The 72089-nt window shown below is 42.1% G+C and overlaps 1 protein-coding gene across 1 annotated transcript; it reads right to left on the bottom strand.

Moving 5' to 3' along the window:
• Positions 1–23312: 23312 nt before the first annotated feature.
• Positions 23313–49100, bottom strand: LOC143933854 (zona pellucida-like domain-containing protein 1). Its single transcript, XM_077456940.1, has 11 exons — positions 48999–49100; positions 47184–47280; positions 44794–45020; positions 42343–42530; positions 38171–38243; positions 37292–37389; positions 30636–30722; positions 26825–26984; positions 26656–26746; positions 24652–24687; positions 23313–23567 (listed from the first exon to the last, which is right to left on the bottom strand). Exons 2-11 carry the CDS (start codon positions 47269–47271, stop codon positions 23464–23466), a joined length of 1152 nt encoding a protein of 383 aa, XP_077313066.1. The 5' UTR covers positions 47272–47280; positions 48999–49100; the 3' UTR covers positions 23313–23463.
• Positions 49101–72089: the final 22989 nt, after the last annotated feature.

The following is a 72089-nucleotide window of genomic DNA, read 5'->3' as shown; positions in this document are numbered from 1 at the left end:
TGCAATGTAAGTTATTCCTGCTTCTCCTCCCTATCTGCTGGTCCATATCTCCCTCTGAACTCCCCTCCTCTTCCTCTCTTGTGGGCACCCACGTGACATCACTAGACACGTCATCATCAACGTCACCTTCCCCACCGCTATAAGTAGAGATCTCAGAGTAGGCAGCAACACCGGGGACCAACCTCCTCCTTGGGCTGACCTGGGTACTGCTGTCAGACTGCTGAGTAGCGGTTGTTGCTACCTCCTCTTCCTGATCCAATGCCAAGAGTGGCTGCGCATCAGAAATGTCCTCTTGATATGGATCGGAAAATAATTCCTGTGACTCAAGCGGAAGGTATGTGGTGGTGGTGGTGGTGGTGGTGTTGTTGGTGGTAGTGTCTTTGGGGGTGCACATAGCAGAGAGTGAAGAAGAGGGTGCAGATCGAGAGGATGAGGAGGGTGCAGAAGAGTAAGGCTGAGCGAGCCACTCAACCAAGTCTGGTGCGTCCTTTAAAGTAATTGAACGCACCTTCTGCAACTTCCCACTTTGGCTCAAGCCTGTTGCTCCTGCCCTACCACTACCACCCCTGCGGAAGGGCCTGCCTCTTCCTCTGCCTGTCATTTTTTAAATGACCCTGTGACAAAACTCTCAGTCCCTATACCGATTAAGGACTGCTGCAGTATAGGGCAGCAGTCAGTCAGCAGTAGTGCACCTCAACCCTATGTATTGTGGACCTATACCAGTCCTTATAGAATGGCAGACTGTACCTCACTCAACCCTATGTACTGTAGTACCATATACCTTACCAGTCCTTATAAGGACCTTTGTGGAACAAGTAGGTTGTGTGTGAGTGATTAGCAGACTGTACATCAGTCAATATACCGATGAAGGACTGCTGCAGTATAGGGCAGCGGTCAGTCAGCAGTAGTGCACCTCAACCCTATGTATTGTGGACCTATACCAGTCCTTATAGAATGGCAGACTGTACCTCACTCAACCCTATGTACTGTAGTACCCTATACCTTACCAGTCCTTATAAGGACCTTTGTGGAACAAGTAGGTTGTGAATGATTAGCAGACTGTACGTCAGTCCCTATACTGATAAAGGACTGCTGCAGTATAGGGCAGTGGTCAGCAGTAGTGCACCTCAACCCTATGTATTGTGGACCTATACCAGTCCTTATAGAATAGCAGACTGTACCTCACTCAACCCTATGTACTGTAGCACGCTACACCAAGGTTACCAGTCCTTATAAGGACCTTTGTGGAACAAGTAGGCTGTGTGTGACTGATTAGCAGACTGTACGTCAGTCCCTATACTGATGAAGGACTGCTGCAGTATAGGGCAGCGGTCAGCAGTAGTGCACCTCAACCCTATGTATTGTGGACCTATACCAGTCCTTATAGAATAGCAGACTGTACCTCACTCAACCCTATGTACTGTAGCACGCTACACCAAGGTTACCAGTCCTTATAAGGACCTTTGTGGAACAAGTAGGTTGTGTGTGACTGATTAGCAGACTGTACGTCAGTCCCTATACTGATGAAGGACTGCTGCAGTATAGGGCAGCGGTCAGCAGTAGTGCACCTCATCCCTATGTATTGTGGACCTATACCAGTCCTTATAGAATAGCAGACTGTACCTCACTCAACCCTATGTACTGTAGCACCCTAGACAGACCAAGTTACCAGTCCTTATAAGGACCTTTGTGGAACAAGTAGGTTGTGTGTGACTGATTAGCAGACTGTACGTCAGTCCCTATACTGATGAAGGACTGCTGCAGTATAGGGCAGCGGTCAGCAGTAGTGCACCTCATCCCTATGTATTGTGGACCTATACCAGTCCTTATAGAATAGCAGACTGTACCTCACTCAACCCTATGTACTATAGCACCCTACACCAGGTTATTACCAGTCCTTATAAGGACCTTTGTGGAACAAGTAGGTTGTGAATGATTAGCAGACTGTACGTCAGTCCCTATACTGATAAAGGACTGCTGCAGTATAGGGCAGCGGTCAGCAGTAGTGCACCTCAACCCTATGTATTGTGGACCTATACCAGTCCTTATAGAATAGCAGACTGTACCTCACTCAACCCTATGTACTGTAGTACCCTATACCTTACCAGTCCTTATAAGGACCTTTGTGGAACAAGTAGGTTGTGAATGATTAGCAGACTGCAGCAGAAGGGCAGCAGTCAAGTATAATATTCTTTCTATATTTGGAAGAAAGAATATTATACGTGTACAAACCTATTACCATACCACTGATACCAGTCCTGAAAAGAACCTTTGTGGACCTAATATAGTAACAGCTACTGATTAAACTGACCCTCACTGCCTCACACACTGCTTCCTGCCTGTCCCTATATAAACTGACAAAACAGAGGCTGCTGGAACAATAACTGGTTACTGGAATAGCACTTTTGTGGGCCTGATAGTAACAGCTAATGATTAAACTGACTCTCCCTGCAGCACACACCTGTCACTTTCTCTAAACTGACAAAAGACACTCAGGCTGCTGCAACAATCAGTAGCACAGCAAACCTATATACACCTAACACCTATACCAGTCCTGAAAAGAACATTTGTGTACCAAATAGCTAGCGATTTGGGTCACTGCAATCTCTCCCTGATCCACACAGCAACCTCTCCCTATAGTGACAGAAGAAAGAATGTAAAATGGCCGCCGGATCGGGTGTATTTATAAGTTAGGGGGAATGTCCAAGTGTCCATGTGCTGTAATGTCTCAATTGGCTGTCCTGTACCCCATGATGGATGTGTCATCATAGGTCAAAGTTCTTTTTCACAGAAAACCCGGAAGTCCGCCGGGCGAACGGCGGCAATGGTCCACCGATCGGGCGAATCGCGAACAGCCGAAATTCGCTGTGAAACGACCGCCGGGCGAACCGTTCGGCCATCACTACCTGTGATCTTGTTCCTGTGACCTTGTTCCTGATACCCATTCCTTTGGATGCTCCTTGTTACGATCTCCTGGACTACCACTGACCTCGGCTTGGGCTTACGACTTTGGCTTGCTTCCTGATTTTGTACCTCATTGCTAGCACCTTACCAGACCCTTGCTCGTCCTTGACTACGCACTTGCCTCTCGTTCCTGTACCGCATTGCCTGCCAGTTGCCGACCTTGCTTGTTCCAGACGCGCAGTGTTTCCTGTATACCTGCTGAGCCTCCGCTGTCTACCTCCGTGATCAACCTACACCTCTTCCTCCGTGAGGACCCAGTGTCTCCAGGTCTTCAACTTCCACCTGCAGGCACCTGCACCCTTTCGCTGTCTTCACGCTCCCTGTTACCACCTCCAGGGGTGTGGAGACCGGAACCGTGCAAGAGGCCACCCTCAACAGTTGGACTCCGCTGTAAGGTACTTGACAGTACGATCCAGACAGAAAAATGGAATCCGACAGGGGGGCCTCACCTTTGGAAGCCTTGTGCCAACAGATCTCCGCCCTTACCCAGGCAGTTCAGGGCCTACAAGATGGTTATCACCAACTTGAGCAGAGAGTGGAGTCATTAACGCCAAGCACCGCTGCTCCCCAAGGGGCCACAGCATCCCGGTCCACCAGTCCGGCAACTTCAGCATCTGTACCTGCAGTAGTGGTGCCACCCCCGAGCCTCGAGTTCCCACTCCAGAGAGGTTTTCCGGAGACCGCAGCAAATTCCGTGCCTTCCGAAATGCATGCCAATTATATTTTATGCTACAGCCTCGTACCTTCTCCTTGGAGAGCACAAAGGTGGGATTCATCGCCTCCTTGCTTCAGGGGGAACCTCAAACTTGGGCCCACCGCCTATTAGAACAGGCCAGCCCTCTGCTTGATACTATGGACTCTTTCTTGAACGAGATGGCCAAATTATATGATGACCCTCAGCGTGCCACAACTGCTGAGGCCAGTCTCCATGCTCTGCAGCAGGTTCGCAGACCCGTGGAAGATTACGTAACGGACTTCAGGTGGTGGAGTTCTGATACTGAATGGAACGACGCCGCCCTACGTTACCAGTTCCGCATTGGACTTTCCGAGCCACTAAAAGATGAGTTGGCCCGTATCGGAGTTCCCAGTTCTTTGGAGGACCTAATAAAAGTATCAATTCAAATCGATCGCCGTCTCAGAGAACGGAGATCTGAGAGAATTGGCCAGATCCGTCCCACATGGGTGTTACCTAAGGTCCCGAATCATCCTCCCATTCCCACACCAGCTACCACTTCTGAAGCTCCAGAGCCAATGCAAATAGGATTGCTTCGTTCACCGTTATCTCCGGAAGAAAAGCAACGCCGACGTCAGAACAATCTCTGTCTCTATTGTTGGGAAGCTGGTCATTATGCAAATACATGTCCCAATAAGATCCGTAAGTTCAAAAACTCATCTCTTGAACCTAATACATTACCTTTGACAAAATAAATTCATATTGCTGTTCCCCTTTCCTTACAGCTTCCAGAAGGAACACTCCAGGTTCAAGCTACAGTTGATTCTGGCGCCTGTAGCTGCTTCATCGATCATGCTCTCGTTCTGCAACACAATATTCCATTGATACCCAAGCAACGTCAACTCTCCATACGGTTAGCGGATGGATCAAACATCAGATCGGGCCCCATTACCCATGAAACTCAACCACTATCCGCCAACATTCTATCCGATCCTCAAGAATTACTCCGCCTGGATGTCATTTCTTCACCACTCTTCCCAATCATTTTGCCCTGGTTACAAGCCCATAATCCCCAAATAAACTGGGTGACTGGTGAGGTGGTTTTTCAGACCACTTACTGCCTCCAGAATTGCTTCAAGATCTCCCACCATCTGCTCCCAGTCATTGCCTGTTCAGGCCCTACATCTGAGGCCCAGATACTGGTCCCAACCACATATCATAGTTTCCTAGACGTTTTTGACAAACGAAAGGCGGATACTCTCCCTCCTCATCGGGTCTACGATTGCCCAATCAAATTATTGCCAGGAGCTGAAATTCCTTTCGGGAGGATATTTCCCTTATCGGAACCTGAACTTCTGGTCCTCAAAGAATATATAGATGAGAATCTCAAGAAAGGGTTTATCTGACATTCCTCTTCTCCAGCTTGTGCTGGAATATTCTTAGTTGAAAAGAAGGATCATTCGCTCCGCCCGTGTGTCGATTACAGGGATTTGAATAAGGTGACGATTAAAAATCGCTATCCCCTTCCATTGATCCTGGAATTATTCCAGAGACTTCGATCAGCGAAAATATTTACAAAGCTGGATTTACGAGGGGCCTATAACTTGATCAGAATCCGTGAAGGGACGAATGGAAAACGGCTTTTCGGACACGCTTTGGCCACTTTGAGTACCTGGTCATGCCATTCGGACTCTGCAACGCACCAGCTACTTTTCAGCATTTTGTTAATGATATTTTCAGGGACTTTTTGGATTTGTTCGAAATTGTTTATTTGGGTGACATCTTGGTATTTTCAAACTCTCTAGAAACCCATCGTGACCATGTAAAACAGGTTCTTCTCAGACTAAGGCAAAACGGGCTCTATGCTAAAGCCGAGAAGTGTGAGTTCGAACGTCAGACCATTCACTTCCTCGGCCTGGTGATATCAACTGATGGAGTAGAAATGGATCTTCAGAAGGTTTCAGCCATTCTGTCCTGGCCACCTCCAACTGACAAGAAAGGGGTGCAACGCTTCCTTGGATTCTCCAATTTCTATAGGAAATTTATCAGAAACTTTTCCAGTGTTATAGCGCTTATCACACAACTTACCAGCAAACAAAACCAGTTTCAATGGACTGTTGCAGCTCAAGCTGCATTCAATAAACTGAAAGGACTATTCACATCTGCCCCAATACTTAAACCTCCTGACCCTGCTCTACCTTACACTCTGGAAGTGGATGCTTCAGAGAATGCTGTAGGCGCCATTCTGTCCCAACACCAAGGGCCTAAGTCATTAATGCACCCTGTAGCTTTCTTTTCCAAAAAACTAGGTGCATCGGAAAGGAACTATGATGTGGGAGATTCTGGCAATCAAATCGGCCTTGGAAGAATGGCGGTATCTCCTGGAGGGGGCAACACATCCAATATTGATCTACACAGATCATAAAAATCTGGAATACCTCAGAACGGCCAAACGTCTCAGGCCTCGGAAAGCGAGATGGGCTCTTTTCTTCTCCCGCTTTAGTTTCCATATAACCTACAGACCAGGATCCAAGAACAGTAAACCTGATGCATTATCCCATATGTTCACAGAAACTGAAGCCTCATCCCCTCCGGACACTATTCTGCAAGCTGGAAACGTTTTACTAACACAAACTAGTTTTCTGTCACAGGTTCGTCAGTCGTCCCGAGGAGCATCAGTCTCTCCAGATACTAACCTCCAAGAGAAAGATGGTCTCCTCTGGCAAGGAAATAAACTATTCATCCCTCAAAATCTCCGCACTTCTGTTCTACAGGCTTGTCATGACTATCCCCTGGCAGGTCACTTTGGGGGTCACAAGACTATGAATTTAGTTCAAAGACACTTCTGGTTGCAAAATCTTGCAAAGGACTGTAGGAACTATGTCAGCTCTTGTCCAACCTTCCTCCGGAATAAAAGCAGCAAAAATAAAGCCTGGGGATTGTTGAGACCATTACCCATCCCTGAAAGACCATGGGATAAAATCACAATGGACTTTATTGTTGAGCTCCCTCCATCTGAAGGATTCTCCTCTATCTTTGTGGTGGTGGATCGTTTTTCCAAAATGGCACACTTCATTCCCATGAAGGGAACTCCATCTGCAACTGAGACAGCCAGAATATTCATTAAAGAAAGTGTTAGGCTCCATGGAATTCCCAGTGATATTGTCTCGTCAAAATTCTGGAAGTCGTTGTGTGAAGCTCTGGGTATCAAACAAAATTGTTCTTCAGCCTATCATCCCCAAACAAACGGGCAGACCGAACTTACTAATCAGATGTTGGAGCAGTACTTACGTTGATTCACTTCCTTTTCCCAGGAGGATTGGGCTTCATTATTACCCTTGGCAGAATTTGCATTCAATAATTCTGCCACAAACCAGTCACCATTCTATTCTAATTATGGTTTTCATCCTTCTTTTCTGCCAACATCTATACTGGATTCTCCTGTACCAGCCGTCCAGGATAGGCTAAATTTCTTTGTTACCAACAATCAGGTACTTAAAGAAACCATTTCCAAAGCACAGGAAGACAATAAAAGATTTTTCGACAAGAAAAGAAGGGGGGAGTTGGACTTAAAGGTCGGTGATCGTGCATGGCTTTCAACCGCAAACCTGAAAGTGGCATGTCCCTCTAAAAAATTGGGACCCAGATATTTGGGACCTTTTCCAATCAAAAAGAAAATGAATTCAGCGGCCTATGAACTCGAACTTCCCAGTTCATTCAAAATCCATCCTGTATTCCATACTTCTCTACTTAAGCCTGATGTACCCAATTCCTTTCCAGATCGGGAGTTAGGCCCTCCAGAAGCTGTATTGATAGATGGGGAGGAGGAGTTCGAGATCAAAGCCATTTTGGATTACAGGAAACGTCAAGGACAAAACCAATACTTGATCAAATGGAAAGGCTTTGGTCCTGAAGAGAATTCCTGGGAACCCGAAGCGAATCTTCATGCCCAGAGGCTCATACGGGCTTTTCATCGCTCTCTAAGTTTGGTTCAAAGGGGCACCCGGAGGCTGCCCTTAAGGGGGGGGCACTGTCAGGGAACTCACCGTGTGAATGCCCGTCCCTGTATAGCAGCGGCTCATCTTCATTCTAGGCGCCATGCGCGGTGTCCCCGTCAGATGCGTACGAGTTCCGGAACGAACGGATGCATGCTAATCCGAACACGTGGACGCACACCAATCCGAACAAACTGAACGTATGTACGTACTCACGCACGGACGGCCACTTCCACCAATCTCCCTATATAAACGGGATCCTGGCCTGATACCAGTGCTGGATCGTCTTCAGCTACTCCTGAGCTACTCCTTGTTACGATCTCCTGGACTACCACTGACCTCGGCTTGGACTTACAACTTTGGCTTGCTTCCTGATTTTGTACCTCATTGCTAGCACGTTACCAGACCCTTGCTCGTCCTTGACTACGCACCTGCCTCTCGTTCCTGTACCGCATTGCCTGCCAGTTGCTGACCTTGCTTTTTCCAGACGCGCAGTGTTTCCTGTATACCTGCTGAGCCTCCGCTGTCTACCTCCGTGATCAACCTACACCTCTTCCTCCGTGAGGACCCAGCGTCTCCAGGTCTTCAACTTCCACCTGCAGGCACCTGCTCCCTTTCGCTGTCTTCACGCTCCCTGTTACCACCTCCAGGGGTGTGGAGACCGGAACCATGCAAGAGGCCACCCTCAACAGTCGGACTCCGCTGTAAGGTACTTGACACTGACACACCACTTGGGTAGACGAGTGGGTAGACGAATTTAAATATCTGGGAGTAATTGTCAGAGAGTCCCTGCAAGCATACATAGATGACAATCTCTCTCCCCTTCTGACCCAGTTTGGCAGGAAATGCCAACTCTGGAAAACACTGCCTCTGTCCCCAGTGGATAGGGTAAACTTGTTAAAAATGGTGTATCTCCCCGAGTTTGTGTACGTTTTCAGGAACACCCCGTACCCTATCCCTAAATCCTTTTTTCAAAAACTGGAGACAATTATCTCCAGGGAAAACCCAGAGACTGGCAAAGCGGACTCTCCAACTCCCCCTATCACAAGGAGGATTGGCGATGCCCCACTTCTAGCTCTACTACTGGGTGGCGGTCCTGGTGGTGGTTTGACCAGCCCAAGCAGAACCCGGCAGCGACCCTTGAGGTAGCCATTCTGGGCTCCTATGCAGCCCTGAGTAATTTACCCTATAGAGGACCTAGAGTCCACACCCAGACGACGACTCTGATGCATACAACCATACAGGTATGGCAGAGAGCAAGGGCTATCTACAAAACAGATTCCGTAATTTCACCCCACACGGGGCAACCCCATGTTATCACACCTCTATAAGCTTCCAGATCCCCAGTTATGGGCATGTAGAGGGATAATCACAATTAAACATATATACACTGATTGATCCCTTTCCTACTTCGAGACACTAAGGGCTAAATATGCTATCCCGCCTCTATGATGTTTAGATCTTATCAACTCAGGCATGCGACACAGGCCCAGTTTCCTGATTCCCTGACCCTCCAGACTCTGTGGAACAACTGCTCATCTCTAAAATCATGGACAAACCCCTGTCCTCCCACTATTTTTACCTCTCCATCGTGCATATGACGTCCTTGACTAAAGTTTATACTAAGTGGAAGAATGACATCCCGGACTTGACTGATGAAAGTTGGGAGGATACGGTAACTGACTATACTACTAAGATGATCTCAGCAAAAGATTGCTTCATCCAACTCAAATTCCTACACCAGCATATTGCACCCTTGTGAGACTAGCCAGCATATACCCCAGAACGAGTACCCTCTGCTGGAGATGTGATTCATCCCCTGGCACATTCTTTCACATGGTATGGTCGTGCCCTCTACTGCATACCTGTTGGGAGACTTGATGTCTTGGGGTCATTTGGGGATTGGTCTCTCAGCTTAGATCCAGCCATGGCATTGCTGGGCAGTATGGAAAATGTTGAAGCCTCTAGGCATGAAAAAATGTTTTTGTTCTATGCTCTATACTATGCTAGGTGAGAGATTCTCCTCAAGGGGAAGCAGCCCACCCCTTCCACGCACCACATGTGGATGGCCACAATTATCTCAGTCCTACCACTGTACAAGCTAACATATGAGAGTAGAAACTACCCTAAATAATTTGATATGGTCTGGTCCCAATGGATTCATGCAAATGGTCAGGAGCCCTAGGGCTCATAGGGAAACCCTAATGCCGTGTACACACGATCAGACTATCTGCTTCAAAGTCCGGAGGTTTTTCTGCCGGACTAAGTCCATCGGATAGTCTGATCGTCTGCACGCGGCATAAGTGACACTATTGTGTCCAATACTGTCTCTTGTTGGAGCTGGAAATGTTGATTTTACAAAGTGCTTCTTATCTCCCCACCCCCCTATTTTCTCCTCCCTATCCCCCTTTCTGTTCTGAATCCAGAAATATCACAAGGACTAAGACTGCTATACTGTTTAATCTGAATGAGACTGTTATACACTTGGAAAAATAATTACTAGCTGTATTTGAACTGTTACTTCTGACCTTTGTGACCTTCTGTACACATCTTATGGCCATGTGCTGTGTCATTGTCAACTTTAATACTTTTTAATTAAAAACCTTTTTACTGTTAAAAAATAAAATAGTGGTCTGTTGAGACCAGATGGTATCCAATATTTTCCTGGATATTTTCAACATTGGCCTTCAGCATGGTTTGGAACAGGCGCTGACTGTGGTGGGGCGCACATCAGTTAAATACTGACGTGTGGGTGGCGGTTTTTTACATTGTCAGCATTTAAAGTTGCTGTAATGGTCTATGCCCTTGATTGGAAATTGGACTTATGCTACGGACAGGCCCTCTTTGGAATTCGACTAGTTAATGTTAAAGTGTGCTCAGAGTACAACTGTGACTGGCACTGGTTTAAAGTGTTTACATGTTCTGTGCTGTAAATGAAATAAAGCTCTAACCTTGCCCTCTTCCAACTCCAACACCAAATGGTTGTAAGTATGGTCTCTTATATGGGGGGGGGGGGGGCAAGGGGTTGTTCATTATGTTAATAGTCGTTTTTTGTTTAGGCCTATGTGTCTCAGCAGTCATGAAGGCCTCTTGATCCCCTTTAGGGAAAGAGAGCCTCGACTGATGAGAACATGAGGACATGGCCAGGAGCTGGGAGTAAACAGTATGCAAGTGGTCAAAGAGGATTGGATGGGGTTATGGGGTTGGGCCAGAGCTCAGTAAAAGTACTGCCCTCAGAGAAATCTGGCCCTTTTGAAGAACAAGTGGATGGAAGAGTTTCTCACCCTCCTGCCCCCGTTTGGATGGTCTGCCACAGCTTTAGCAGTGTTTTTTTTACCTTGCCAGCATTTAAAGTTGCTGTAATGGGCTATATCCTTGATTGAAAATTGGAACTAGGCTGCCCGCTTAGCACTTATGGTAAGGACAGGCCCCCTTTGGAATTTGAATAGTTAATGTTAAAGTGTGCTCACAGTACAACTGTGACTGGCACCGGTTTAAAGTGTTTACACGTTCTGTCTAGAGGAAAAGCAAACTGACTGGAGTTCTCAGATTGCAAAAAAAAAAAAAAAAAACAGTTTGTGCTCATTTTAGTAAATCAAATGAAAATGGTGATTTTATGATACTGTGGAGAAGAATTTGCTAATGCATGACCAAAAAGACACCAAGGATTCTTATCTATAATAACACTAGTGCACATAATAATACATTTGTGAAGACTGGTTGATGACAAGCTATTCTGACCAAATGCCACAGTTCAATGTACATTGAGCTGGCTCTGGGTTTTCCCTTCCTATACGAGTTGCTTGGGTTCCTGTCAATCCACCCTGAACCTAGGTATTATTAAGCTTTTGCACCAATGTGTTAGTGTTCGAGCAACATGTCTTCACGTGGAAATTTGGCATAATTGGATAATTGGCAAAAGCCTGTGTAGATCTTGTTTATCTGTAAGCTTTATGCTTAAGGATTGGAACTGTAAGCCCTTGTACACACGGTCGGAGATTCCGACGGAATGTGTCCTATCGGACCGTTTTGTCGGATATTCCGACTGTGTGTGGTCTCCATTGGACTGTTTCCGTCGGAATATCCGACGAACCAACTTTTCCAACTTGCCGGTAAAATTTTCCGACAAAATGCTCCGATCGGACATACTCCGATAATGTGTAGCCTACTCCGACGGACAAAGTGCCACGCATGCTCAGATCAAATTCCTAGGCCAAAGCTATTAGCTACTAGCCTGAACGTAGCCCCGTCGTAACGAAATAACGTCATCACGTTAAGTAAGATCGGATTTTCTGACAACTTTGTCCGACTGTGTGTATGCAACATCACTTGCGGACCTCTTCCGGAATTAATCCGTAGGAATTACTCCGATGGATTTGGTTGCCGGAATCTCCAACCACGTGTACGGGGGCTTAGATATATATGAATAGTTATAGTAAGAAAAGCCTCATTATATGCAAACTATCTACATGGTTAATAGGTGGTATTAACTAGGTAGTCTCACCTCGTAGTAAACAATTGTGTATATATGCTGTATCAGGTTAAGAGGAGGTTGTATCATTAATGAACCACCAACAGTCCATAACTTGATGTAAATTTGTTGAAAAGGCAAAATACCTTGTCAAAATAGGTGTATAAGTGATAAGCCTTATATGCACAGCCCAATCAGGTGTGCGGCGGGGCTTTTGCATTACCTGACTTGGCTGGCGAAGGGTGCACGCGTAACACCGCCACTGTCACGAATGCGCAGTCTGCATAACAGCTACGATAGACGCAGCTGTGCGGGAGGAGCAGTGGTTACACCAAATATTGATTTGATTTGAAATTTTCTTTAGTGCATTTACTTACTACTCCATTTTGTTAATTGATAAAAATGTAATATTAACACTTCTATTGCTGAAAGCATTCTTAGTTTACAGCGTTTTTGCACACCTGCCTTAAACGTTTGGTAGAATAGTCAGTCAATCCATTTATGTTCAGTCGGCTTCCTAATTATAGCTGTTGCTAGAACCAGGCACCAGGAGAATGTGTTTCCAGTCCTAAAAGACCTAGTGACTTGCTTTCTCACATGCAAGCAGTGCTAGGCAGAGACATATCCTGCTTAACCCTATATAGTCTGCAAAGACCAGATAGTTGAAAGGAAGCAGCATGGGACTGCTGCAGTATTTTAAAATAAGTAAACCCTGCCCCCGGCAGCCACCAATGCAGGGCAGAGGCCACTGTCTGGCAATGGAGGCACAGACCCCTAACCATAATATTTGAGGGCCACACACACCATTGGTTAGCAACACTTAAGGGGTCATACAAACCACAGACCACCAGCATTTAAAGGAACACTGGAAACATTTAAGGTGGCACCTGATAGATCTTCTTAAAGCCATTCCCACTGGTAGGCGTAGTGTGACTATATCTATCGGTCACTATTACACAGAGGATGATAAACCCCCAATGAGATAGTATATGGGGCGTGAAAGGTTCATTTAATGGAGACATCAAGAGTATATTAGACCTCTATGGCATTCTTTGCACTTAGCCCAGAATGAAGAGGAGGTTCAGACAGCTTCTCCATGTGCATCAGTGATTATATCTCTTATACTCTTTGGTACAGATATTTATATCACAATTTTGTGTTTTTCACAATAGTCATAAAATGTATTTTTAAATATGATTAGAACTTGGTTGTTATCTGGTGTTATCTTAGTGGAGTTGTTATGGAAAGAAACTAAGGTCCTATGATGCATAGATATACACTAGAAAATCCAAAAGCTGCTGCTGAGTCCTGCATACCTCCCAACTTTTTGAGATGGGGATGAGGGACACCTATCAGTAAAAGTATGCAGGCATAAGACACACCCCTTGCCATGCCCCCTTAAAGGAGAATTGTACAAAAAAACAAGATTGGTTAAACCCACAAGTGCTTTTTTTACCACTATTATACCTTTATATTGGCTTTTGGAATTTACAAATGCAGCAATTTAGAAATCAGGTGAAAGGATTAGCTCTGGAAAACACTTTTTGAATGATAAAAAGTGCATTTTATATACATCTAAATAGATCAGACCAAAATGAGGGACAAATGGGGAAGAATGAGGGACAGAGGGACATTGCTCGAAATCAGAGACAGTCCCTCAAAATCAACAGTTGGGAGTTATGGTCTTGTAGTGATGTTGGGGTCGGTGAACAGCTGATAACAGTGAGAACAGAATAAAAGATGATTTCTTTTCAATGGAGTGGCATTCAGTGCTGTGGTTAGCAAGATACTTATCTCTACTTTTGCAGGGGCAGTTTTTGGGGCAATCTCAATGACTGGGGCTCTTCAAGACAGTTAATATATAGTACATGTTTTATATCTATATGTGGTTCAACAGTTTATTTGGCTCAGATGGTCAGGAAAGGATAATTTCTAATGTCTAAACTCATTAATACCAGTGGTTTACCTATAGCAAAAGGGACCCACAGTGCTGTCTGGGGGTGAGACCCCATTAGGAAATCTGTTGAGGCAAACAAACTTAGACAATTTGTAGGATGTGAAGATAACACAGATCCAGTTACTGTATCCTGTAAAGTGTCTGTAGTAATATGGCTGAACCAGAGTGACTCCATCTTTGTAAGTTCATATGGGATTAACTTGGGTTAACTTTGATAGTTGGCTTAAGTTCTGTATCTGCAGACATAGGCAGTTTTTCTGTGGACATGCACATAGGGAAATATAGCTTGCATAGGCAGTTTTGTTCTATGCTGTCTAAATAAAGAAATTGTGTCACAATATGTCTGGGCCACATATCCCATGACTGTGATTCAGAAGCAGATGACATGAGTAATGATATGTAATTATGATGTGTAATGTACGCCTCTGTATTAACCACACCCATGTTCTATGCAATGATTGGCTGATAAGGGTGCATATAAAATGCAGCCCCTCCCACAATACACTAGACAACTGCTGAACTGTAATATTGGCTGGTCTGTTTTTCTTGTTGTCTCCTGATACTGCAGTGTTATGTAAAGGGTTTCGTGAGTATTGTAATTGCGTTAGTTATACCTCTAGCTGGTCTTTGTCAGGTATATAGAAATACCATTTTAATCACAACAGTGTCTAGTTTAGAATAGGTATTATTCTATTGCATCAGTTTACAAAAATTTGCTATGTTGATGTGTGCTGAAGAAAGTAGGATACAGTGCATTTTTGCACAGGGACAGCAAGCTGTGACTCAGTGTAATACATCACAACTTGCTGTGGAGCATACCAACAGCAATAAAGTTAGAAGTTAATGAATAAAGCAATGATAGATAAAACAGCACTAAACAATGTCCATATTCCCAAAAATAATTCATACACATACACTACTTAATGGCCCTGTTGTCTATTTTACATGAAATTATTTTTTGTGTTTTCTGCCACCTTGTAATCGTCTTCATGCACTTCTGAAGTTCTTCTTTTCCCCTTCACTTCTTGTAATCGTCTTCATGCAGTTTCAATGCTCTTCTTTTCCCCTTCACTTCTGTTTGCTTGGAATGAGCAGTGCACATTAGTTGTGGTCATGTACTCTGCTCTATGCACACTGCAAATCCCATAGTCCCTAGTCCATCTCAGAAGTGAGCAAAAAAGGATGGCTACATTCCTACATACACTAAGACCATAAAGACAAATGCAGTAGATATGTGCACTGCTGAAAATGTGTTCATTTTCATTTTCCTTTCATTCGTTTTTTTTTTCCTTTTTCGTGTCATTTATTATGATTGAAATTAGTATATTCGTAAATTCGAAAATTCAGAGATTCAAAAAACCAAAAATTCGAAAAATCCAAAAATAAAAAATAAAATCTGAAAATTCAAAATAATACTAACTAACTAACTAATAATGACTATTGATTACATTATAGGTATTGGAATTTCCTTTTAAATTTGTCTGTTAGTCAACGTAACAAATACGAATTTAGAAGTTAAGAAATATCCAAAATAAGGAATGCTGCATATAAAAAATGTAATGGAATGAATTACTAATAATAATAAAAAGTTTTTATTACTATTATTATTGTTATCTATTATTATTAAATTGTTACGTTCCATTTGTTTATATATGGCTAATTTATTAGTTAGTAATAGTTAAGTTATAACTGAAAAAAGCAACTACAACCGAAAACTACAACTGCTAAAACAACAACTACTGAAACAACCACAACAACTGAATACAGCAACTGAAACAAGAACTACAACTGAAATGACAACTACTGAATTTACAAATTTACAAATATTCAAATATTCACATTTACGAATTTACAACTAGAAATTACAACTACTAAAACAACAACTGAAACAACAACAACTGAAACAACTAAATGATTTCATGAATTTATGAATTTTTGAATATTCAAATATTCAAATTTACGAATTTACAACTAAAAACTACAACTACTGAAAGTAAAGCTGAAACAACAACAACTTAAACAACAACAGTCAAAACAACAACTGAAACAAATACAACAACTACAACTGAAATAACAACTACTGAATTTCTGAATTTTTTAATATTCCAATTTACGAATTTACAACTGAAATTACAACCACTGAAAACAACTACTGAAATAAGAACTACTGAAACAGAAACAACTGAAACATCCACAACTGAAAATAACAACATAAACCACAACAACTAAAAACAGCAACTGAAACAACAACTGAAACGAAAACTACAAAATTTATGAATTTACAAATTTACGAATTTTCGAATATTCTAATTTACAACTACAACAACTGAAAACTACAACTGAAATAACAACTACTGAAACAACAACAGAAACAACTGAAACAACAACTACAACTGAAACAAAAACAACAATAACTGAAAACAACTACTGAAACATCAACTACAACTGAAACATCAATCACAACTGAAACATCCAACTACAACTAAAACAACAACAAAAACAACAACTGAAAACAACTACAACTGAAAACAACAACTACTGAAGCAAAAACAACAACTACAACAACAACTACAACTGAAATGACAACTACTGAATTTCAGAATTTCGGAATATTCGAATATAGGAATTTACGAATTTACAATGGAAACAACTACAACTGAAAACTACAAGAACAACTGAAACAACAACTACAACGGAATACAACAGCAACAACAACTGAATACAACAACTACAACTACTGAATTTAGAATTTCTGAAATTACAAATATTCAAATTTAAGAGTTTTCGATTATTCAAATTTACGAATATTCAGAAAAATGTGTTAAATCGGTTTTTGTTAATTCAGATATTTCCCAATTAACTAATATTTCGCAATTTGTTAAAAAAATAATTCAGAACGAAACTAATGCATATGTCTAGAATGCAGCCACCCTCTAATAAGAAGTTAGATCACAGCAGCTACAAAGAGGAATTTGGAGGAGGCTAAGAGCACTAGAGGGTATTATTGGGGTTAAGAATACATAGTTAATTCCAAAAAATCTTAGTGTCACTTTAACAACTGCATGTAAACCTTGTGATCTGAATGGGCCATAAAACATTATATGACAACTGAGTTTTGTAGTTCTGAAAAAAGCCACAGTTAAAAGTTTGTATATGGCTGGGTTCACACCTATGCAAACCAAATGCAGGTTTCTCTGAATCCATTTTGCATAGCAGTGGCTCCAGTGTGAATTGCAGAGGAGCCCTGTGTGTTTTTTGGTCTATTTCAGATCCGAATTCAGCCAAACATTTGGGCTGAAATCAGACCTAAAACAGTGAATGGAGACGCACTGGACTTCTGCTTTGAGCCAGAGCATGCTGGAGTGTAAACACAGCCTAAATGGTATTGAATAATTGTGTGCAGGAGCACTAACAATTTGTAATAATACAAATGTAACCAGGATTGTAACTGACAAGTGCTGTGGAACTTCTTTTGTTTCAGTTGTATTATGTCTCTGCGGTGTGGACAGGGATAAACTTCATATTCAATAATGCAGAAGCGCAGCAGACATTTTCAAGGAGACCACTTTGCAATGCTTGTCCCTGGAATGTCTTTAGTGCAGGGGGCAGCCTTCTTGGTTGGGTCAGGGGGATGGTGATTGGTTGATGCAACAGAGCAAGAGGGCAGTGAAAGGGGCTGCTAAAGAAAATAAGCTTTGTTGTGCCACCAGCTTGCAGAATGCTGGGAGGAAGTCGCTATGGGGAGCAGGTGCTGTGACAATCATTTCCCTGTGTTGAGCAGCTGAGAGAGAGCACTAAAAGGTTGCAGTGAGGGAAGAACAGTGATGTGTGACCAGAGTTTGCTTGAGCTATCTTATGCTGTGCTGCACAGGAGAAGAGGGCCGATCAGAGACTCCTACTGTCATCAGAATCTGTGCAATGCTATATGTGAGGGGATGGTGCGGTAAGAAAGCAGGTGTGTGGGAAAGAGACTGAGGCACTGCTATTGCTGCTGGTTGCTGATGAATGGATCCCTGCCATAGCTGACCACAATTAGGTAAGAACTCAGAGAAGCAAAGAGACTCTAAAGCCCCATACACACTATAAGATTTTCTGCTGATTTTTGTCTTCAGATTTACCAAAACCATGTAGTGCAAGGGCCTGCCTCATTGCATATACATTGAAACTCCTAAGGTTTGACCTCATATTATATAGTTTTGGTAAATCCGGAAGACAAAAATCAGCAGAAAATATGATAGTGTGTATGGGGCTTTACAGTAAGTCAGATCGTGGCAGCAAAAAAAAAAAAGCAATAAAGGGAGTTAGGAATACATACTTGAATAAAGTTTAATGTCACTTTAGGCTCTTAATAAATACATTGGAGATTCCTACATAGCTTGGAAAACTGCTCAGTTCAGTGATAAAATACATAGACACAGTAAACCACAATATCCAGCTAAATAGTTTTATTTACAAATATAAGATTTTGCTAGATAAAGTAGAGTGTACATTAGTCACAAGCAAAGGTGCAAAATTTTATGGTGCATGTCAACCTAAATATTTTTTTTAGAGTTTGTGTATTTTATCAATCATATTCTCTATCATGTTCATGTATTTCTTCCATCACAAGTACCAGGTTTATCCTGCCAGTCACACTTCTTCCTTGTTCTAAACTGACCACCTAAAGCACAAAAGCTGATCTGTATTAGTGTGGTCAGTTTTCATCCTTTGGCTGGCCATTCAGAGTACAGGACCAGAGGCGGCTCTCCAATTAGGCAAATTAGGCGATTGCCTTAGGCCTCGCGATCACAGGGGCCCCGCAAACCCCGAATTTGCCTGATATGTGTAAGCGGGTGCTGCGGATCTCCATTCTGCTTGCTCTACCCGCCGGCCGCCGCCAGCAAATGACAGGAGCGCGTCCGAGAAGGAGACCTGCTTCATCCCCCCTGCTCAAGCCACCGCTAAAAGATTGGATGTCTCTCTCTCTCGATGCTCCCTGCCCATTCCCCTCCTTCCTCCTGTCAGAGAGAGCAGAGCAGTAGAAGATCGGAGTGACCTTGTCTGTGTGGAGAAAGAGAGAAGCTGCTGCGGGCTCTTCTCCCCCCCCCCTCTCCTCCTCTCATCACTGTACTCGTTTTTTCTTCCTCCCTCCTTCTTATTGGACAGGGAAAAAATACTAAAATTAAGCAGAGAGGAGGATTGTGGGAAATGTAGTCCCGAGGGCTGGACATGCAATACTAAGGGGATAAACTGCAGCCCCCAGCATGCCCTGCTGAAAAGGAGGGAGAGAGATCCAGGAGCCCAGGAGAGCTTTTGGGGAAGCGCACCCAGGACTCCATCAGAGAGAGAGAATCCCACTGCACTGCACCACCAGAGAGAAAGCCACACAGCCAGCACCATCCCTCCTGAAGAAATCTGTGAAGTTATTTCCAGAATACAGATCTGGGCACTATCCAGCGGAGTCGCCACAGGCAACACAGAATGAGCACATTTCTGATCGGAGGAACCATTGTTGCTGTATCCCCGGGTCTGGTAAGAGGGCCGGTCGGCCATAATCTACTGCCCACCCTGTTATTTTTTGGCCCTAATACTGCCCTATTCACAGCTGCAATGTGAACCAGCAATTAGAGATGAAGATTTAGGACTTAGTGCTGGTTCACAGTGCAGCAATTTTCAACATCAGATGTGATTTGTACCACACTGCAGTTAAACTCACATGCAATCTCTGTGTGATGCGATTTCAGCCATACAGATAGTATGGCTGAATTCGCATTGCATTCGGACCAAACTCGCACAGGACCATTTTTTTGGTCTGCAGCAGAATAGGAACGCGTGGGTGTTCACACCCATGCGATTCCGATTCCTGTCCAAATTTTCAGTTTGCACTGTGATACGCAAACTGATCTGGGGGTGTCATTAACTTTTAACTGACACTCCCAGCAGTTCGCATAGGGCAGTGTGAACTGCCACCGGGAGACATGCGATGCGGGAACCCGGAGTGGATTCGCTGGGTTCCCACATCGTTGCAGTGCGAACCAGCACTTAGGCTTGGTTCACATTAGTGCGATGCGAGAACCCTGCAAATCCACTGCGGGTTGCCACATCACACCTGACTCGCAGGCGGTTCACACTGCCTTATACGAAAAGCTTGGAGTGTCAATACAAAGTTAATGACACCCCCAGGTCGGTTCACATATTGCTGTGCAAACTGTCAATTCAGACATGAATCGGATCGCATGGGTGTTTACACCCATGCAATCCGATTCTGGTGCAGACCAAAAAAGGGTCCTGCATGACCTGGGTCCAAATGCGATGCAAATTCAGCCATACTATCTGTATGGCAGAAATCGCATAGCATAGACTTCACATGTGATTTGCACTGCAGTGTGGTGCGAATCACATGTGAGGTTGCACAGCACGCTGGTGTGAACCGAGCCTAAAGACTGCCCTATAACTATAATGGCCCAAGGGCTATGGCCGACACTACCATATGGCAGCTTAAGCAGCCACCTCAGGGCGCCAGGATAGGGGGGCAGTAAAATCCTAATCCCCAGCCACTTGCTGGGGATTCTGATTTTTACAGTGCTGAATGTGTTTTTTTTTTTTTTTTTTACAGACTCCCAGCCCCTATAGCAGCTGGGAGTGTGTGTACTTTAGTAAAGCTGACTGTCACCTTTCATGTGGAAGTGTTACAAGTGGCTGTGAAGCCGCCTATCACTTCCACCATTGCCACGATGTGCAACCCTCTTCACCATGTTTACCAGGCACCACTGTCCCACCTGTGGGCTCGGTGCTGTTGTGGTGGGTGGCACTGAGAAGGGCGGCGGTAGCTCAGCAGACCTTCGTCCACTCAGCCACCCTAGGCCACTCTAACCTATGTTAAAAACAGCTGGCAGCCGCTGCTTTTTTTTTCTTCTGTAGGAAGTTGGGCCGGAGGCCCAGCCGGCCGCTGTTTTATTCCAGGAGTTGTAGTCCGCGCTCAAGCTCCTGAGCAGGGCAGAGGAAACTACCACTCTGGTGAGCCTGCATTTATGAACACTGGTGAGGCTGTGGGCACTGATGAGGCTGCATTGAAAAACCAGGTGAGCATGGATGAGCAGATTCAGTGGTTCAATGGGCCACTTGATTGGACAGGCTGCCAGCCCTCCCCTGTATGATATCACTTCTTGGACCAGGGATAAACAAAAATCCTTGCACCGGCCCTGCGCAGTTTGTTGTTGCCATTTAAAGGGGGACCCCACCTTCTCTCATTTTTTTGAGTGCACTCGAAAACCACTAGGAAACTGCTATTCCTTTAGACACGTTTAGGTTACAGTTGTGTTGCTAAATATTGATTTACCTATTCTCGTATTGATTTTTCTGCTATTGATATGGAGCTGCTTTTATAGATATATTTGTTTACCTTTATTACCTGAGGGCAGTTCTACTCTGCTTTGTGAACTGCGCTTTTTGCCATTTATGCAAGTTCCTAATTCTAGACAAATAATGTCTACCACTAAGCACGTATGTAATTGTTTAGTGCCTATATCCTACAGTAAGGTGAAAGGTACTATATGCTATGTGTGTTTGTAGTGATTAAATCAACCAGGTGTGTCAGAGGGACTGAGGGTGTTCTTGGAGTTGAGGCGCAGAACAGGGAACCCAAAATTGCCAAGCTGCTCCTTCAGGGGTAGTGCGACACACATTACCCTAGTTTTGATTGACAGGGGACCTTAAAGCGGGAGTAAACCCAGTTTCAAAAAACACTTGCCGGAAATGCTAACTTTCACATTGGTTGTGCTCTCAACCAAACTTTCAAACCATCCAATGGCTGGTTTCATAACTGATCACAGGTGCAGTTTTATGGCAGTTAAAGCGGAGGTCCACCCTAAAGTGGACCTTCCGCTCATTGGAATCCTCCCCCCCTCCGGCGCTACAATTGGCACCTTTCAGGGGGGAGGTGGGTGCAGGTACCTGTACAGTACAGGTATCTGCACCCACTTCCGGGATAGCTCTCTGCGGAAAGGGGCGTAGATTACGCCCCTTTCCAAAAGTCCCCCGCTGCCTGCTGGGAAACCCACAGATCCCAGAGGCAGCGGGTCCATCCTTATTGCGCAGCGCGACTCGCGCATGCGCAGTAGGGAACCGGGAAATGAAGCCGAAAGGCTCCACTTCCTGATTCCCATACCCAAGATGGCGGCGGCAGCACCCGAGAGACGATCGAGAGATCGGCTTCGGGTGCCGACATCGCGGGCGCGCTGGACAGGTAAGTGTCACTATTTTAAAAGTCAGCAGCTGCAGTGTTTGTAGCTGCTGGCTTTTTAAAAAAAAAAAAAAAAAACGCGGACTCCCGGCGGACTCCCGCTTTAAAGAATCATTAGAGGCCAAGATGGCAGCTTCCTTGACTGAAAATTATAAAAGGGTTTACTTCCACTTTAACACTGCTGTGCTCAGAGCCCTGTCTCACTTAAGTGCGCCGAACATCTGACCTGTAGCACTTTATTTTAGAGGCGACAGGACATGTTAATACCACTGTGTGAAGGCAACGTTAAGAGCCCTGTTACACTCACCTCTCTTGTAACCTAAGACTCCTGATGTTCTGCCTACCAGCCAATGAGGACTGATGTTGCATCCGCGCACGTCACTTTTCCTATCCACCACACAAGCATCTCAATCTGGGAAGGCCTGCAGCATAGTTCAAGGGCATCAGTGGGGCCTCATGTCTAAGTTTTGCCTAAGGCCTCACAAAGCCTAGAGCCGCCTCTGTACAGGACACTGTGCAAACACACTCAATACATGTATTGTGTCATTTGTTCAGTCACCATGCTCCCCATCTAATCTCAGCCTGTCTCTAGCACATGCCCTCTCCCAATCACCTACCTTTCGAACATACCCCTTGCTCAAGAAAAGCCTTCATCCGGCTATAGGCTGGAATACAGGCACACTGTGAGTCCTGAAACCCCACCCCCCAGAACTTTTAACCTTGTAAAAGTCAAAATGATAATTTCTGAAGCTAAGTACAGGCATACCCCACTTTTAAGTATGCAATGGGGCTTATTTACTAAAACTAGAAAGTGCAAAATCAGGCTCACTTCTGCATTGAAACCAATGAGCTTCTAATCCCAGCTTCTTCAATTAAACTTTTGTAATAAAACCTGGAAGCTCATTGGTTTCTATGCAGAAGTGAGCCTGATTTTGCACTTTATAGCTTTAGTACATAAACCCCATTGTGTACTTAAAAGTGGGGTATGCCTGTACTTATGGTATCTGCATAATTAGAATTGTGTTAGAAAGTGTCTATAACAAAGTATGTTTATTAAGTACTTTAACCAGTAATATATATAGTGTTTATTAGCATTCTATACAATATACCCTTATTACCGATAATCAATATAATTCAATTTAATTATTGCACTGATTATAGTTAACCCGCTTCATGAGTAGATTAAAAACATTTTAAGGAGATAGGTGTGAAATTAAGCCCCACAACCAACGCGATGATGAGCGTCATAAGAAGACTTGTCTGCGATTCAGACCACTGATATGTCCCTGTGTACAATATAAAGGAAACGTGTTAATATATACAAAGGTCATGAGATATATTGTTGTTTTACAACAAAGGAAACATCATGCATCATTGCATTTGTATTTTATTATTTTTTTACATTATACAACACAAAATGATTAGTCCTGAAAAGCTGACAATGTCAGTAATGTGTTTTTTGTTAAACATACCAGTTGATTCTAGCAGATTTACTGGAAGAGGATGGCAAGTGGTGTAGTTAGGGTGGCACAGTGGTGTAGTGGTTAGCACTCTCACCTAGCAGTAAAAGGATCATTGGTTTGAATCCCAACCACGACACTAGCTGCCTGGAGTTTGCATGTTCTCCCTGTGCCTGCGTGGGTTTCCTCCAGGTACTCCGGTTTCCTCCCACCCTCCAAAGACATGCAGGTAGGTTAATTGGCTTCTGACCCAAATTGGCCCTAGTATATGAATGGGGACCTTGGATTGGGGGCTCCTTGAGGGTAGGGACTGATGTGTGCAATGTACAGGGATAGGGACAATTGTAGACACTCACTCAGGTTGAACTGGATGGACTGGTGTCTTTATTCAACCTTACTAACTATGTAACTCTGTAATCTGCCCTTTCAAATTCCCTCAGCATTGTCACACCTTTTTTTAAGCCCTGCTGCCATCAAAGTTACATGGAGACACAGACTCTTCTCCTCACTTAACAGCACCATGAACCTGGAGAAATAAACTGGTCTTCCCCACATGTGTGGTGTCACTTCCAGTAATGTCCCCTCTCCAAAATGATTGACAGCTCGCTTCTTCAAGATACCTCTGTAGTTTGGGAATAGGAAGTGTGACCAGGCCTGCACTGGCCATAGGGCTCCCCAAGAATTTGGTGTCCAAGGTAGACATGTGCTGATGTTACTCTCCACCCGTAACCCTTGCCCAGAACATTACAAAAGGTAGCGGGGGAACATGGCCTTAAAAACTAACACATTTTTTAAAGGTCTTTTTTTACCATATGTTACTAACACTATATCAGTTGTATGTTATTGAAATCCAGTTTTATTAGTGTTGATTTACTTCTTTACATCTGCTTTACTAAATGGAAGTTCTTACCTCCACTGGAAACACTGGAGACTTGGCTTGCCTTATCTGCAAAATATAAAAGATTCAACAATAAAGAAACTTGTGCAGAGAGCTAGTTTGAAAAAAAAAAGTATCTTCTCAGAGATCCCTCACAATGACCTGTTTTGATTACTAAAAAATACACCATCCATCAAATGGCCATTATGTCTTGCAGCATACAGCGTTATATTAACAAAAGTGGCTGCTGCAACTGCTACCAGATCCATGACACCATTCTATTGTTCATTGATGAATTACAAGGATGGTGTTTTCTTTATTTTCTCCTCTTGTATCACAGATAACAGAATTTGTAATGCATCTTGTTAACAGCTATAGGAAGCGTTTTAAATTACAAATAGTTATGAGTTGTGTGTTATAACATTTGGTATAAATTGTAGGTAACTGTCAGGGGAAGATAATGCTATTCTTTTCCCAACCACAAACATCTTTATGGGACATTTAAAGAATGGTTATTTTATTCACTTTTATACTTTCCTCCTGCATGAGATGCCTTGTAGGTTTTAATTTAGTAGACTTCAGAGGATTTTACAGTAATGCTTTGTAAAAAGGAAAACATACATTTCTTTCTTGAGTCTATGCCAGTGGTAAACTAGAGCTTTATGGCTCGTACACACGATCCAAAAATCAGACGAAAAATACCGCTTTTGAAGCGATCGTATGATAATCGTATCGTTAGTAGTTAGAGTTTTCGAGAGCCGATCACGACAATTCATCCGATATTATTCGATTGGACAAGCACAAAAAATTTTCTCGGACGATTTTCGTTTAGTCAGTACAGTTGTCATCCAAAAATACAATACAAATACATTACAACACATGACATCACTTCCGATTTTTTTTTTTCTGTCGTATGAGAATTTTCGTGACTATAGTAACCTATTCAATTTCTACTTGCGGCTATTAAGCGAAAAAGGTCAGACAATCTGTCGTCCGATTTTCAGATCGTGTGTACGGGCCATTAGTCTAAAAATAAAAGCACTTTAGGTTGCGTGATAATATTCAGTTATATCCCATGTAACAAAAAAATACCACCTTTGTCCAAAAGAACACCTCCCCCTACTGGGACATAGATAAGGACAAAAACACATTTTCATAGAGTGGAGAAAAAGTTAGAACTTACAATGTTACTATTGCATTCCTATGCCTTCCTGTCTCAGGTTCATATATAAACCCCAATTCTTCTATGGGCATCGCAGAGGCAAGGGATAAGTTGAAAGTCTAACCCAGTAAAACCCTCGTAGAAATTTTGATTCTTTCCCACTCTTTCTCCAAATTTAAAGAATACTTATCTAGAATTAGGCTTAGCCCTTGTAGACACGATCGGAGATTCCGACAACCAAATCCGTCGGAGTAATTCCGACGGATTAATTCCGGAAGAGGTCTGGAAGTGATGTTGCATACACACGGTTGGACTAAGTTGTCAGAAAATCCGATTGTACATAACGTGATGACGTTATTTCGTTACGATGGGACTACGTTCAGGCTAGTAGCCAATAGCTTTGGTCTAGGAAATTGATCTGAGCATGCGTGGCACTTTGCTGTCGGAGTAGGCTACACATGATTGGAGTATGTCCGATCGGAGCATTTTGTCGGAAAATTTTACCGGCAAGTTGGAAAACATGGTCCGTCGGATATTCCGACGGAAACAGTCCGATGGAGACCACACACAGTCGGAATATCGGACAAAACGGTCCGATAGGACACATTCCGTCGGAATCACCGACCAAGTGTACAAGGGCTTAAAGTGCTTCCAGTTTTGGACTATGAGTCAACATCAATTGTTTTTTTTTTTTGTTTTGTTTTTTACTTTTGTCATGAAAAATTACCAGACAAAAAATTAAAAGGGTATGCTTTATATTATACTGTATATTTTTTAAACAATATGATTTCCTGCACTTATTTTTTAGCTGACATTGGAGCAAAAGTGAAAACCAATACACATAAACATTTCACGATTTCCAAACAAATCCTTACCAGAAACAAGTAAAGGTCCAAGTGAAATGACAACTGAATCTGTTGTACTATCAGTATTAGTCCCTCTCTTCCTTCTTGAACCTGAACAAGTCTTTAAAAAAATAAAAATAAATTAAAACATATTTCAGTTATATCTTTAATTAAGCTGTTTTATTAAGAGATAACTTACAGGACACTGGCCAGGTAGACAAAGTCTAGTAAAGCAATGTAAGTATATTGTTGATGCTGGTTGTCCACTGTGCTGCACAAAACGGAAAGACTTGAAGCTGAACCGGGCAAACTTATCCACTCCTCTGGCAATAATAGAAGTCTGTTGTGCTGAAGAACAACTAGGGCAAAAATGAATTGCTGTTGATATTTCAGTAAAATAAAGCAAACAAAAATATGAACATTTTATAAGTATTACAGGTATAATGAGTAATTATAATTCAGTAATATCATACCAGGATGAATTAGCTCCCATGCACATGCACACGAGTTAAGTCACCCTAGACCAATCAATAAAAATAGACACTAACCCAAAAGAAGATCAAGTAAAGATGTTGGCAGTGAAATGGGAAATTAAAGACATTGCACAACTGGAACGTTAAGTGCTATGCATTAAGGTGAAAAACCTTCTGTGCTGTAGCTGCCCACAAGAGACCTCCTTTTTCTTACCTGAAACCAGTCATTCCCAAGGCGAGCAAGAGCACAGCAGCTCCATCCGCTGTCTCGGATCCTCAATGGATAGATTGGTAGCAACAGGAGCCATTGGCTTCCACTGCTGTCAATCAAATCCAGTGAGATGGGAGCCAGGGGCGAGGCCGAGTCCTACTGTCTGTGTTAATGGGCTCAGGAGTGTACCGGCACGAGTCACTCCATGGAAAGCAGCTCTCTGTGGGGGCACTACCAAAAAAGGAGGCTTGAGGCCACTCTGTGCAAAACCCTTGCACAGAGCAGGTAAGTATGACATGTTTGCTATTTTGAAAAAAAATAAGAAACCTTTACAATCACTTTAAATATAACACCATTATGAATAGAAATTGTAACGCCATTAAAAGATTGTTTATTTATGTCTTTGAGAATAAGTGTTGTAGGTTCATTCACATACAGTGCCTTGCAAAAGTATTTTTTCATGTTTTGTTGCCTCAAACTGGAATTAACATGGATTGTTTGATTGTTTGAGGATTTGCATCATTTAATTTACAGAACATGCCCAAAACTTTGAAGATTTTTTTTTTATTGTGAAGCAAACAACAAATAGGACAAAATAACAGAAAAAGTTAATGTGCATAACTATCCCCCCCCCCCCCCAAGTCAATACCTTTTGTGGCTATCACAGCTCCAAGCCACTTTGGCTAAGTCGCTTGCCACATCTTACCACTGGGAATTTTTGCCCATTCCTCCTTGCAAAACTGCTCCAGCTCCTTCAAGTTGGATGGTTTGCGCTTGTGAACAGCAATCTTTAAGTCTGACCACAGATTTTCTATTGGTTTGAGGTCTGGGCTTTGACTAGGCCATTCCAACACATTTACATGTTTCCCCTTAAACCACTCAAGTGTTGCTTTAGCAGTGTGTTTGGGGTCATTGTCCTGCTGGAAGGTGAACCTCCGTCCTAGCCTCAAATCACACACAGAGTGGTACAGGTTTTTCTCAAGAATATCCCTGTATTAAGCACCATCCATTTTTCCCTCAACTCTGACCAGTTTCCCAGTCCGACTGCTGAAAAACATGATGTATGACGTTCTTTCAGTGATGTGATATGTTGGGTTTGAGCCAGGCATTTTCTTTGATAGCCAAATTTTAGTCTCATCAGACCAGAACACCTTCCTCCATACATGTTGGGAATCTCCCACATGCCTTTTCGTAAACTCAAAACGTGCCATTTTGTTTGTTGCTGAAAGTAATGGCTTTCTTCTGGCCACTCTTCCATAAAGCCCAACTCTATGGAGCGTATGCCTTATTGTTGTCCTATGTACAGATACTGTAGTATCTCCTGTGGAACTCTGCAGCTCCTCCAGGGTTACCTTAAGTCTCTTAGTGCTGCCTCTCTGATTATTGCCCTCCTTGCATGGTCTGTGATTTTTGGTGTGCAGCCGTCTCTTTGCATTATTGCTGTTGTGCCATGTTCTTTCCATTTGGTTATGATAGATTTGATGGGGCTCCTAGGGATCATCAAAGATTTGCATATTTTTTTAATAACCTAACCCTGACTTGCAATTCTCAACAACATTGTCCCTTACTTGTTTGGAGAGTTCCTTGGTCTTCATGGCAGTGTTTGGTTAGTGGTGCCTTTTGCTTGGGTGTTGCAGCCTCTGGGGCCTTTCAAAAAGGTGTGTATATGTAATGACAGATCATGTGACACAGATTGCACACAGGTGGACATCATTTCACTAATTATGTGACTTCTGAAGGTAATTGGTTGCACCAGAGCTTTTTATAACAAAACGTCATAACAAAAGGGGTGAATACATACGCAAATGCCAATTATCCATTTTTTATTTCTCAAAAATTGTTTTATGTATATATTTTTCTAATTTTACTTCACCAACTTAGACTATTGTGTTCTGATCCATCGCATATAATTCAGATTAAAAAAAACATTGAACTACTGTAAAGGCTGTAATGTAACAAAATAGGTAAAAAGCCAATATGAATACTTTTGCAAGGCACTGTATATCTAAAACTCCACAAAAATCAAGATAACAAATGTTATTCTGTGTCTGATATCAAAAAGAAAGGTACATTTATGCACAAATAATGCAGTTATGAGAATTAAGCGGAGTGATAGGAAAACTTATTTTGCAATAAAATTATTTAGATTTTGGTTAAATTGGCCTTAAATGTTACCAGTCAAATTAAAAAAACACGGGGGGGGGTTTACTAAAACTGGTACACACAGAATCTGGTGCAGCTGTGCATAGTAACCAATTGGCGTCTAGGTTTTATTGTCAAAACCTAATTGAACAATCTGAGGTTAGAATCTGATTGGTTATTATGCACAGCCGCACCAGATTCTAAGTGCACCAGCTTTAGTAAATTTCCCCCCATATTGTTTTATGTTTTAACAAAACCATATAACCATCATCTTAAAGCTGCAATTGTGATCAGTGCCCTTGTTGATAAATAAAGCCAACCCTACTCATAGCTCTAAGCCCTTGTATACATTCTGATGGAAAACGTCTGATCGGACAGTGTTGTCAGATAATCCAACCGTGGGCTCCATCGGACTGTTTCCATCGGAATATCTGACCGACAAAGTTTTAGAGCTGGGCTATAAAATTTTCCAACAACATGATTCCGATCGGACAAAGTGCCACACATGCTCAGATCACATTCCTAGACCAAAGCTATTGGCTACTGGCCTGAACGTAGTCCCGTCCTAACTAAATTACGTCATCACGTTACGAACGATCGGATTTTCTGACAACTTTGTCCGACCGTGTGTATGCAACACCAATCCGACGGATTTTGTTTGTCGGAATGTTCGACCGTGTGTACAAGGGCTAACACTAAGCATAATCCTGACCCCATCCCTGATGCTAGCCCTTCATTGACCAGCAAACAAAACATTTACAAAATCATTGACACCAATAGCAGATGCATCTCAGGAGTGACAGAGAGTATGACTGGTTTCTTTGGATTACTAACATCTGATTACCAGGACAATGTCCTATTTAGAAGCATACTGTATGTATGAAAATAAAACAAGAGGAGGTATTTTTGACCCATGGCTAGTTTAAGAAATCCATACATTTTACATATAACTTATGAGATTGGCATTAAACCTATATAATATTAAATGTATATCAAAGAGTACTACTCAAGTGTTACATCCGCAACATCAACACATTAAAGAATTCCTGCTGGCTTTCTGAAAAACAATAATATAGCCATATTCTCAAAAAGCCATGTTTTATTATTATATAAACTGATGTCATAATTTGGTAAAACTAGATGTATTGCCACTTTCTTACATAAGATATAATATGAGCAATTACCCGGTGAAGAAATTGTAGCTGTCATTTTGTCCAGGTGAAACCAAAGGAGAAGGAGTAGCAAAGCATCCATCTAGGTATACATTGTAGCTGTGGGGGAAATGAGAACAGCAGTTCTATAATACTGTGTATGTCCAAATGTCGTATCTCTATGTTATAAATCTCAAGGGAGATACTAATACTCAAATATAAACCTGTAAACATAACTGGCCTCTTTCACACAAGGCGGATCCGTTTAGCAAAGTCCACCAGCTCAGCAGGAGATCGCTCCGTTGAATTCTGCTGAGCTGGCGGATGACAGGTCCGTCTCTGCTCACTAGCTGAAAAGGGCTTGTCAGAGCATTCCTATGGAGAGATCAGACGAAAATGGATAGCAAGTCCATTTTCATCAGATCTCATCTGATCCACCAAGGCAAATGGCGAATGTATCACCATACGTCTGTTTTTAGCAGATCAGATGGCGGACGGGTGTCAGCAGACACATCTCTGCTGACATACGTCTCAACACAGGAGTCAATGAATGGCCTGCTCATATCCGGATCCGAGCTGACTTGTCGTGTGAAAGGGGCCTGACTCTAAATACAATTTGTAAGAAACTCTTACTGGTTAATAAATGTAGAATTTGTAAAAGAGATCTGTAGAAAACGTTTTCTATGTTACAAAAGGACAAGGCTGTGTTTCCCTACACACCAATAGCCACTGGAATAAAACGTAATCTTTATTAGGGATTTTTAAAATTTACTGTATATTAAAGACGATGTGCTTATTTACTCATAGAGGGAGCTGTAAAAAAGTGTACAGCGAGAGATTGGTTATTAGGGATGGGCCGAATACCCTCCGATTTGGTTCGCACCAGAATACCTTGTTCCCTTAAATATCCTGCCTGGGGGTTCCCCTTAGTCTGCCTGTAAAGTGGCACATCTGTACAATGCATAGAACATGCCACAGCAATAATGACATGTCCAAAGGAAAAAATGTCATTTAAACTTGCTTACGGCTGTAATGTATTGCTGACTTTCAGCAATATAGATGGAATTATTTTTTTTTAAACTGCGTGGGGTCCCCCCAGTCCATACCAGGCCCTTAGAGTCAAACCATGGGCGGTGGTTGCTGGGGTCTGCGGGCAGGGTCTTATCAGGATCTGAAAACCTCCTAAAACCACAAGAGACAGTTTTTGACAAATCCTTTATTAACCACTTCAATACAAGGCATTTTCACCCCCTTCCTGCCCAGGCCAATTTTCAGTTTTCAGCGCTGTAACATTTTGAATGGAAATTGCGTGGTCATGCAACAAATGTACCCAAATTACTTATTTTATTGTGCTATAAACAAAAGAAGAGAGACAAGTTTGAAAAAACACAATATTTTTAACTTTTTGGTATAATAATTATCCCCAAATTAAAAAATAAAAAAATATATTTTTTCCTCAGTTTAGGCCGATATGTATTCTTCTACATATTTTTGGTTAAAAAAAAATCGCAATAAGCGTATATTGATTGGTTTGCTCATAAGTTATAGCGCCTACAAAATAGGGGATAGATTTATGGCATTTTTATTAATATTATTTTTTTTTTACTAGTAATGGCAGCAATCTGCGATTTTTATTGTGACTGTGACATTGTGGCGGACATATCGGACACTTTTGACACAATTTTTGGATCACTGAGAGTTATACAGCAATCAGTGCTATAAATAAGCACTGATTACTGTATAAATGTCACTGGCAGGGAAGGAGTTAACACTGGGGGCAATCAAGGGGTTAAATGTATTACCTAGGAAGTGATTCTAACTATAGGGGGAGGGGACTGCCTGAGTGAGGAGACCGATCGGTGTTATATACTAGGAACACACGATTTGTCTCCTCTCTATTGACAGGATGTGGTTCTGTAACGAGCAACCGCGAGTGCCCGGTGGACATCGTGGCCGCTTGCCATCGGGAAGCCGAGGATGTCATATGATGCCCGCCCAGCATGGGAGATCCCATCTGCAGATGTCATATGATAATGGGCGGGCAGGGTTGAAAAATAAAAAAGTGTCCCGCAATGTAAATCCACCATCAATCACACCGCCCGACAAACCTGAAAAATAGCAAAAACGAAAATGTTGACGTAAACGGGTGAACCCACCCCCTTCTGATGTCAACATAATTTCAGAAGGGGGTGTAGTCACCCGGTTACATCACTTGGTGGCCTTGCTCTTGCACCTGCCTTTGGCCTTGCCCTTGCAACCTGCCTTTGGCCAATCATGGCTCTCACAGTACATTGCGATGTGATTGGCCAAAGAATACAGGTCAGGTGCATGCTTTTTGTCCAATCAGCAGCCTTTAATGGATTGCGATCATGCAGTGCATTATAGGGTGCTCGTCAGTGGGTGAACATCCTGCAAGCGCCCCATATGTTTGTTCTATGAACAAACGAACACCCAATGTTCGAGTCGAACTTATGTTCGACTTGAACAGTGGGCCCATATCTATTGGTGATTAAAAAACAAACAAGTCCTCACTACTAATTCTACCCCACAGTATTCCTGCAGAACAAGGGGACATACATAACATCCCAAAGGTCAATTTTAGATCTCTGGGATAAGAGACAAAAAGTAGAATTTATTGTGCCCAGATAAAAGGAAATTACCTGCACTGGCGATAACTATCCTTTTGTACAACATAAATTGACGGTACCAATTAGTTCTCTAAAATTCTGTGATGTTGGGGACAAAGGTAAATTCTTTTTTTTCTACTTAGTACTATGTCTCCTCAAAATAACAATTTAATAGGACCACTATCACCTCAGCAAGGAGATCACCAGTGCTCACCCCAATAAACCATGTGCACCCCCAAAAAATAATCAAAATTCAAAGAGTGCTCCCAAAAGATCCAACATGTTTCACTCCAATAAACTAGATTTTCAAATGTAGTTATATACTAGTCATTCAAAGCTGGTTGCCATGCTCATTGTGCAGTGACGTCATATTCTATATACATATCGCACATGCGCAGACATCATGATGCTGCATGCTTGATGACGTCTTCATGTGGCGAGTGCAATGTCATCGTACAGTGAGCATGGCGACCATCTTTGAATAACTCTATAAATAGGGGAAATACAAACAGAGCCCCCATTTTTTTAGTTTGCACCTCTTCTTATTTTGATTTGTTTTACTTCTTTTGATTTATTTCTGCACCCCTGACGAAGCTCTAGTTTATTGGAGCAAAACATGTTGGGTCTTTTGAGAGCACTCTTTGAATTTTGATTACTTTTTGAGGATACACATGGTTTACTTGGGTGGGGGCTGGTGATCTCCTTGCTGAGGTGATGGTGGTCATTTAAATAAACCAGCTATGTTACTTGGATGAGGCATAGTGCCCAATAAAAAAGGGGAATTTGCCTTTGTCACCAAAGTCACAGATTTTTACAGAATTATTTGGCATCTCCAATTTATGGCCTCATACAATGGGTTATAATATCATGCAAAAGGACAGTTATTGCCAGTGCAGGTGGTTTCCTTTTATATGGGCACAATTTATCCTTTGCACTGCAGGAATACTATGGGGTGTAATTAGTAGTGGGACTTGTTTGTTTATAGACCTTTTTTTTAATATAGTTTTTTATATCTGCTTGCAGACCACTCCACAAACATTTATTGTAGCAGGGCTGCCACTGTACATTGGATCACGTAGCTGATACGTGACCAGCGCATCTGGGTAGGGGGGCACAGACGCATCCATCACTCCAGCTGTGCAGTGATTGGTTACAGCACAAGCCAATCAGTGGGTACCGTCCAATGATTGATCACTGGGACCCGCTGATCGACTTTCACGTAAGAAAGTTCTCTGTTGTAAACAACACAGGGCTCCAAACACTGACAGTTGATCTTGTTGTTTTCTAATTCCCTGCTAACTAAGGGCTTAGTAAAAGCGGCACACACACACACACACACACACACACACACACACACACACACACACACACACACACACACAGTTCATTGTTAGGCACACAGTTAACCCCCTAATTGCCCCTAAATATTAACCCCTTCCCAGCCAGTGTCATTAGTGCAGTGATAGTGTGTAGCAGTGAATAGTATTAGCACTGATCACTGTATTAGTGTCACTATTGATGTCAGTTAGTATACCCCCCAACCAGCATCATCTAGTGTCAGATTGCCCATCACACTATCAGGCTCTGTTCACAACTAGGCATTTTTTCGCCACTAAAAAAAGGCACTAAAATCACAGAAAAATCACCATAAAAGCGAGCAACTTTTAAATGTTCAGGTGTGAATGCAGGCGTTTTTCAGGTGTTCTGCTTCAGGTGACAAAACGCTCAGATGTGAACAGGTGCCATTGAAATGAATGGGATTTTGCTTGTTCAGTGTTTCTCAGGCATTTTTTCGGGCATTTTACAAGCTGAAAACACTCAGGTGTGAATGAAAGTCCCACTATAAGTCGATGATCAACACCATTACTAGTAAAAAAAAGAAAAAAATGGCAGTATCTAGACCATATAGATGATATGACTTTCACGCAAACCAAGTAATATACACTTATTGGTATTTTTTTACCAAAAAACATGTAGCAGAATACATTTTGGTCTAAATTCATAATGAATTTAGATTTTTACATTTTTATTGGATATGTTTTATAAAAGAAAGTAAAAAATACTTTTTTTGTTCTTCAAAATTTCAATCTTATTTTGTTTATATTGCAAAAAATGAAAAAGCCAGAGGTGATCAAATAATCATCAAAAGAAAGCTATATTTGTGTGAAAAAAAAGTATGTAAAATTTTGTTTGGGTATAGTGTTGTATGGCTGTGCAATTGCCAGGTAAATTAGCACAGTGCTGAATAGCAAAAAAAATGGCCTGGTCATGGAGGGGGTAAAATATTCCAGAGGGCAAGTGGTTAATTATGATCACCGACCTCTCTGTGTACTTGTACATTTTTGGAGCTTTTAACAGCGCCCCACCCCCCATGTGTAAGCACATACAGTCTTTGATATGCATTTTATTAAAATTTATAATAAAAGTTATTATTTTATTACTTTTTAGTTTTACTTTTATTATTTTACTTATTTTTTACGTTATTATTTATTGGTTTTATAAACATAGGGAAATGCACCTTCATCCTTTTGTAACATATAATTGCCACATTGGATCCTATTTACGTTCAGAAAAGCAAAGGCCTCTATTAGTTGTCCGAAAAAAAAACATTTTCTATCCAAAAAAGACTAAAGCTGGCCATACACTGATCGAAATTTTTTTGGTTCATCAGGGACTTGTATTGATCAGTGAATGGTCTGAGTCACTGAAACTTTTTTACGCTAAGCCAAAAGTTAATTTTAAAAGCAGTATAAAAATATAAAATTATTAAATTAAGAAGTTTAGAAAGGAATGGTGAAGACGTATACACAGAACCTGTTAATCAGTTTAGAGATATTAGGACAGTGATTCTCAACCAGGGTTCCGTGGAACCCGAAGGTTCCTCCAGAGGTAGCTAGGGGTTTCTTCAGCATTGGGCAATTTCTGCCTTTCGGATAAGTTCCCACTGACACTATTGATCTTTTTAGCTATCTGTAAGGAGGTAATTCTTCCCAATGACCACAAGTGTAAGGACCCTTCTTTCCACTGACCTTCACACTAACGTATCATGAGTTGTAGACTTCTAATTTTTAGCAAGGGGTTCCCTGAGACTATTTCAAGGGTTCCTCTGTGTTGAAAAGGTAGAGAAAGGCTGTGTTAGGACATTGATGGATGATAGGTTGCTAGGGTGATTGCATTCCTACCTTGTATTTGTGCCTTATTAAAAGAAGATAAATTGATGGAGCAAGAAACTAGCAACAAATCATCTAAAATCAAGGATAAATCAGGGAGATTAAGTTGAAATACCTATTTGTAATACTGATTTTTCTAACTCTGGTAATTAAATAATGATAGTTTTGTGCTATAGCTGACAAGAGCCATTGTTGGGTAACCCACCTTTTTTAAATATCTCTTTATTAGTTTTTTTTTCCATATCCATTATACATTTCACCATTTATATTCATCGCTCTCTTATGAGCTTCCATAAAATCCATTCATAGTCATGTCCTCAAATACTATAAAATTGTACATATACATTTATACATTCATATCCCTATTACTCCTTTTTTCTTCTCCCCCTTTTGGTGGGGCTTGCCCTATCTCCATACTGTTTTATCCTGATGCTGTTACGGAATTTTCTATCCAACTTGCTCATACTCTCCCATATTTCTCTCCATGTCCTCTACTCCAATATGTTTCCCTATATCAGTGATAGCGAACCTTGGCACCCCAGATGTTTTGGAACTACATTTCCCATGATACTTATCCACTCTACAGTGTAGTAGAGCATCATGGGAAATGTAGTTCCAAAACATCTGGGGTGCCAAGGTTCGCCATCACTGCCCTATATAATGGTAGATTACTATTTACAAAATTTTCCCACTGTGGTAACATTGGAGCTTCTGCCTTCTTCCAATTCAGCACTATTGTCTTTCTAGTGTCTTAGCTCTATACAAAATTGGTACCAGTGTAGAGATGGCAGGATTTATGTCTTTATTTATGTAAAAGAAATGCTATCTGTTTTACATAATTACACTTTTTATTTTTTTACAAATTACTACTTATTATATGAAGCTTACATACCTTGTTGTTGTGTTATTACTGCTTACTTGAACATATATTGTTTGTTTTAGGCCAAAAACTGTCTGGTTTGATGCAACTGCAGTGGAAAAGTTTTGATCCTATTCAAAACAGGTAAGAAATGATTACAATGCTTTATAGCTACAATAATTGACAATTAATCAGATGAACAATAACAATCAGCAAACACAAAAAGTTACTATATATTCTGTTTTTAATTAAATATCTTGCATAGAGATAGACAAACAAATTAGTATTTGATTTACTGCCAATGTGGACACATTTGCTTCACTGGAGTATATGGACAGCCTGAATAGGTTTGGTTCGGTTTAAAAGTATATTTTAAACCATAATGTTTTACTTTTTTAATTTTGGAAGAAGTAGGGATAGGGTAAAATCCTTAACTTCAAAAGAAGTTAAAGGACATTTCTCCAAGGTGAGATAAAACCCTTCTCAGACAGTTGTCACCAGAACAAGTATTTATCTAGCAGGGACACAGACAGAAATAAATACCTAACAGAGGTTCAAGCCCTTTTCAGGATTGTTTCCCCTTTATTTTCACTTGGTAAGCCTGTAAATAACACATTGCCTGTCCATTCATGTCTACACTATTTCTCTCTTGTCTCTATAGAGGGTGCCATTTGTTTGTCAACATTGCAAGGTAGAATGATGGAGTGTAATAGTAATTTACAAAAGAAAGACGAGGATGTTTGTGCTTTCTTTTTGATTCACATGAAGACAGTATCTGGCAAGATTTACAGGGATTTTCTCTACTTGCTAAAAATGTTCTTCACCTAAACACTAAAACAGCAATCACACCTAAAAACTGGCAATCATTATTTACAATACAAAGACATTTGAGGGTTTCCCATGCAAACTTACAGTGAAAATCTCCATTCGCAAGGTACTGATAAAGCTTCCATTGTTGCTGTTAACGGCTACCTCTCCAAATGACCTAGGGAAAAGAGAGAAAGAATGCATCAAATGTGCCCCAGAAGACAAAATACTGAAATATTAAGTTCCAACTCCAGGCAGGATTGTTTGCTATGAGGGTGGGCTAATAATACCTCTGAGAGTGTTATTACATTCTCCTTCTCCCGCAGAGAAGATTTTCCTCTCTTCCTGTCCTAATGTCACAAGGACTGGGGATAATAGAAAATCTCTCCAATGGGGGAGCAAAACAGATATAAAAAACATTTGTGGGGAAATGTTAGAACCTATGCCAGGTTACTAGAGTTACCACCTCATTCCTTTAAACCCGAACACATATTGATTACACAGGTTCTGTGGTTGATTAAGGTGGTAATTAAACTCACTTGGTGCCTTATCTGCATTAAATTAGCCTCAGAACCTGTGTAATTCATATGTGTTCGGATTTAAAGGGATGAGGTGGCAACCCTACAGGTTACATTTGCTATCTACTTCTTTCTGTCCCATAGACATTCATTTCCCTTATCTCTAGCCCTAGTGTTACATAGACCTAGAGTGAGGGGAAATATCCTCAAAAGAAATGCATATAACAATAAAAATTGAATAGAAAATTAATCTTCACTATAAGTGCCAAAACATCAAAGGTATTTAAAAAAATAATGTATTTCTTTGTAGCATTAATCAGGGCAGGCTTATCAAGAACAGTCAATTATTAGTAATAAGCATCCAAACTTTAATTTCTGTATGGCAGTTTACTTTAAAAATATTCAGTAAATGGAAGTTGGGTGATCTCTGTGACAGTAGTGAAGTCAGATAAACCCCTAAGTAAAGAGAATGGGGAATCGTACTAAACCCAGTGCCACCATTACTTATCCACAGTTTGCAAGTTGGACCATTAGATTTGAATCATGTATCTGTAGGGCAATACAGAAAGCTGACCATTCCATATAACCCTCACATTTGAACACAGCCCAGCTCAAGACAAGCAGGCTGTAATGAATCCCATTAAACTTCAATGGTAGAAGATAGTTACAATTTCAGCAGTATCATAAATCCTGCTTAGTCAGAATCTTCAAAGCCTGTCAATGAGCCTAGTCATAAATGGCTAATTTGATGCTGTAAAACCTATTAACAGGATATCTCTTAGTCTAGGCCTGCTAATAATGGTCCTAAAATGTCCATGTGGTACACGATTCCATGATATACATCCATGAGTTTACACAAATGCAAGAAGGTATACCGATCAGACCAAACATGCCAATGTTAAATGTATACAGAAGACAAACTGGTCACATTACATCTGCTAGGGGTTGTATACCACTGGATTATATAATATTTGGTTTCTACCAAGTCATGATTTCACTTTATGCAATAATATGTTTGCTGTCAGACTGAAAAACAGGGGCATCTGGAAATTTTGATGCAATAGAAAAGCTGGCACTGAGGGAGTAGCTGCTGGATTATCCTAAAACACTTCAACACCCCTCAACCTATTTTTGTGAATGCCCATCCAAGGTACCAGAAAAGATGGCTGCATCTGCAGCTCAATAGCTCTAAATTTTCCATCAAAACTATGTACGAATAACAAGAGTCTTTTACGAGAGCTGTCAGAATTTCACTCTGCTGAAACAAAAAAGACCAAGAAAACCTTCTTAAAGAGGAGCTTCAGTCTCCCGTGAAAAAAGTAAAACAAATACTGTAGCAGCTGCCTTTTAATAAAAGGACACTTACCTGTTCAGCGATCCAGCACTGTGCTCACCTGAGCCAATTTTTCAATGGGCTTTGGGTCCAGGTTTCGGCATCATAATTAAAGCGGTTGTATAACCACACAAAAAAAATTATTATAGGCTTACCTGTAGGTAAAAGTATACAACCACTTTAAGGGAAGCCTGCAGTGAAGCCTTGTGGCTTAACAGCTAGCTTCCCGCTGCACATGCATGAGCTGCGCATTGTGAATGGTCATGCAGTCTTCTGGGACTTGTGATGTGTTCCAGGAGGCTTAGGGTGGGGAGCGGGTGAACTCGGATCACTGTGGCAATCTGGGTGGAAGAGGGAACGGGTACCCATCAAAACTAGGTACCCCCCCCCACAAAAAGTGCCAAATGTGGCAAAGTAGGGAGAAGGGCAAACAAGCAGAACCACCTTAAGTATTCTCTAACTGTTGCCATATGGTTGTTACTGGGAAGTAGATAAGGGGGACAGGTGGGGGGTCCAAACCCCCTACCTGCAGAGAATCTATCAGTAGACACAACAGCCAAAGGGCCCTTTCATATGAGCATTCAGTTTAGATCTGTCTGTCAGTTTTTCAGATGGATCCAGACTGAACAGCAATGCATGTCTATGGGCAGGTGGAGGTAAACTGATAATCATCCATTTACAGCTGCCTATACCTGTGTCCATTCAGGTCATCTGTTTACATCGGTTTAGTTTATGTCAGTTTTTAGGTAAGAAACTATTGTTTATACTTTTGTCAATTATGATTGTTTTCTGCAACGACTAAAGAAACGGAAGCAAAAACAGATGTAGACTGATGTGAACTGAGCTGAGCAGAAGATATATATACAAACTCATAGAAACAAAATCTATATTTTCTTAGCAAAATTAATGCATTCATGTAAAAACCTTCTGCCTTTGGAACCACTTTAACTGACAACAGCACTCTATACTCTGTGCTATATTTAATGTGCTCCTGAATGTCGGGCTGTATATGACACGACCGTGGTCACTGCATTAAAATTGTTCTAAAGACATAAGGACTTCTCTACATTAAGGATCCACCTGATCAGACCCATCCCCTTGCAAAGGGATCCCCTGCAGCTACCTTTAGAAGCTGGCTTTCCTGCACTGCTGCTCCTGCCAGCTTCAGGTACTGCATGGGGCTTGGGGAAGCGATGTCCGGTGACATCCCTCCTTCCCCTTCCACAGCCTGCAGATGCTGGCCACATTGAAACCCCCCCCCCCCACCGGGGATTACAGGGGGGGAGCGGTGCGGGTGGGGGTGAAGTTGGGGCTTGGCGGGGCTTAGTAAACATGTGTTTACCAATCCCCCTGTAGTACAGTTGGAGCAGACAGCGATCACTACAGATCGCTCCTATATATCCCACTGACAGCTGATATATAGTAACCATGAGTGTTACTATGTATCAGACTATCATTTTATAAATGAATTAGGAATCTCTATACAGATTGCTTATTCATTCAAGTAAAGTGCTACAGAGAAAAGGACTATCTTCAGTCCCTTTCTCTGTCTCAAGAAGAGATATATGGGGGTCTGTTTAGACCCCTGATATCTCATCAAAGACCCCCCCAAAAAAATATAACTGTAAAAAGTAAAAAAACAAAACAAAACATGGTAAGACCCAGTGACTTTTTTGGGGGACGGCAACCCCCCCGATCCACCCACACTCAGCCTCTCCACAGTGCCCCCCCCCACCACACTCACCCCTCCATGGCCTCCTTGGCTTCTCCTCCCGACCAACCCAATCCGCCCCCTGTCCTAATTGACTGGGAGGACAATAGCGCATATTAATTCCCTACAGTCACAAGTGGGTGGGTTCGGAGCACGATGCTCTACGCCCCAAGGTCAACCTTTTTCAAGCTAATTAGAGCCTCAGGTTCTAATCATTTTCTTAAAAAAAACTCATACAAACAGACGAGTCCAGCACCCCGGCTCCCCTAATGGACCGGTCGCAAACTCTGAAAGCTAGAAATGAAAAATAAAAAAGCAAAGGAAAAATTGCAGAAATGGTCTGGCCACCTGAGTTTACAAAATGGAGCACAGGGCCTGGCAGCAAAAGGGTTAAGCCCCTCTCACTGTTAGCACAATCTTTCCACACCCACAATTTATACTCCTCTGGGTACTCAAGGCCGATTCCCCCTACCCCCCCCCCCCAGGAAAAACATATCTATGGTCCTAGAGGCACATAATTGTCTGAAATGTCTTTATATCATATGCTGTAGCAATGATAGTACCCTTCACTGGAATCACCTGAACTCAATAAATGACAGGGTTGTCAACATACTTTTTGCCATATTTTCAATAACTATCTAAATAAGACTTCTTGGCAAAACCATTATAAGACCTTTAAGCAAATTCAGATGTTAAATATTTTAAATACACTTACGTTAAAAGTTCAGTATTGTTCAAGAGGTACTGCATAGGATAGCGACAAGAAAAATCATAATGTAAGTTTGTGCTGTAGGAGACAAGTCCCGGTTCTGTTAATGGGCTAGAATCCACAAATCCAGAGATGATTACTGTTTGGACATTTGAATACTGGCTGAATGCTCCACTGCCAGCTTCACTCACAATCTGTGTACATATGGAAAAAAAAATGAAAAAAATGTTAACTTAAAATACTCCTATCTTTTGATGTATTGGACCTTTTTTTTTTAAAGATGCCTTTGATCATTTTCATTGTAACAAAAAAATTCCACCATGACAGTTACAGTAAAGCCAGATTACCAATAACAGTGTTCTGTGTAATATATATAAGCCCTTGTACACATGGTTGGACATTCCGACAACCAAATCCGTCGGATTTTGTCCGACGGATTTTGTCCGAAACTGTTGCATACACACGGTCGGACAAAGTTGTCGGAAAATCCGATCGTTCAGAACGTTATGACGTTATTTTGTTACGACAGGACTACGTTCACGCTAGTAGCCAATAGCTTTGATGTAGGAATTTGATCTGAGCATGCGTGGCACTTTGTCCGATCGGAATTCTCTACACATGATCGGAGTATGTCCGATCGGAGCATTTTGTCTGAAAATTTTACCAACAAGTTGGAAAACTTGGTTCGTCGGATACTCTGACGGAAACAGTCCGATGGAGACCACAGACAGTCGGAATATCTGACAAAACGGTCCGATCGGACATATTCCGTCGGAATCTCCAACCGTGTGTACAAGGGCTTAGAGTTGTTACATTCCGAAACCTTCATGTTGTGTGTGTGTGTATATGTATATATATATATATATATATATATAAGTTTAGATCGAATGTACAGCATAAATCATGGAACCAAAGTGGATCAGACATCAGTCCCTGCACCCCATATTTTATCAAATCGTTTAGGAGAGCTCCTAAAAATGTGTAGGTAAGGTGGTATAATGGTAGGGCCGCATTAATGAAATTCTTCTATTCTGTAAGGGTTGATGGAAGGGATCTTTCCCAGGGGACCAAAATAATCTTCTTTGCATTGGACATTTGGGAGACCTAAAACTGATTCAAGAAATCCACATACTTGTGACCAAAATGACTGTATCCAAAGGCATAGCCACAGGCCATGGTAAAAGTCCGCCTCTAGACCACAAAGGCAAAAACAGAGTGGAGTTTATCTGAGATTAAGTTTCTATATGCGACAGCTCCGGTAAGCAGTGGAAGGCACCGGATTACGGCGGGAGGGTGGACCCTTCTCCCGCCACCGATAAAAGTGATCTCGCCGCAGGAGCGGACCGATCTGAAGAAGTGGATACTGGGGTTATGGCAGCTAGCTGCTGCCATAACAACGATATCCTCCTTCAAACAGCCGCTGTAAAACTATGGCAGGCGGTCTGTAAGTGGTAAAGGGTGTGCATACTTATGCAACCATATTATTTTAGATTTTATTTTTACTTCCCTCCACCTAAAGGATTTCAGTTTGTGTTTCAACTGAGTTGTACAATTTATAGGTCACATTAAAGGTGGAAAAAGTTCTGAAATGATTTATCTTTGTCTCATTTTTTTACATCACAGAAACCCGACATTTTACCAGGGATGCGTAGACTTTGTAGATCCACTGTAGGTACGTTGCAAGTTTTTTTTTTTAGAAAACATTGTAACCGAGTCCTCCCTGTCTCTGTTTTTAATAAAAAGCTGCATATTCTACTATGTCCTTGGAAGCATAGTTCCTGAATGGGAGTGTCTGTGTTTATTCTAATCATCTGGTGCTCTTTATGTGTTCTAATGAGGAAAGTTGCAGTGTTTGCCTCCCTTTAGAAGTTAACTTTCAGGGAGTATCTTACCAAATATACAGTCTAATGACCATTGCAAAGGATGTCTAAAATTGTACTTGTATCTTAGTGCAAACTTATAGGAAAATCAGTAAGCCAATCACACAAGCAGTAAATGAAATTTCCGGGGAAGTTCTGTACTTCATCTGTGTACAGAAATCCTCCAAGTTGCCATACTGAATTGAATTTTACAGAAAATTACAGCACTTGCAGATTGAAAAGAAAAGGTCATTTTTAATAACATTATATTTCAATATGGCTTGTGTAGCAATGTTATATTACTTATTTGTATTTGCGTTTTTTTTGGGTTTTTTTTCATGAAAGTGGCGTTACCATTTAATATTCCATGCATACCAGTAATTTTTAGCAGATATCAAACGTTCAGACTTAAAATGGCCAAGTACAATTCCAATCAGTCAATACATTCATTACCAATTTGTTTTTCATTTCCCTATAATCCAGATCACAAATACCCATGTACAAAAATCAAGAGTTATATCTATTACTAGAAATTTTCAGGTGCTATGTAAACATGATCTATTGAGGCTCTTATTTACTGTATACCAGTGGTACTTACTTGAATTATGTTTCCACATACATTACTACTGGAGTCATCAAGAAGTAGAGTAAAATTCAGCAATGGAGTATCGGTTGAGTTATCCCAGGTACCCAGACATCCTGTATTGTTGCGTTTTCCATTAAGAGCAAGATCAGATGGATTAAAGTTAGCAAAGTAAACTGGGCATACTTTTATAGACAGGTGAATATCTCTTGGTCCACAATTTACAGAAATGTCAGTGTTATCTAGGTAGATAAAAAATAAAAATACAATACAGCAGCAGTTTAGGACACCTGATATTAAAACTTTAAAAAAACTTGTATTTTGCCATTATTCATAGGAAATATCCATTCATAGTTTCACATGTTAAAGTTTCGCTGGGCAATGTGCCTTCTTTTTTGGACTTTTTTTGATACAATTAAAAAAAATGGTTTTGTGAATGCACACCAATTTAGAAATATATTACCAAAACTATTAGGATGCCTGCATTTACATGCACATGAACTTTAACGGCATCCAAGTCTTAGTCCGTAGGGTTCAATATTGAGTTGGCCCACCTTTTGCAGCTATAACAGCTTCAACTCTTCTGGGAAGGCTGTCCACAAGGTTTAGGAGTGTGTCTATGGGAATGTTTGACTATTCTTCCAGAATCACATTTGTGAGGTCAGGCACTGATGTGGACAAGAAGACCTGACTCACAGTCTCCTCTCTAATTCATCCCAAAAATGTACGGGTTGAAGTCAGGACTCTGTGTAGGCCAGTCAAGTTCCTCCACCCCAAATTCACTCATCCATGTCTTTAGGAACCTTACTTTGTGCACTGGTGTGCAGTCATGTTGGAAGAGGAAGGGGCCATTACCAAACTGTTCCCTCAAAGTTGGGAGCATAAAATTGTCCAAAATATCTTGGTATGCTGAAGCCCTAAGAGTTCCCTTCACTGGAACTAAGGGGCCAAACCCAACCCCTGAAAAACAACTCAACACCATAATCCCCCCTCCACCAAATGATTTGGACCAGTGCACAAAGCAAGGTCCATAAAGACATGGATGAGCGAGTTTGGGGTGGAGAAACTTGACTGACCTCAACTCAATAGAACACCTTTAGTATGAATTAGACCGGAGATTGGAAACCTGGGAACCAGGTCTTCTTGTCCACATCAGTGCCTGACCTCACAAATGTTTTTCTAGAAGAATGGTCAAACATTCCCATAGACACACTCCCACTGGTCCAAATCATTTGGTGGAGGGGGGATTATGGTGTTGAGTTGTTTTTCAGGGGTTGGGTTTAGCCCCTTAGTTCCAGTGAAGGGAACTCTTAGGGCTTCAGCATACCAAGACATTTTGGACAATTTCATACTCCCAACTTTGTGGGAACAGTTTGGTAATGGCCCCTTCCTTTTCCAACATGACTGCGCTCCAGTGCACAAAGCAAGGTCCCTAAAGACATGGATGAGCGAATTTGGGGTGAATGAACTTGACTGACCTGCACCCGATATAACATTTTTGGGATGAATTAGAGAGACGACTGGGAGTCAGGCCTTCTCGTCCACATCAGTGCCTGTCCTCACAAATGTGCTTCCGGGAAGAATTGAAACACATTTCCATAGACACACTCCTAATCCTTTTGGACAGCCTTCCCATAAGAGTTGAAGCTGTTATAACTGCAAAAGGTGGGCCAACTCAATATTGACCCCTACGGACTAAGACTGGGATGCCATTAAAGTTCATGTGTGTGTAAAGGCAGGTGTCTCACTACTTTTGGTAAGTAGTGTATGTTCTGCCTTTTTTCACAAACAAATTGAAGAGAATTTACATCACCTTCAAGCTGCCATTATGCAGAGTATTCGGTGACCATTGAATGGAAAATAGTTTTACTTAAGGCGGTAGTAAACTCCACTTTTGAACTTGTAGTTACAGGTAAGCCTATAAGGCTTACCTGTAGGTGCAGTGAATATCTCCTAAACCTGCGGTGTTAGGAGAAATTCTGAAAACTGGAAGCAGCCATTAATGTCACCGGCGCATGCACACTTTGCCCTGAAGGGGTGGCATGCCATCCCTTCGGAGATTGGTGCCGTGGCCAAGACTCCAGTGCACATGAAAGGAAGTGATGTCATTGCAGCTCGGCCATTCAAAGGGCCAGAGCCTGCAAACCCAGAAGGAAGACCGGGTGAAGATGGAAGCCATATCAACATGACAGAGCATCGTTGGAGGACTTCATTTTGATGTTAGTCTGCCATAATGTGCTAGTATGTGGCAAACTAGCACAATATGGCTTAAACCACTCTGGGGCTCATTGTTTTTTCTTTTTTTAGTTAATCAAAGAGTTTACTACCGATTTAAAAGTGTCAACTGGAAGATTTCAAGGCAAGATTGAATAGAGGAATAAAGATTTTCTACACATTAAACATACCTGGAAGTCGATTATATATTGGTGAGCAGACTTGTCCAAATGATGGATGTGAAGATACCACTAACATCAGAATAAAGGCTAGATTCATTTTCAGATCCTATAATCAAAGGTACATGAATAATAATTAATGATACTAAAAAACACATTTTTTTATTTTTTTTGTCCAGGTGCGCATGAAATATGACATATAAATAACAATGATGGAATTCAAGAAATAAGTTACAAAACTTTTCTGGCAATATGACCCCTTTATGTTTAATTCTTTTTATTAATATTCAGAGGGAATATAAAAAGGTACAAACCATAAACACCTTGCAATAAGGTTTACAATACAAGTAGGCCCATTAGCAGCTGATAACAAGCACGCAGTATGTAATCAAATAAATGTCTTTAATTAAGTCCAACTGTGAACAGGTGATGCCAATGCTCAGTTTAGGGCATGTAGGCACTGGGAAGCTGTCAGCAATGTAACAGCCCTCTACACTGGGCACTTTGATCACTTTAATGCCAGCAGCGACCAGTGTGCTTGCAACCAGCAACTCATCCCCAATCTCCTTGAGCTGTCAGCCAGGAAATTCCCCAGCCAATTGCTGGATGTAAACATATGGGGTAAGGATGCTGATGAGAGATGAGTATACTTGGACAATGACAGGAATCTCCCAGTCTGGGAGTGTCAGGGGGGGGGCATGCTCAGATCAAATTCCTAGACCAAAGCTATTGGCTAGTAGCCTGAACGTAGTCCCATTGTAACGAAATAACGTCACCACGTTCTGAACGATCGGATTGTCTGACAACTTTGTTCGACCGTGTGGATGCAACAGTTTCGGCCAAAATCCGTTGGACAAAATCCGTCGGACAAAATCCAACGGATTTGGTTATCAGAATGTCCGACCGTGTGTACAAGGGCTATGACTTGGCTGATCCATGAGAAGAGTGAAGGAAGGTAATAACTGCAAGTACACCACATGTATCAGCCAAGCCAGTCACACAAGGAGCAATGTTGGATCCCAGCATTGTATATAACAAGCAAATGTCTTCCCACCCATAATTGTTTGGGAACACTTGTCTGTCCATGTCCAGGTTTGATAGTACAGATTTCTATCATTTTAAGAGTTTTTATTTAATATAAAGTAATTCCCTTAGCTATACCATGTTGCGTTGTTGAATGCTACATCAATGTTTCGTAATAGCATCAGTGCTGGAGTCCATACATAAACCATAAATCCTTTATTTAATAAAATCCAAAAAATCCAGTATTGCAACTAACGTTTGGCTAACAAAACTTTACTCATAGCTGATAGCTCTAAGCTTAGTGCTAACAATGATATAATACAGGTATAATTAATATAGAAAATCTTTTGAAAGGACACAATATTTTTGGAAGCTTTTTTAAAAAAAGCTGTAAAATGCCTTTATTGACAATGTCTAGGAATCTCACAATAAAACTGACATAAAGATTAGTCTCCAAAAAGTATAAAGGGCAATGATTCTGTGTTAAGTGCAGTATCCCATTCCAATAGACAATAGCTTACTGTAATGAATTGAGAGAAAGGTGAATGGATTGGTATACTGTACATTGCAAATTTGATAAACTGTTACAGATTAATTAGCTAGTTGCCTTTTTTGTAGTCAGTTTTTAAAAAGGATAAGCTCTGCTAAATGTTGTAGGTTGTATTCTGTAGGTCAAATTATAATATATTATAAACACATTTTAAATTGTCATACATACAAATATACTGTATGAAAGACTAGTTATATGTGATGAAAAATAATTCTGCATTAAGTTACTAAAAAGTCTACATGTAATTTACTCACCAGATACGGAGGTGTCAATCAACACTGCTGACAGTAAGAAAATGCAGATAAAGCCTTGAAAAGGTTTATAAGAGCTCTTGAAAGACGGAAGTTAATTTTAGAAGTTTCAACCAATACCTATGTTTTGGGCACATTTTTATTTTGTAACATCAACTGGAATTTCATCTTTGTGGGTTTTTTTTTCAAGAACAAAAGATGATATCACCAACAAAGAGTCATATTTCTAGAAGAGAAAAAACAAATGTCAGAATTGCAATATATAGGTAACCTGAAAACAAAGCATAATGTGGCTTGGTTTCTGCATAAACAGAAGCATAACAAGAGACACCCAGGTTGATAATCTATCTGAAGTGCTTGAGACTTAAAAGAGAAGTATGGGCAAAGCTTTTTGGCCATACTTCTCTTGTGGGTACAATTTGGACTCCTGTGACCCTTACTCAGCCTATAGTGGGCCTATAGTGGGCTAAAGTCTTCTGTCCACTGAAGTCACAGAGTCCGCCAGACAATTTGATCCTGTGTGGGCTCCAACTGACTTTTTCTTCCCAAAAGTCCAGTCGACTTAAGCCCCATACACACTATCAGATTTTCTGCTGATATTTGTCTTCAGATTTACCAAAACCATGTAGTAGAAGGGCCTGCCTGATTGCATACAAATTGAAACTCCTAAGGTTTGACCTCATATTATCTGAAGGAAAAAGTCAGCAGAAAATCTGATAGTGTGTATGGGGCTTAAGAAATAAGACTTGCTTCAAAATTGTCCGCCGGACTCAGCTTTTAGCGGACAACCCGCTCGTCTGTGTGCTAGTCCGGCGAACTAAAAACCAACACTAGGGCAGCTATTGGCTACTGGCTATGAACTTCCTTATTCTACGTCATCACGTTCAAATCCGCCAGACTTTTGGTGTGATCGTGTGTGGCCAAGTCCATTCGCTTGAAAGTCCGGCGGACCTCAGCTGCAAAGTCCATCTGATTGTCCGCCGGACTAAGTCTGCCGGATAGTCTGATCGTGTGTACGCGGCATTAGTTGACCAGTAGTAGTGAAATAAAAGAAATTACTGTAAGCTTAATACCAAGGGTATACGAGTCAAAAATAGACGATTTCACTTGTAGTTATCATAGATATTTTTAATATAACCCTTTTGAAATTCAAACCAATGGCTAATCAATCTGGAGAAGCCTTCTACCGCGTACACACGATCGGACTATCCAGCGGACAATCCGACGGACTTTGCAGCTGAGGTCCACTGGACTTTCAAGCGAATGGACTTGACCACACATGATCACTCCAAAAGTCCGGCAGATTCAAACGTGATGACATAGAATAAGGAAGTTCATAGCCAGCAGCCAATAGCTGCCCTAGCGTCGGTTTTAGTCCGCCGGACTAGCACACAGACAAATGGATTGTCCGCTAAAAGCAGAGTCCGACTGACAATTTTGAAGTGAGTCTTATTTCTAAGTCCGCCAGACTTTTGGGAAGAAAAAGTCAGCTGGAGCCCACACACAATCGAATTGTCTGGCGGACTCTGGTCCGATCGTGTGTATGCAGCATTCCAATATTTTCTGAGGTTTCACTTGCAGCCAAACCTAACCCTAATAGAGTACCTTGGAGGCTAAAGTAAACGGCTGTCCCAGCCAGCTCAGTTCAGCCAACAACACACAGGTCTGAATAGAGACTAAAGAATTGCCTATACCTTTTCGCTATGTCTAAAATGATCTAATCTGCCAGATAATAATAGGGTTACGGGAGACCCTGCAATCCTAACATACCATGGGCTGTACAGTATATTTGATAGGACCCAGTTTTTCCCAATTACACTCACTTTGAAATGTTGAAAGATTTTCTGCTCAGAGATAAATCTACTTGACTTTAACATGGATCTACATTTTAGAAAAATACATGAAATAAAAGAGCCCCAGAAGCTGAATTTAATGTGATATGATTATAATAGTCACAGAAGCCAAATATGTTGTGATATCTCTATTGAAATCCAATGTTATTCTTTCTCTTCAATCTTAATCTAGTCGCTTGCATTGCATCGTATGTTATGTAATGGTGGAACATTGCTGCTATCTACTAGCAACAACCAGACACTACAATATACAAGGAGGAAACAAGAATGTGCTGATGCAGAAAATGATATGGATTTTACAAAATAAGCCCTTATCATTAAATATGTCAGTAATAACCAAAACCCTTGTGACTTTAACCTTATAACATTTGTGAAAGTGACCAAAGTTTGCTTTTTTTCACAAGAAAACATGACGGGTATAGATAGCAGCCCAATCATCCAACCAGCAAGTCTCACCACTGGATAGATAAATACCAATTTAAAACCAGCCATAGATGGTTAACATCATCTATGATTCAAACCACCTATAGGCAGGCTGATTGTACCCAAGTTCATCCATTGATCGTACAACCACCATGCCAGATTTTTACATGCGATTATTGTCAGCGGCTATAGCCACAAGCAATAATCACTGAGTTCCCTTAGCAGGGACAGCTCCTTGCGCCCCCCTCCAGGAGAACACAATAGCTCTGCGGGAGGGACTGTGTTGCTGGGGAAATTGAGAATTTTTCTTTCCAGCAACCCATGGTTGCAAGAAAGTAAATTGTATCATCTATGGCGTGCCTTATGAGAAAACGCTCTTGTTTGCTCACCAATTTCAAACTTTGCTGTTTTGTCTAGGGTTAAGGGTTGAGCTTAGGGCAGGCTGGCATACAGTATCTACACATCCAAACCTCTAAAGACTACAGGCACCTTAACCACTTGCTTACTGGGCACTTAAACCCCCCTCAGTCCCAGAGCAATTTTCAGCTTTCAGTGCTGATGCACTTTGAATGACAATTGCGCGGACATACAACACTGTACCCAAATGAAATTTTTATCATTTTTTTCCCACAAATAGAGCTTTCTTTTGGTGGTATTTAGTTACAGCTCTGAGTTTTATTTTTTGCTAAACAAACAAAAAAATATAAAAATCATGTTTAAAAGTTTGTTATAAAATTTTGCAAACGGGTCATTTTTCTCCTTCATTGAAGTGCGCTGATGAGGCGGCACTGATAGGCTGCACTGGTGGGCACTGATGGGCTGCATTGGTGGGCACTGATAGGCTGCATTGGTGGGCACTGATAGGCTGCACTGGTGGGCACTGATAGGCATAGTTAAGGCGGCACAAATAGGCACAGATAAGGCAGCACCGATGGGCACAGATAAGGCGGCACTGATGGGAAAAGATGGGCACATAAGATGGCACGGATGGGTGACACAGATGGGTGGCACGGATGGGTGGCACGGATGGGTGGCACGGATGGGTGGCACGGATGGGCACTGATAGGTACCACTGATAGATGGGACTGATGGGCACTGATAGGTGGCTCTGATAGGTGGCACTGCTGGGCACTGATGGGCGGCACTGCTGGGCACTGGTAGATGACACTGATGGGCACGGATATGTGGCACGGGTGCAGCACCTTTGTTAAGGCAGATTGTGGGCACTGCTGGGTGGCACTGTGGGCACTGCTGGGTGGCACTGTGGGCACTGCTGGGTGGCACTATGGGCACTGCTGGGTGGCACTGACGGGGGGCACTTACTTTTTTATTGTTGCACTGGCAGGGGGCAGGTGGGCACTGACAGGGTTGCAGGTGGGCACTAGCAGTGCTGGCCATGATCGGGACTGATGTCCCGATCACGGCCGCCGGTGATCGGCTTTTTTTTTTCTCCTCGCGCTGACAGCGCGAGGAGGAATAATAGCCGATTACCGGCTCCGTTATATCACATGATCAGCTGTCATTGGCTGACAGCTGATCACGTGATAAGGGGTCGGGATCGACCCCTTGCACGGATCGGTGATCAGGCGAGTCTCGTAGACTCGCCGATCACAGAGCGCGCCGCGCGGCCCCCTCAGGTGGCGCGCAGGCCGCTCGTGCACGGGACTACGTCAATAGACGTAGTCCCGGAAAAGGAGATCCGCGCTGTAGCCGTCAATTGACTATAGCGCGGATCTCAAGTGGTTAAAGGAGTAGTAAAGTCTCAAGATTTTTCACCTTAATGAATTCTTCTCTGTGCTTCAGCTGCCCCCCAGACACCCCAGCGTTGAGCACAAACCCAGCGGCTCCATTAGATAGATTGATAGCAGCAGGAGCCATTGGCTCCCCCAGGAGGCGGGGCCAAGTCCTACTGTCTGTGTCAATGGATGCAGCAGTGGGACTCGTGAGCGCACCCACACGAGTACCCCCATAGAAATCAACTCTCCATTGGGGCACTCTATGAAGAGGAAGAGCCAGGGGACCCCAGAAAAAGAGGATTGTGGCCGATATGTGCAAAACCCTTGCACAGAGCAGGTAAGTATAACATGTTTGTTATTTAAAAAAAAAAAACACCTTTACAATCACTTTCAAATTGCATACCAAGAAAGGCAGTTTCCTTTTACCAAGAACAATGCTCCATTATGTTGCAACTGAGGTTGACCCAATTGTCTGTTACAACAGCGTGTGTGCTTACAACAAACCTGATATACCCATGGGTAGCTAGGGAACAATGACCAGAACAAAGACAATACCATTCTCTAGCATGTTTTTTGTGGCAGACATTAGTTTGGTGACTGTCACACTGTATCTTGTGACATGTGATATGCTTCAGGCAAATATAATAAGAATAAGTCTACTCTAGGCCATCAATGTTCCCACAGTATCGCTACCAATGAAATTCACAGAATTTAGTATTGTACTATTCCAATTTTTTTTTATTTATTGAATTGTTTTGTAACAGTACTGTCTATTTTTATTAAACTGAAATGCCCCATACACACGGTCGGACATTCCGACTACAAAATTCGTTGTATTTTGGCCCATACTTTTCTTGCATACACACGGTCGCACAAAGTTGTCGGAATTTCCGATCATCGAGAACACGGTGAGGTAGAACACGCACAACTGGACTATAAAGAGGGCAGTAGCCAATAGCTTTCATCTCGTAATTTATTCTGAGCATGCGTGGCACTGTCCGTCGGAATTGTCTACACACGATCGGAATTTAAACGATTGGATTTTGTTGTCAGAAAATTTTAGATCCTGCTCTCAAACTTTGTGTGTCGGAAATTCCGATGGAGTCCACACACGATCGGATTTTCCGACAAGATCCGATCGCACATTTTCCATCGGAAAGTCCAACCGTGTCTACACACGATCAGACTTTCCACGGGAAATGTTGGATGTGAGTTTTTTGGCTGCTCCATCGAACATTTGTTGTTGGACTTTCCGCCAACAAATGTTTGCCCAACAGGTTCTCAAATTTTTCACCAACAAAACTTTGTTGTTGGACTTTCCAATAGTGTGTACGCAAGTCCATCACACAAAAGTCTAAGCATGCTCAGAAGCAGAATCAGTCGGTCTTGTAAACTAGCGGTCATAATGGCGAATTAACATTCGTGACGTGGCAAATTAGGAGGTCTCCAAATGTAGCGTGCATTCTCTTCTACTTTAACGGGATAATAATGAAGCTGCTTTGCTGGTGATACTGATGGAGTTATTGCAAACAAATTTTCTAAGGTTTTTTTTTTTCAAGTGATATCAAGAATAATAATAATAATAATAATAATAGCGCAAAATAAAAAACACAAAAAGAAAAGCGCGAATCAACACTCACCAAACTTCTATTAACAGGAGCCAACAACCTTCGAACGAAATTCCACGGTTTTGTTGTCGGAAAGTTCGATTGTGTGTACGGGTCATTAATGTTATAAAAGATCCTGTATAATAATGAACACAGAATAAAGAATACTGTATTGTCAAGTGTACACACAGAGGGAGATTTACAAAACCTGGTACACATAGAAACTAAAACAGCTTTACATAGTAACCAATTAGCTTCTAACATCAGCTTGTTCAATTAACCATTTGCCGACCGCATACTGTAAATATATGGTGGAAAGTGGCTCTCCTATGCCAGATCCGGCACTTCCAGGTTTGGGACGTGCGTGCAGGCCACCGATGGCCTGCTCCTGCTGTGATTAGACACAGCGGGAGCTGATTGGCGGGTACAGCAGATTTGATGTCCGCCGACACACACTGATGTTTCGGTACAGTGACAGAATAGCAGGCTGCCTATGTAAACAAGGCAGATCACCGTTCTGTCACTACAGAAGTTATGAATACTATGTCTCTTCTAAACATCACCCCCACAGTAGTAAAGCACATCTTAGGCACACATTTAACCCTTTGATTGCCCCTGATGTTAACTCCTTCCATGCCAGTGTTATTAGTACAGTGACAGAGTATATTTTTTTAGCACTGATCACTATATTAGTGTCACTGGTCCCCAAAAAGTGTTAAAAGTGTCAGTTAGTGTCCCGACTGTCTGCCACAATATCGCACTTCCGATATAAGTCGCTGATCGCTGCCATTATTATTAAAAACATAAAAACAAATAAATAAAAATATCCACTAATTTGTAGATGCTTTAACTTTTGCAAAAACCAATCAATATATACTTATTGGGATTTTTCTTTACCAAAAATATATGTAGCAGAATACATTTTGGCCTAAATTGATGAAGAAAAAGTTATTTTTTTTTAAATGTATTGGATATGTTTTATAGCAGAAAGTAAAAAATATTGTTGTTATTTCAAAATTGTCTGTATTTTTTTGTTTATAGAGCAAAAAATAAAAACCCGCAGAGGTTATCAAATAAGCTCTATTTGTGGGGAAAAAAGGACTTCAATTTTGTTTATTTACAGCGTTGCCTGACCATGCAATTGTCAGTTAAAATAATGCTGTGCCATATCACAAAAAATTGGCTGGTCATCAGGGATGGTAAACCTTCCGGAGCTGAAGTGGTTAAGCCCTGGTTCACACTGCTGCGACTTGAGAAAAAGTCGCATGACAAGTGAAAACATATATATTTCAAAGACAGCCATTCCAATCAATGCAATTCAATTCGCAGTGACTTTATAAAAGGTGCTTGCATTACTTTTATGTGACTTTCATAAAAAAGGGGAGTTTTCAACCACTTGAGATCCGCGCTATAGCCAAATGACGGCTACAGCGCGGATCTCCTTTTCCGGGACGACGTCAATAGACGTAGTCCTGTGCACGAGCGCCCTGCGCCTGATCACCGATCCGTGCAAGGGGTCGATCCCGACCCCTTATCACGTGATCAGCTGTCAGCCAATGACAGCTGATCATGTGATATAATGGAGCCGGTAATCGGCTATTATTCCTCCTCGCGCTGTCAGCGCGAGGAGAAAAAAAAAAGCCGATCACCGGCGGCCGTGATCGGGACATCAGTCCCGATCATGGCCAGCCCTGCTAGTGCCCACCTGCCCCCTGCCAGTGCCACATTAAAAAAAGTAAGTGCCCCCCGTCAGTGCCACCCAGCAGTGCCCATAGTGCCACCCAGAAGTGCCCACAGTGCCACCCAGCAGTGCCCACAGTGCCACCCAGCAGTGCCCACAATCTGCCTCAACAAAGGTGCTGCACCCCAGTGCCACATATCCGTGCCCATCAGTGTCATCTACCAGTGCCCAGCAGTGCCGCCCAACAGTGCCACCTATCAGAGCCACCTATCAGTGCCACCTATCAGTGCCCATCAGTCCCATCTATCAGTGGTACCTATCAGTGCCCATCCGTGCCACCCATCCGTGCCACCCATCCGTGCCACCCATCCATGCCACCTTATCTGTGCCCATCTTTGCCCATCAGTGCCGCCTTATCTGTGCCCACCGGTGCCGCCTTATCTGTGCCTATTAGTGCCGCCTTAACTATGCCTATCAGTGCCCACCAGTGCAGCCTATCAGTGCCCACCAATGCAGCCTATCAGTGCCCACCAATGCAGCCCATCAGTGCCCACCAATGCACCCTATCAGTGCCGCCTCATCAGTGCACTTCAATGAAGGAGAAAAATGACCCGTTTGCAAAATTTTATAACAAACTATTAAACATGATTTTTTTTTTTTGCATCTTTTTTTGTTTGTTTAGCAAAAAAAAAAACTCCGAGCTGTAATTAAATACCACCAAAAGAAAGCTCTATTTGTGGGAAAAAAAATGATAAAAATTTCATTTGGGTACAGTGTTGTATGCCCGCGCAATTGTCATTCAAAGTGCATCAGCGCTGAAAGCTGAAAATTGCTCTGGGACTGAGGGGAGTTTAAGTGCCCAGTAAGCAAGTGGTTAATAGGGACTTTGAGGAAGCCATGGCTGTTAGGTTACGTATTTCCATCCCTAGGGACTTTAATTGAAACCCTGGCCTGGTAAGGTCAGGCATTTCCATCCCAATCTAGTTCAAAGAAAAGGTGCTAAGCAAAAGGGAGAATGGAATAGGGGGATATGATGCTTGGGAGAATTGAATGGGGGTAGGATGCTTGTCAAGAATCCCAAAGACAAGTGTGGTAAAAAACTGGAGCCTCGGTGTGAACCGTTTCTCTATTGTGTTAAAAAACAACCTTTCCCAAAGTCATCTGTGTACAATGTTGTGGTGGAGGACCAGGGAGGTAACAGGAAGCATTTGTATCAGAACTTGTTGGAGAGACTCCTCTAAATTGGTATTTACCCAAATAGAGATTAAGGCAGAGAACTCAGGGGGGTCAGTTGGTCCAACCCTTCAGATTCTGGACACTCTTTGGGGGGGGGGGGGGGGATCAGGTTGATGGGCCCCACCTGAAGTATTGAAGAATAACCCTCGCGTAGTGCCTCAAGTTTTCAAATCATCTGTTGAAGATAGCCCACTTGAAGATGAGAAAGAAGTATGCCATCTTACCAGGGCTACTAGAGGATTGATACCTGTGTGATTATGTTTTAGAAGTATTCTTGCTGTTTATATAGTTTTCTCATGTGATTTATTGGTATGCTAAGAACAGTATCCTTAATGGAAAAGAGGGGAGGGGGGAAGAGCTGTGTAGACAGGTGACACTGTGTCCCTATCAGTGGTGGAGAGGAGTTTTGTAAGGGAATTTTCCCTCGTGGACTCGTCAGATATCTTGGTGCAGACAGTTGTCTGATTGTATGCCAAGGTCCCATGAGATCTGGGTGAGGGACCTTATAAATAGGATGACCCACATCATTTTGGAATGCCTGGAGTGAGTGGTAAGTCAGGGACAGGTACCCACTGGTTAGGGAAGGAATTCATGCAGGGAAAGTTCCTGATGAGAAGGGGCAGCATAGAGACAACTCCTGCAGTGTGGGGTACTATCCAGTGTCTGGAATAGCATGTGAGGCCCCATACAGCAGTAACAGTATGCCAATAAGCCCTCCACCACTAGTCCAGGGTTGTGGGGAAAGAGGTCCTCAAATATGGATACAAGCTACTTTGGCAAAGGGGAATTCGAGCCAGGTACTAACCTCCATGTTGAAAATAGCAATTTAGGAGTGGGGAAGGGGGCACACTCGTCCCCCTCATTTCTTTGTCAGGCTGCATGCTTAAGGTCTGGTATTTATTTTGGGGGGGACCCAGTGCCTTTTCCCCTATAGAATTCATACCATACGTGAAGAATGTGGTTTGGAATTTGTATTTTTGGATGGGAAATTTGGGGTCTCTCTTGATCTGGCCAGTGGCAGCTGGTATTTTTTTTCTTTTAGGGTTGCAAACCAACCACCCGCCCCCCAGGAGGATGGTCGGGACATCAAAGCCCCCCACTTACCCCATCTAGGAAGCGGACGGGTAGCTTGTCCAGCAAGCGGCAGCTTTCTTCCTCCTCCTGTGCATTACCGCAGCTTCCGCCGTGCATCTGTCTCCTCCTAGGCCTCCAACAGGGTCACCTGTCCTTTCAGTCAATTGGGAAATGGGTATCAGACCCGTGCTTCCTAATTGGTGGAGAGGCGATTCAGTGTTAGAATAGTGAATGAACCTTCACTATTCTAACACCTGGGTGTGCAATGCTCTGCAACCAGTGCCCACCCTATTTGAGCCTCTGGCTCTAATCAGGTGCCAAAAAAAAGAAAAAAAAAGGCAGTAACCCACCATTTTATTCTTCAGGGTCTCTGCTTTCAGAGAATTTATGTTTCTCCCCCCCCCCCCCCCCTTCCAGAAAAGCTATATTAACACATAAACATTTAATTAACATTTAATTGCCCAAGATTTCAAGTGGTCACTTCCTGCCAAGCATAATTTGACATTGTTGCTTTGATACATGACCCCCAGCGCAGTGCCCAGCAACCGCCCAATCCACCATTAGCGATTTATATAATTCAGATTGTATTGACTTCATTGGGGTTAATTCAGCACCTGCACATGAGTTCACCCCTAACAGGTTTGACTAGTTTTTGAAGTTGTTATATTACTAGCATGTGTGGTGTGCATTGCTAGGAAAAACTACCAACGAAAAGACTTTACTGAATGTATATCCACTGCATTCAACAAATAGGATTTTTTTGTCATAGTTACCTGTTAAATACTTTTCTTTGAGTACATCATGAGACACAAAGTTAGGCTACTATTCATTACCTACTGGGTTATACGCCATCTCTAGGTGAATGGACACTGGTATACAAAGACAGGAAGTTATCCCCTATATAACCCCTCCCATACAGGAAGTACATCAGTTTTTGTAGCAAGCACTGAATCCTCAAAAAAGAGGGGAGGGATCTCTGTGTCCCATGACATACACAAAGAAAAGGATTTTACAGGTAAGTATAATGAAAAAAAGCAGAGTTAGACTTACCGGTAACTCCTTTTCTGAGTGTCTTCCAGGACAACCCATGAGACCTAATGATCCTCCCACCAGATAAATGGGCGGTCCTCCAGACCCCATGTCAGTATTCTTGAGAACCATAGGACGTCCCTGTAAAACATATGCATAATACACATAACTTCAAGAAAAAAAACGCGTGGGAATCCGGCTGTCCTGGAAGACTCTCAGAAAAGGAGTTACCGGTAAGTCTAACTCAGCTTTTCTCTAAGTGTCTTCCAGGACTGCCCATGAGATGATGAGCCAGAATTTACCAGTCTAGGGAGGGACAACTGCGGGAAGGACCTTATGACCAAAAGCCTGCTCCTGAGCAGATAGGAGACCCAGGCGATAATGCTTAATGAAGGTTCGAAAAACTGGACCATGTAGAAACAACAACTAATGAGAATCAATCAAATACCTTGATGGAGATTAGTGAATCACAAATGATTGACTATCTCGAAGGGAAACACATGGATAGACTCTGAGATATTGGATCCCCCCCCACGTCAGGTCTAGTCAATAAATCACAGCGTTTCCCTAATTCCTCCAATAACAAATATTTACAGATGTTCCTGGAGGCAGCCATGGAAGACATATGGGCCATAAAATGGGATAAAATAGAACTTGTTATGGATAACCTCTCACTTGATGAAAGAAAAGCTCTCCATGAATTAAAAACATTACCTAATTGTATTATCAAACCAAGTGACAAGGGGGAATGTAGTTTCATGGCCTGAAAGTGATTAGAAATCTACAGACAGCTAAATGATTGTAGTTGTTATGAAAGATGGCCAAGTAATTCCTTTCCCCTAATGGTTAAGGAAATTAATTACCGTCTAACAAAAGCCCTTGAAGTTGGGTTATTTTGTCAAAAAGAATTTATATTTCTTAATATCGCCAACTATAACATACCAATGTTCTATGTAACACCTAAAGTGCATAAAAATCTTTAAAAAAAACCCTGGGAGACCTATTGTGTCAGGGATGGGGGGTCCCCTTGAGCAAATACACAGACAAAAGAATTAAACATCTTGTCAAGGAATTGGCATCTTATGTGCAGGACACTGCAGATATACTGCAAAAACTGAACAACTTGGAGGTACCTGAGGATTGTATACTAGCAGGGATTGATGTGGAATCTCAGTAGTTGGACATTAGACACCCCCTGGCAGGCCCCCATAATGAGTTTTTGATAGAACTACTTGTTTACTTCTAATTGGTTTTGAATAACAATTATTTAATCTTTGATATTAAATACTATCAACAAAAATGGGGTGTTGCCATGGGGGCGTCCTGTGCTCCATGATATGCATGTCTACACTTGTGACGGTGGGAAAGAAAAGAAGTATACAATCACCCAGCATTTCTGGAATATGTAGCCCTCTGGGTATGCTTTATTGATAATGTCCTGGTGGTGTGGATGGGTACTGTGTCACAATTTGAGTCATTCATAGGAGAACTCAATAAGAACACGAGAAACATCTTTGTCACCTGCAAGGTGGACAGGGTAAAATTGAGTTCTTAGATTTGATGATTCATAAAGAGGACTGTAAAATTGTGACCAGTACGTTCAGAAAACCCACAGCGGGGAACACCCTCCTCCACGCCACCAGCCATCACCCTTGGCCACTAATCAGGGGAATCCCTGTGGGACAATTTTTGCGAATTCGTCACGATTGTTCCAAATTCAGGGATTTCCAGAAATAAAGTAAAGAACTAGCCCTAAGATTTCAAAGTAGGGGATAACCCAATTCTGTTATTAAGCTAAACAAAAAGCCCAAATAAAAACAGGTGACGACTGACAAATCCCTAAGCTCTGACAAAGTTCCGATATTCAAAGAATGAAACATGTAAGCTTTTAGCTTTTTATTCTGGGATAGACACCCCTGTCTTTTGCACCCCTGCCCCAGCCTATACTTCAAGATGGCTTTGAGAAACTGAACTGGAAATCTGATGAGACTGATGATATATAAACTTAGAAATTACCAGCATGAATAATTCCTACTAACTATGGAAAACAGACACTGTGACTATGGACTATATTTTTTCTTGGACCACTAACAGCCTGATATACACTGATATTCTACATCTGAAGTGGAATTACTACAAAAACGACAGATGAGCTATTGTTAGCCGGAGATTTATGGCTATCGCATACGGATGGACAGAGCGAATCTCATCCCACATTGGAGAGATCTCTGTATTACCAGCTATCAGTAAGTAATATAATTTTATTATTAATAATTGCCTAGAGGATATACCTGCATGCTGTGGGAATTCTGGCACAGAGGTTACACTGACGCTGTATGTGAAATCTTTCTCATTTGTGTTATATACCTGACCAATTCGGGATTGGAGTGCTAAGTGATCCATTCAGTTCAATCCAGTGTTTACCATTGTCTTTATCATCTACATACTACCATCTAAGTTAACACAGCAGGATTTCTTGTATATCTGAGGAAACATTTTTTTACGATCTTGAGGAGAACTGTTTATTTCTTCCTTTTTTGGACTATTATTTTTGTACGGTCTCTCTGACATTATATGTCCCTGACTGACTGCTTGACTAACTGCGGGAATGATTCATACATTTCATGTTTAGTCTCTGTGACTGTATCATTTCAAAAGTGAAATAGTGTGAATTATTTCTGTGGTTTAGGGAATCACACTGTTCTCTTCAGAAATTATCCAGTTCAGACTTTGCCCTAGGGGGCTTGGGGGATTTAATAGGTGCATAGATCATGCAGGGGAGGGAGGGATTTACCCACTGCATGATCTATATCCCCTTCATTATGTTGTGAGGAGCAACTTTTAGATCACCTAATATATACAGTAGCTATTGGGGAATTGTGTAACCATTGGAGATATAACTCCAATACTTGGGATTCTCCATTTGGTTTTTTATTAGGGATTTAGGAATATTATTATTGGTGCCCAGGTAAGTGCCCTTAAAGGATTAATCTCAGCAATATATGGACAAATAAGTAAACAGGTTAATGGCAAGAGGAAATTAGATTCAGTAAAACTAAAATGGGAACACAAGAACATTGGAGGAGGATACTGGAAGCATCCTCCTTGGTATCCGTTGGTCCATCACAGAAAATAGCGCAGCTAATGCTGCTAAACAGAGCATACTATACTCCTAAACGGCTATTTAAATTTGCTAAGAGAGAGGACGATTGCTGCCTGAGATGTAGGGGTTTGGGGGACCTACTACATATGATGTGGAAATGCCCCAAATTATTTTGTTATTGGGAAGCTGTGATTAATACCCTGCAGGAAACGTTTGATATCAGGTTAAAAAAAGAAGTAATGGTTTGTCTATTGGGATATAGGCAGGAGTTAGAGGAAAATAGGAGTAAAACGGTACCTATATGGAGAAGCTTATTTCAAGCTAGGAAATTGATAGCAGTAAGATGGCAATCGAAGGTTGCCCCTACAGTTAAAAACTGGATTGATGCTTTGAACGAAACCCTCCCAAAAGAGAGAGCAGCTTGTGTAAGGAGACGTAACCTCAAAGAGTTTATTAGAATGTGGGAGCCCTGGTTAAAGGGAAAGTATAGTGGTCCATTGAGCAATTGAAACATTTAGGGATAGTCAGTGGGAGGGGGGAGGGGGGGATTTAAGAAGTAAGTTGGGATAACAAACCTATTGTCGGTAGTAAAAAGAGAGTGGAGGGGAGGATCCTCCCTCTTGCACTCCCCTTGTCTAGTCAAAGATAGGGTGGGGTATACCGCCCTGGGAAGAATATCAGCTGTTGGTATGAAGGCTCCGTTAAGCTGCTCTGTTGTTGGTTTCAAAAGGAAGGGATAAGAGGAAGAGTAGATGCCGGCTCTTTTATTCATTTATTTATTTAACAAAATGATTTAGTTATTTAATGGGTTTGTATGTTATGATGGTAAATATATAAAAAAAAAAAAAAAATAATAAAAAAAGGAGTATTATTATTGGTGCCTGTCCCACACTCCAGTGTGAGCGCTTCCGTCAGTAATACCACTTCCTCCAGTCTGAGTATCAGAGAGATATATTATCATAGCTGCATTGAATACAAGTCTAGACGAAAATAGCTTGTAGAATCTTGAATGCTTTATTGGACAGAACACAACATTTTTATACACATTTAACACAAGGGGTTAGATAACGAGGTAGGGCTGGCTCATGGATACTCCCCCTCCCCTCTAGCACAACTTAAAAGACAATTATATAATTAACATGTTAATTAACACAGCACTTAAGGCAGCCTAGATGACCAGACAATCCGTCCCCGGAGGTCAAATGTGATCAGCTCTTTCAAGGATCATGTATTGTTCAGAAAACAACGAAGAATAGTCTTTGGGCAAATCCAAGAAAACCTTCTCACAATAGCAGAGTTGATGACGTCAGCATCTTCTATGAGCCTCAACATTATGAATCATTCACTATTTATAATATGGCAAATTACAGGGTTCCCATAGTCTGTGTGTCTTGGGAGCATATGGACCGGAATCCAAAATAACACCACCTCCAGGGTCCCCAGGCATACGACTCACAAAGAGCACCATCCAAATGCCGGGGCCAATGATCGGTATACAAGAGGCTAGCATTCAGTCCCCTCCAAATACCTCTGTCCTGGCTAGGTCTGTCACAGTGCCTTTTGTATTTTTTGCTTTTTTTCAGCAAATAAAAATAACTGTAGTTTAACTCTTTAGGGTGTGTATTTATATCTACTTTGTTTGTTTTTCTTGGTCTTTATTAGTAATCTTGATTACACCCCGCGTAATATATGCGGTGAGTGCTACTATTCCATTATAGGCAGGATTCCCATTTGTTCACATTTGTTCCATGTGGTGGCCCTGCAAATTTGTTCCAGTGAGGCTCCAGCCCTCTCAGCCCAAGACGGAGACAAGGCTCTTGTTAAGGTTGCAGTGACAAAAGGCAGAGGAACTTCCCTAATTGTGTACGTTTCAGAAATAGCTTGCTTTATCCATCTAGCCAAGGTGGCTTTAGATGCAGTCTTTCCCTTGTGTGCTCCTGAAATGAGGACAAACTAGGCGTCTGCTTTTCTAAAGGTCTTGTGACCTCAAGGTAGAAGAGAAGAATAATTCTCACATCTAAAAAACTACATTTTCTTTCTTGGTCGCCCTTTGGTGAACTACAAAAGGTTGGCAGTACAATGTCCTCTGTGGAATGTACTGGCCACTTTAGGCAGAAATCCTGGATCAGTTTTCAAAACAACCCGATCCTCAAAAATTATAAGGAAAGGCTCCCTCACTAATAGGGGCTGTAACTCACTTACCCTACGAGCTGAAGTAATTACCACAAGAAAAATCATTTTTAAGGGAAGTAACTTAACTGAAATATCCTCTAGGGCAGGTATATGCAATTAGCGGACCTCCAGCTGTTCCAGAACTACAAGTCCCATGAGGCATACCAAGACTCTGACAACCAAAAGCATGACACCCAGAGGCAGAGGCATGATGGGATTTGTAGTTTTGCAACAGCTGGAGGTCCGCTAATTGCATATCCCTGCTCTAGGGGCTCAAAAGGGAATTCTACCAGAGTTTGAAGCACCAGGGACAGGTCCCAGGTTGGACAACTTCTAACAACTACTGGCCTGGACCTAGCAATTGATTTGAAGAATCTAGCTATAGTGGGATTTTCCAAGAGAGAAAATTGAAAAAAAAAGACACTGATATCTGCCGCCTGTACCTTTAAGGTACTAACTGAAAGACCTTTGTCGACACCCTCTTGAAAAAATTCTAAAATTGAAGGAACATCATGAGTTAATCTTTGATTTTCAGATAACCAAGAATTACATTTATTTCTTCCAAACCTTGGAATATATGGCTCTAGTGACTGGATTTCTGAAATTTAGTAGTAGTTTTGACTACTTTTTCAGAGAACCCCTGGGCGCTTAGTATCTTTTCTTCAGATACCAGACCATCAAGTTTAGGGAAACCACCTGTGGGTGCGACACTGGACTCTGCGATAATAAGTCTTCTCTCTTTGGAATACTCAGTGGAGGCTTTGAGACCAGAGTCTGTAACAGGGAAAACCATGGCCTCTTGGGCAAAAAAGGGGCTATTGGGATAAGATCTGTTTCTTCTAGAAGAAACTTCCGAAGGACTTCCAGAATTAGCCTGATCAGTGGGAAGGCCTAACAGAGGCCAAATGGCCACGGATTCGCTAGAGCATGGATCCCCAATGATTGATCCGCTGGGTTCAGAGAAAATAACTTCTCTGTCTTGTGATTGTTCTGATCTGCGAACAGGTCTGCTTTGGAACATCCCCATCTGTTGGTGAAATTTCGAAATGAAGGGACCAGTTGTCTTGACATACCCGGTAGTGGCTGAGATTATTTGCCAGATAGATTTGTGTCCCCTTCAGGTGCACTGCTGTAATTGAGGCCCTTCTTCCCAAGATAAAATCTCCTGGGATGACAGATTGAAGTATCCAACTCCTTGTACCTCCCTGTTTATTGAGTTACGCAACCATAACAATGTTGTTGGATAGAATCTGGAGATTGTGTCCCCTGATTTCCGTCTGAAATGCTTGCAAGGCTCTCTGAACCGCTAAAAGCTCTCTCTGATTCGATGAAGCTCTTGCTTCCCTTGAGGACCATTCTCCCTGTGCCATTGTGTTGCTGAGGTGCGCTCCCCATCCCCAGGAACTCGAATACATTGTGATCCTCTGGGATATAGGAATGGACCATGGTTGACATCTTGTTAGGTGCGGGTGTGTCCTTCACCACAAGCTTCTTTTTACCCTGGAGGGTAGCAAGACCCTTGATTCCAGGGAACTTGCTTCTCCGTCCCCGTGCCTTAGTAAAAACAGCTGCTCATGGCACTGCAGGAAAGCAAGAGGTCATCAGACCTACTGCTCTTGAAACCTCTCTCAGCAAGACTGACTGATTGGTCCGTAAGGCTGACATTGTTTGAATCATTTTTTCCTGTGGGAGAAAAATGTTTTGGTCTACTGAGCAAAATTCGTACCCCAGATATATCACTTTCTGGCCTGAAATTAACACCACTCTTTGTTTATTAACTTCACTAGAGATTGAAGGAAGTCCTGTACAGTCTGGAGATCCACTTTTGGTATGACTCCACCACCACTAGGAGGTCGTCTAAGTAAGGGATAATAGTTATTGAGTTTAACCTTAGCAGAGCCAGTGCCTCCCCCACCACTTTGTAAAAATGAGTGGGGCTGAGGACAGCCTGAAAGGGAGGACGTGCATTTGAAAGTGCCGAATCTCTGTTCCCATTTGACCACTAGTCTCAAGAATCTTTAGAAGGCTGGATGGATAGGGATGTGCAGATAGGCATCCCTCAAATCCAAAGTGGCCATGAAGCAGTTTGGGTAAAGCAGGTATTTGATTGAATACACTGTCTCCATACAAAAGTGCTTGTACCTGATCGACCGGTTTAGAGACCAGAAGGTTAAGATAAGCCGATATTTTCCTGATGGCTTTCTGATGACAAATATATAGGAATAAAATCCCTTGCCCTGATCCGACCGGGGAACTGGGATCAGGACCCTTTGATCTATCAAGTCTCTAATTTGACTTTCACCCAATCTTGGGGAGAGAAGATGACCAATAATCGCTCTGGTGGCTACCAAGAAAATTCCAGCCTGTACCCATTGGTCCCTAGGTCCAGGATGAATGGACTTGACGTGACTGCTGCCCATTGTGGAAGAAAAGCCCTCAACCTTCCTCCCACTGGGGACATGAGTCACTGTGGCTTGGCGGGTTGTTGAGGAGGGTTAAACAAGATGCCCCCTCTACCTTTGCCCTTGTGCCCTGTCCAATGTTTTTTGGGCCTATTGTCCCTATCTCTAGGACCTTGCTGCCTACTTTGGTCAAGAAATGTTTTTCTGGCTGTCGGCTTTTTCTTATTCTCTGGGAAGGCCTTTTTTCTATTGGCTCTGCGTTCCAGCGCCTCTTGCAGACCTGGACCAAAAAAGATGATCGCCTGTTAAGGGAAGACCACATAGGCGCAATTTGTGGCAGCATCACCTGACCAGGTTTTAAGCCATATGCTTCTTCTGGCCAAATTCTCTAAGACCCGGGTCTTAGCTGTCATTCTTACTGATTCTGCAGAAGAATCAGCCAAAAACCCCACTGCACGAAAGAGGAGAGGGAAAGATTTCAGAATCTGCTCTTTAGAGGTACCTGCCGACAAGTGTGTTTGTATTTGTGTCAACCATACTTCTAAATTTCTGGCTACACACATGGAGGCCAGAGCTCGTTTAAGATTTCCAATGGCTGAGTCCCAGGCTCTGTAAAGAAGGGTATCACCTCTTCTATCCATTGGATCCCGAAGCGTGCCCATATCGTCAAACACTAGGTCTGAGTTTTTAGAGACTTTTTAAAGAGGTACGTCTAACTTAGGATTTTTGTTCCATGGCTGTGCTGTGTCCTCTTCAAATGGAAACCTTCTTTTAAAATGGATGTAAATAATGTAGAGTATACGATTTCCTATCATTTGAGCCCAGTCTTGCCACAAAGAGTTACTCCATCTCTGAGCAATCATCTTTTATTGTTCAGTCAGATAAATCTTGACAAACAGAGAAAAACTTTGTCAAATCCTCCCCCTTGCTGTGAGTGACAGGTGATTTACATGCACTAGCCTAAGAGACATGCATTATTTTTTTAATTCCCTCCCACTCCTTTCTTCTGCTGCTCTTCCAGAATTGGATGTTCCCCACCTCAGCATGGTTTGGCATGCTGAAGTCATGTGGTTACTTTCCTGTCTTTTCACCTGATGTTAGAGATCATAGCAGAAGTTCAGTGTAAGTTCACAGGAGAATATGCATATTGACAAGGGGAGTGTAGAGGTGGGCGGGGAGTCTACTGACATCACGACTCCACCCACCAAGCTCCAGACAACAGACCACCATCATGTATATCCTTCTAGATAACCCATATGGCAGTAGTTTAGAAAGGATGACATTGGGTTTACATCCACTTTAATGTTACCAGTAAAGAAAGGTTCTCTCTCTGGATTTTCCCACTCCAGCTTGATAGTATCAAGAAGTGAACTATGCTCGGGAAAATAGCCTTTTTCTTACCTCTGTACATAAGGTCATGTTTAGACAATTGTACCTTCTCCTCTTCTATATCAAGTGTCATATAGATAGCCTTTAATAAGTCATCTATATCTTCCAATGATAACTTATACCTCAATCCTCTTGCGGATTCTTTATCCCTGGGCCCTGTATTTGACCCTGACTGGGCATATCCGGCCTCAGCTTCAGGCTGAAGTCTTAACTGGAGATGGTCCAGTCAGGCAACCTGAATTTCGTCAATTAGAGTCAATTAGAGTTTTAAACGAGCTAAACGTGGATGTAAGCTCATCTCTAACTGAAGTCAGCATTTTCTGACAGGAGACTACCGGGTCATCCTTATCTAGGCTGTCTATACAAGTGCAGCAAACTGCCTTGCTCCATGAGGAGCCCAATTTGCTTACGCAAACTGCACATTTACTTTTTAGTGGCTGCGCTTGGGCCTTGTAACGAGTCTTGGCCTGCAAGAGAACCAGTTACCCCAATACATTTTATGCCACATACACTCCATAACACCCTGTGCAGGAGAAAAGGAAAATGTGCCCCCTTCACCTAGTCCCTACTGGTTACAAGATAAAAATCAGAACTTTACGAGGTATGTATTAAAGTCCGCTTGTTAATAGCCAACATCCCAAAATAGAATACTATAGAAGTTTTCCCCTTAAAAAAGGCGGGACTTTTTAGGCATAGACTGTGACACCAATTATGGCTTATTGAAAGTATATAAAATGCTTTTATTTAAACATAGAAAAAAAAGAGAACAAGTTCTATATGTACATACATTTACAAAAGGAGAAAGGAAAACATTATTTCCTCCATATAATCATATTCATAAAACCAAATGACTGTTTTATACTTATTTTTCCGGAGGCATACATTGTACATAAGCACATTCGGAAAATGTAAAGACAGTTGAACAAAATTGAGCAAAATAAATATTGTGCGTCCAATGTAACCTACGCGTTATGGAGTCATACGCTCCTTCTTCAGGGATGATTCATTTTTGCACATTTAATTTGAAAAAAAGTAGAATCTACAAAACATAACAAAAATATATATATACATGCGTACAATTCTTCAATTAAAGAAAGGAGGGAAGAAGAAAAAAAAGGGCGGGGGGGAGGGGGAAGGGAGGAAAGGAACACGCACCACCTATACGTTCTTCGCCCCAAGACACAGATATGGACCCAAAGGGGGGTCAACTCACTGGATGGAAACCAGGACCGCAGTGATAGGTTGGCTGTAGGGGAGGAGATGTGAGAGTGGAATAGATGCATGAAAATTTCACATGCCTATATTCAAATAAATGTTACAAATATTTAGTTGCAACACATTATAGCTATGGAGAGTTTTATATGCATTTACCCTCCCAATTAACTCCCATTATTGTCCTTATAAAAAGAGGACAACCTTGAAAAAGGAAATTATGTATGGAAAGCTATATCGTAATAACAATCCCATAAACCGATAATTTCAAAATACCTTTCACTGATCTTGTACCAGAAGCGTCTTTTAAGATGGTTTCATATGTCCAAAAGTGACTGAAGTTATCATGCTCAGAGCATGTCGTTTTGAAGGAGATTCCCCAAATTTATTGTTCACAGACTTCGGTGCACAAAACAGTCTGTTCACATACTTTGGTAGTATAAAACTTGCACATTCGCCGCAGCGTCTAAGTGGTCACAGAATCTCTAGCATTGTATAGAAGATTACACCTGGGGCATATACATCACGTCCAGCCTGAGGAGAGGATATTACATCCATTAGTTCCCCTTCATTATCAAACAGAAACGCATACAAAGCGGTGTGAAAGATAGATTTGTTACCTTCAGCTGTATCTCTAGAAAGTCGCCTCCTCGTTGACCATTGCGGACTGAACACAGACCGCTCATGGTTCGTTAATATATCCCACAACCCCACCTTCTTACCTCCCCTTGCAGGTGAAGTTGGTATCACTCACCTGTGTAACCTATCACATCTAAGGGCGGTCCCCCGGGTGCGCGGCGCACGGCGTCGCCCCATGCCCACATCCAAAATGGTGCCGTGGGAGGAGTGACGTCATGCGCCACGTTCCCACCGACACGCATGCGCAGATCGTTCCTTGTATCCTATAGATGAACAACGAGTAGCGTTGAATAGACTACATCCCCCAGGGAGCACAGCGCCAGCAACCCCGGCTGGCAGCTGTGCACTCATGTCGGATGTGTCAGTACATTCAACTATACGTCCGCCCAAGGTGTCTACAGGGCGGACGTAAACAAAACCCATGAGGGAAAAAAAAACAGGAGGATAGGGTGATGTAGCACCCATCCCCCGCTGTTCAAAAAAAGTGAACAGGACTGTGAAAAGGAAGGCCACCAGGACGGAAAAGTACCTGCCAATTAAAATCAATCAACAGTGTCATCCCACCCATGGTGGCCTGTGCGTGCCGGGATCCCATCCAAAGCAGACCCCCAAGATAAAAAAGAAGAAGGGGACCCTTCTCGTCGAAGGGAGAAGAGGAATACGGGTGGAAAAAACAGACAAAAAAAAGGAAAAACCGGAAAGGGAAGAAGGGGCTATTGTATATTTATATATCTACTTCTCCATACCCCCTGATACGAAGCCTTCCAAGAAGGGTCTATAGTTTACCGCCTCATTTAGGCCGGAGAAGGTTGTGGCTTGTAATTGAAAGATCCATTTTAATTCTCTTTGCAGCAAAGCCTTATTCCAATCCCCCCTCTTTTTTTTTTTTTTTTACTGGTTACAAGGGGGAGAATACTCACAGGATGTGCGAGCAAGTAAAATACACTTCAGGCTTACCTGTGAGGTGCTGGTGTTAGGGCCTGCTTCCGCTGCCTGTGCAGGTGTTGCAGAGGAGTCCATCCCACCCTGGTAGTAGTTTAGAAAGGATGACATTGGGTTTACATCCACTTTAATGTTACCAGTAAAGAAAGAAAGGTTCTCTTTCTGGATTTTCCCACTCCAGCTTGATGGTATCAAGAAGGGAACTATGCTTGGGAAAAAAGCCTTTTTCTTATGTAAACCTCTGTACATAAGGTCATGTTTAGACAATTGTACCTTCTCCTCTCCTATATCAAGTGTCATATAGATAGCCTTTAATAAGTCATCTATATCTTCCAATGATAACTCTGCTGGGTTTCCAGCCTCCCTGTTCGTGCTGATTTTAGAGACAGGAACGAACATCTCCGACACCCATTGATGATGTCACACACCCCGGAAGTGACCCCGCCAGATACTTCCTTTGGGCCAGCTTGGAACACATAAGTTCCGCCCCTCCATGCGTTCTCCTTTGCCCTACACACTCCAGCCATGCTGTTTAACACGCAGAGAACAGCCGACTGCCACCATGCAGCTTGCAGACTGGAGCTCCAACTTACACC

This window comes from Lithobates pipiens, unplaced genomic scaffold, assembly GCF_037356315.1.
Source record: "Lithobates pipiens isolate NorthernLeopardFrog02 unplaced genomic scaffold, aLitPip1_a1.2 Scaffold_27, whole genome shotgun sequence".
Lineage (NCBI taxonomy): Eukaryota > Metazoa > Chordata > Amphibia > Anura > Ranidae > Lithobates > Lithobates pipiens.
Note: the sequence above shows the minus strand (reverse complement) of the source record. Positions and strands in the feature narration are given on the sequence as shown.

Coding starts and splice junctions, on each gene's coding strand:
- LOC143933854 (XM_077456940.1), bottom strand. CDS start 47,271: ATGAATCTAGCCTTTATTCTGATGTTAGTGGTATCTTCACATCCATCA. Junction 38,244..42,342: donor AACAATACTGAACTTTTAAC/GTAAGTGTATTT, acceptor TCTTTTCCCTAG/GTCATTTGGAGAGGTAGCCG. Junction 26,985..30,635: donor AGCTACAATTTCTTCACCGG/GTAATTGCTCAT, acceptor TTTTTGCCCTAG/TTGTTCTTCAGCACAACAGA.